The 71,276-nt window shown below is 37.5% G+C and overlaps 4 protein-coding genes across 4 annotated transcripts; 1 reads left to right on the top strand and 3 right to left on the bottom strand.

The window, feature by feature from the left end:
• Positions 1-25,362: 25,362 nt before the first annotated feature.
• LOC103448133 (structural maintenance of chromosomes protein 3-like) lies at positions 25,363-41,345 on the top strand. Its single transcript, XM_008387377.4, has 30 exons — positions 25,363-25,648; positions 26,326-26,363; positions 26,486-26,561; positions 27,270-27,308; positions 27,434-27,501; positions 27,606-27,677; positions 29,443-29,522; positions 29,636-29,714; positions 29,843-29,960; positions 30,037-30,212; positions 31,087-31,332; positions 31,464-31,585; positions 32,392-32,536; positions 33,461-33,633; positions 33,706-33,805; positions 34,530-34,666; positions 34,813-35,014; positions 35,852-35,939; positions 36,040-36,189; positions 37,057-37,208; positions 37,301-37,492; positions 37,587-37,770; positions 37,857-37,927; positions 37,997-38,148; positions 38,521-38,689; positions 38,800-38,946; positions 39,327-39,422; positions 39,886-40,060; positions 40,632-40,824; positions 41,067-41,345. The coding sequence occupies exons 2-29, from the start codon at positions 26,349-26,351 to the stop codon at positions 40,820-40,822; spliced, it is 3,615 nt and encodes a 1,204-aa protein (XP_008385599.2). The 5' UTR covers positions 25,363-25,648; positions 26,326-26,348; the 3' UTR covers positions 40,823-40,824; positions 41,067-41,345.
• Positions 41,346-41,645: 300 nt separating this feature from the next.
• LOC103448134 (uncharacterized) lies at positions 41,646-45,364 on the bottom strand. Its single transcript, XM_008387378.4, has 9 exons — positions 45,288-45,364; positions 44,618-45,087; positions 44,370-44,460; positions 44,106-44,251; positions 43,748-43,991; positions 43,489-43,593; positions 43,004-43,394; positions 42,323-42,821; positions 41,646-42,036 (listed from the first exon to the last, which is right to left on the bottom strand). The coding sequence occupies exons 2-9, from the start codon at positions 45,052-45,054 to the stop codon at positions 41,943-41,945; spliced, it is 2,007 nt and encodes a 668-aa protein (XP_008385600.2). The 5' UTR covers positions 45,055-45,087; positions 45,288-45,364; the 3' UTR covers positions 41,646-41,942.
• A 510-nt stretch (positions 45,365-45,874) lies between these two features.
• LOC103448147 (uncharacterized) lies at positions 45,875-49,189 on the bottom strand. The gene is made up of 9 exons (XM_029089373.2): positions 49,070-49,189; positions 48,500-48,955; positions 48,303-48,393; positions 48,022-48,167; positions 47,467-47,710; positions 47,244-47,348; positions 46,958-47,140; positions 46,651-46,855; positions 45,875-46,458 (listed from the first exon to the last, which is right to left on the bottom strand). The coding sequence occupies exons 2-9, from the start codon at positions 48,934-48,936 to the stop codon at positions 45,968-45,970; spliced, it is 1,902 nt and encodes a 633-aa protein (XP_028945206.1). The 5' UTR covers positions 48,937-48,955; positions 49,070-49,189; the 3' UTR covers positions 45,875-45,967.
• Positions 49,190-51,947: 2,758 nt separating this feature from the next.
• Positions 51,948-55,987, bottom strand: LOC103448135 (uncharacterized). The gene is made up of 10 exons (XM_008387379.4): positions 55,809-55,987; positions 55,395-55,664; positions 54,938-55,142; positions 54,697-54,787; positions 54,451-54,599; positions 53,632-53,875; positions 53,441-53,545; positions 53,116-53,298; positions 52,818-53,022; positions 51,948-52,671 (listed from the first exon to the last, which is right to left on the bottom strand). The coding sequence occupies exons 2-10, from the start codon at positions 55,624-55,626 to the stop codon at positions 52,187-52,189; spliced, it is 1,899 nt and encodes a 632-aa protein (XP_008385601.2). The 5' UTR covers positions 55,627-55,664; positions 55,809-55,987; the 3' UTR covers positions 51,948-52,186.
• Positions 55,988-71,276: the final 15,289 nt, after the last annotated feature.

A 71,276-nucleotide genomic window follows, 5' to 3' on the forward strand; every position in this document is an offset into this window, starting at 1 on the left:
TAGTTTTCAATCGAGCATTGGTATGTCACCATTTGAGGCATTTTATGGTAGAGCTTGTCGTACGCCATTGTGTTGGTTAGAGGTTGGCGAAAGAGTGCTAGAGGACCCAGAGATTGTGGATGAGAATACTCAAAATGTTCAGGTGATTAAGTCTAACCTAAAAGCGGCCCAAGATCGACATAAGAGTTTAGCAGATAGACATGCCACTGATCGAGTATGTGATGTGGGTAATTTGGTATTCTTGAAATTGTCACCTTGGAGAGGTGTAGTGCGGTTTGGAAAGAAAGGCAACCTAAGTCCTAGGTATATAGGACCTTATGAAATCACAGAAAGGATTGGTGAAATTGCTTACAGATTGGAGTTGCCTCCGGAGTTATCTAAGGTGCATAATGTGTTTCATGTCTCGATGCTTCGACATTATGTTTCAGATCCTTCGCATGTGATTCCTCCTCAACCTTTGGAGATTACTCCGGATTTGACGTATGATGAGGAACCAGTGACTATCTTGGATTGGAAAGACAAAGTTCTAAGGAATAAGACAGTGAGCTTGGTAAAAGTATTATGGAGGAACCACTCAGTAGAAGAAGCTACTTAGGAGACAGAAGATCGAATGAGGGAGATGTATCCAAGGTTGTTTTATGAGTATCAGTGGATTGAGTGTTGTATGAATTTCGAGGACGAAATTCTATAAGGATGGTAGATTATCACAGCCCGTCCCGACATTTCATTTATTGTGGATGTGAAATGACAGAATTGCCCTTAAAGGTTGCTATGGTATATGTGACATGTTTATTTGAATATTGCATACTCTCCTAAGTTCTTGGAAAATAAAGTCAGTGGATTAAAATTGTATACATTTTTGTGTGGTTAGGGACTTGAAGAAAATTGGATTGTGGTTTGTTTTGGGTGGACCACACACACACGGGACACATACCCTCACCTTGTGCTATTTCTCTCCTCCCTCTCAGTTCACTCTCTCTCCCTTCCTTTCGAACTTGTACGACCAAAAGCAAAACCCCTCAAAACTTCACAGATTGAGGTCAAAAAGGTAAGTTCCTTCATCCTTGCAACCTCCTGAATCGATTGGTACTATTTTTAGAACTGGAAACCCTCGAAATCACGTCGAAACCGTAACCCAGTTTGAAATCACTGTTCATGCACACGTGAAATGTTGGTTTTCAGGGAATTCTAAGCCTACAGGGAGCTTAGTGAGGTCCCAAGGAAGCTCGGAGTACTTAGTTTGAAGGTTTTGGACGTCGGGATCGCAGGGTTTGAAGTTGGCCGGTTTTCTTGGATTTTCTCCGGTGAGATTTCGTGTGTTTTTTAGCCTTAAATTAGTACATCATGATTCTTCATGTTTAGGGCTTCATTTTGGTGAAAATTTTGTGAAAAATGGTGCAAAATCGAGCGAGAAAAGGGCGATTGCAGGTCTGCCCAGTTTTCCGGCGTCGGTGAGATTTTCCGGCTTTTGAAGGTAGGGGATGACGCGCATGGGGCGCATAGGTCCGTGCCTCTCCCGACGCGTGGGGACGCGTGCGGCATTGAAAAATGTTTCTAAAAATACCTTGACGTCCGTGACGTCGAGTAGGTCACTGTGGTATATTCATATACCCAAATTGAGCATCGTATGAGAAGTTATTACTCATTGTTGGTCATGTGCTTTAAAATAAAGTTTTTATAGTTGTTTCGCATATAAGTGAGACCTATCTCGAGGACGAGCGTGTTCAAGAGCGTCACGGGGGTTACGACCATTCGACATACCAGTGAGTGGGCATTTATTTTCTGTTTATACCTATATACTTCTGATTTTTCCCAGAAATTGAATTTAAATAAAAGTATGTTTTAAAATGCCATGCATACATAATATATGAATTATATGAATTAGTATTTGATGCATATATGTGAAATGGTGCTGTGGACGCACAGGTGAGTATTAGGTGAGTTTAATGTGTTCATGTGAATTATTAATGATATGAATTGTGTTGAGAGCTCATAACCTGCACCCCTGGTGTTAGTGCTTATATTATTCACCCCGCACCACACGGTCACCTTGGATCCAAGTAGGTGCATGTCGTACAGACCATTAGAGGTGGTTCCGACTTGTAGGTGACTTTAGATTATTATACAGTTGTTGATGAGAGAAACACTAGAGCGTATTCTTACAACATTCTTGTCGTACAGACTACTTCAGGTAGTTCCGATTTATGTGCAGGGTAGTGCCATACAGGTCACAGTGGTGACTCCGGTTGGGTTGGATATTGAGCTATAGGATTAACCGTACAGGACAGCTGCAGGGTCTACGGTTGTTCCTCATTTCAAATGTTATATTGATGCATCCTTATTATGTTCGAAGCATAGCATGGCATATTTCTTGAAAAGTATTAAAGACTTGTGATTTGAGTTAATTGCTGTTATATGGTTATATATATACTATTTTTCTGGAAAAGTATACAGGTTTTACAGTAAGAGGTTAGAAGTGTTGTTAAATGAAATATTTTAGAAAAGCTTTGTTTTACTGACCCACTCAATCTTGTTTTGCGCCCCTCCAGGTTCTAGTTAGCAATGTTGGTGGCTCACAAGGATTCCCACGGCATTCTGACAGACTACTTAAATGTAGGACTCACCTTCGGGTGTTGTAATTTAGTAATGGTCCTACTTGACTGCACTTAGTACTTATGCTCTGAATATGTGTGTTTCACACTTAAACTCACTCTAGCATGCTAGTTGGATATTATTGCTAGTAGTTGGTTTTTATTCCTTCGTATTTCTTTTATCTTTTGCTTCCGCATCGCACTTTTGGTTACGTCACGCCCACATGACAGCCAGCACGCCTTGATTCTACGATCGGGGTGTGTCAATGAAGCACCCAAAAAGTTGAACAAAACTGGTGACTACTTGTTTACGCAACCAAAATGCAAAAATGAAAAACAAACCAAACACATTAGGATTAGAATGAAACTCAAAAGAGAAGAAACATTCTCTTAAAAAAATGATAAATCACTTGAAAGATAATAATATCATCAAAACTCAAGCAGACACAAAGATATGCATTTACCATGTATGTGTTTAGCAAATGAGAAAAACTAAGAGTGGTTGCAAAATACAATTCGCAAAAAAAAAAAAAAAAGACATTTTATTTAACCGCGCAAAGATGGTGCACTAACCATGTTTAGTCCAGGATCAAGGAGAAACAACTCTTCAATAGTCTTCAACTCAGAATTAACAATAATATGAGGTTTTGCATACATTTCAACAGAGCTGGGTAGCACCTCAACGGGCAAGTTCAGATATTGAAACCTAGTTTGTACATTTTTAACAACAAGAAGATAGTTTGTAAAACAATACTTTAGTAAAATAGTAAAAAAAAGTTGTTGACTTACCTCTATTTATACTTTGTAAGTTGTGGGATGTCGGGGTCTAAAAAGCACACTGTTGAGCCCATGCTTCCCAAAACAAGTTGTCCTGTAAAAGTAAATATAGCGATTAGTAAAAAGCAATTTACAATCGGTGCTTGCTCTCCTCTAGAATAAAAAAATGCAGTTAGTGTTTTCAATCTCATATTTATATGGTTATTCATGTACGTTTCATTTTTTCTTAACCCTGATACTTTGCACAGTCACTTACGTCCTCAGCTGGTTGTAAAGCCATTAAACAACAAAAAACATCTACATAGAGTATAGTCATAAGAATTATGGTAAAGTCAATTCTATTAAAATTGCTAACTACGAATTTAAAGGTGTACTGGCACTGAGAGCCTTATGATTTACCTATGAGCTCCACATATTTTGTGAAGCTGAACAAATTCAACTAGATTAAATCATTACATCAGGATAAGTGGGTTGGTTTTCTCAATAGAGACCATGGTTGTCCTTTTGTTCAACTCAATCATTCCAGCATGAGGGACAATTTGCTAGAGTTTTTGTTGCGGACAACACGAAACTTGTTGATCTCATAAGTAGACCTGACTTTAAGTCGCTCATAAAAGAAGTTGATGTCCCAAGGTTTCATAGTTGTGTGGATCGTATTTCCTTTGTACAATTAAAAAACTAAACGATATGAGCAATGAAAGCATATTTACAACATTTAATAAGTAGGTAAAAAGTTTCAATTTTGTTACCTTTTTATCAACAAACATTGAGTCCAAGCTTGCAGCTTGGGATTAGCCCTAATAATTTTCATGACCTAAATCATGCATACTCTAATTACAAGTTTGCTTGCTTACTTGTACGACGCCAAAAACCAAATTGGTTTAGCTTCAGTCTACAGAGAATCATAATTTATAAGACCATCTCCAACCATGACCTAAAACCTACAAATATTTAGCCCAGAAAATTTAGGTTTTAGCCCAGAAACAGCTTTTCTGCTCCAATCCTTCTAGCCTAAAATTTTAGCCTGAGATTATCAAAGAATGAATTAAGGCTATTTTTTTTAAATTAACTTTTTAAAAAAAATTATATAGACTATCCTAAATTAATTTTATGAACATTTTAACCTAAAAATATTTAAATTCCGATAAATTTTGAAAAATCACTAAATCAATATATGAAAATCATGATATACAAATGACATTTAATAAACCACATAAACTTTTAAATATATAAAAAAATGGACAATTAATAAACCACATAAACTTAATACAATTGAAAACTCATAAACTTAATAATGATATCCACCATCTTGACTTGGCGATGGACTTGGGTGATAGTCTAGAGATGAAACAATATCTTGAAATATACTCCTTGTGGCATTCCTTTGTAAATTGTCCTTTTGCTTACCACGTAAGCATTTCTTCCTTTCTGGAGTGTATCTGTCGAGGTCATCTATCATCAAATTAATTTCGAACCTTTCTTGCTCCCTATCCCCTTCTACCTTCATGGCCAAACGCATTTGGACCAATTCTTCTTGCCGACGACACTGGTTTTCATTCATTCTTGCCATTTCGCTAGCAAATTATGCACGTATCGAATCTTAGGACTTCCCTTTTCTCTTTACTTCCTTTTACTTATCTCTACTCGGGGGCCTTGCAAAAAAAGAAGTTGGGTTCATTTGTTCGACACCTTCATTGTCGGCAAAATTCACACCTTCATTGACATCATTTGGGGGTAGGACTTCACTATGAAATAATCTTCCATATTGTTGGTTCGCATTGGTTCCCCACCTCAGACAATCCTTGAGGATGTTCCAAGCATGATGCAACTTAAAAGCTTGATTTTTTGGTGTAGTTCTTGTCTTGTAAATTGCCATTGCTTTGTCACCCTATGTGACACACCCCGTCCCGAAGGAGGGCATGCTGGTTGTCACGTGAGAGTGACGTAACCATTTACACAGTTCGGAAGCTTTAAAAATACAATTACTAAGATGAAACACCCGAGGGTGAGTCCTACTTTTGTGAATTCTGTCAAAACACCGCTGGATTCCTCGTGGCCACCAAAGCTCTGCTATCTAGAACCTGGAGGGGTGCAAAACAAAGTTGAGTGGGTTAGTAAAACAAAGTTTTTCGAAAACATTTCAATTAACAACATTTCTAACCCCTCACTGTAAAACCTGTATACTTTTCCAGAAAATAGTATATATATAACCATAAATAATCTCAAAACTCAAATCACAAATCTTTAACACTTTTCAAGAAAATATGCTATGCTATGCATCAAAACATAATAAGGATGCAACATTATAACAGGTGAAATAAGGAATCAACCAGAGACGTGACGGCCAGCATGCCCTCCTTCGAGACGGGGTGTGTCATTATGCAACAAATACATAAAAACAATTAGTTGCAAAATACTATTATGTACATGACAACTAAAATATCAACAAAGAAACTCACAATTTTTTAGGCGCTCCTTCCACTAGGCATGTTAACCATGGCTCTCTCCAAGCTTCCCTTCCACAAAGTGCACGCTTTGTTGATAATCTTCCACCGATCATAAACACCACCAACGTCCCTTCGACCGGCGTTAAAGTTTTCATGGAACTTATCAATGATTTTACCCCACAAAACCTTTTTATTTTGATTCGTGCCAATGGCACCATCTTCGCTAATAGAAATCTATGTCAAACAAAGGTCCAATTACGACCTCTAACATGCTCTTTTGCCATCTTGAAATATTTGGAAATGAGAAGAAATGGGAGAAAGAAAAATTGGAAGAATTGTAGGAGAAAAGTGAGTTTTGTGTGGATATTTGAACAAATACATAGGTATTTATAGAGTTTTTGGTTGAATTTTAAGTTAAATATTTTTTTTAGTTATTTTAGCCATTGGATTTAAATTTGAACCGTTAGATTTGATTATATTCGATCTAAGCAGTTGGATTCAATAAATATATAAATATAAAACTAAAAATAAATAAATTGAACCTGGACCGTTGGATTAACCAACGACCCATTTAAATCGAGCTGTTGGATGAAGAAAAGTAGCCGTTGGGCTACTTGATGATTTGACACCCAGGGGAACAACCCCACATGGGTTTGTTGGACTTCTGAAAAGGCCTAGCGCGTAGGCGAGTAGGGGATGGGCAGTAAGGATGGCAACGGTTCGGTTTGGGGACGGAAATGCTATATCTATCCCCATAACCATGAAAATTAACCATATCCATAACCGCAGATTAACCATTGGGGATTATCCATAACCATATCCACCGGGTAACGGGTTTTCAGTCGGTTATCGGTTATATCCATCTTCGTCAAAAAAAAAAAATTATATTCATCCAATTGACGCATTATAAATTTTAGTAGATACTAATTCCGTCATTAAATAGCAACATCCAATTACAAAAAACATAACAATATATTTGAAGTTGTTCATGATAACATGCACCAATTTCTTGACAGTGTGACTCTTGAAGAGAGATGAATTTGATAAACTTGTAACATTTGATAATTGATATATAAAATGATTCAATGAATGAATTTGGTTGAGTATAACAATAAGAGTATTGAATTGATGAGGTTGTTGGTATGCCCCATGCATGATGTTTGGTGCATAATAAAGATAGTATAGGGTTTGATGCATGCATAATGAATTAGTATAAGGAGGGTTCGGTAAATTGAATAAAATTATATTATATATCAAATATATATATATATATATAATATTCAGGTCGGATTCGGGGACGGATACGAATTGGGGACCCCTATTACCATATCCAAAACCATAACCAAAATAAAGTTCACGGTTTTTCCCCATATCCATACCATACCCGAATTTTCATATCCAAATCCAATCCATTCAGACGGTTATCCACGGTTATCGGGTTTAACGATTAAAATTGCCATCCCTAATGGGCAGTGGGCTTCACAACCCTGGTTTCAGTCTCAGTTGGTGGGGCCCATTTTGCTTTGTGACCTAAAATTGGGCTGGTATTTGACCCCCATATGAGTTTTAGGTTTTAGGTTAATTTTGGGTCATGGGTTGGAGTGAATTTTTTGGGGGGGGGGGGAGGGGGGAAGGGAAATTTTAGGTTTTAGCCCATTGTTGGAGTGGGTCTAAGCAAATAACAATTGTGAAAACTATAATATATAACTGTCCATGAGTAAAACTGGCTAAGAAAGAAATAAACTAACAATTTTCAAGGATTGTCCTTGACTCTTATTGATCGTCATTGCATAGACCTTCAGAGGAAAATGTCGCCTTCCAAAGTAAATAGATATTTATTTTGTGATGATTATGTAATAATCTTTTGGATGTAAACTACCTCACCATTGTTGCTACTTGTAATGATCTTTACTTGTACAACTCTATTAGTTAGTTGCATCACAACCAAGCATGTTTCATTACATAGGCCACAACTCTGGTTTAAATTTCTAAGCAAAATCATCGACATAACAACTTTCAAAGTCAATTTGTGGTGCAGAAAACCAGCTAATTCAAGTTGATTAAAAAATTGTATAGGATAAAAATATCAAGATTCTTGACATTCTCTGTCGAAGAAGTCACATAATCAAAACTGAGATAAGTACGACTTTGGCCGAGCACCATAACCAACATAAAATAATTTCTCAATCACGATCTTATTTTGCAATGTCAGAATGGCCCTTTCTTTCAAATATGACACCTAATGGAAAATTTCTTTTAAATATGTGTACATGGATGAAACCACACTTTGGATGGGGTCATCATCAAAATTAATGAGAAAGTCATTCGGTATTTGAACCCCAGAACTTTCTTCACCACCTGAAAACATAGATTCTACAATTTAACCATTTTCAATTTCCAAAATCATTTGCAAAGTGATTCAATTCTTGTTTTTCCCGATCATTCAAACCTGTATTTGAAAGCCTCATGTTTTCTTTAAGGGAAAAAAATAGTAAAAACTCGTCAATGAAGCTTTAACAAATTCGGCACTGCTTCCATTCTAAACGACTCACGGAATTTGCCTAAAATCACCTCTAAATAGAATTGGCTTTCTTCCAAATTGCAAATCGTCTAAACCTAGTTTTGACCCTTTAAAAACATCTCGGAGAGACCTATCTAGAGCTTCAAAACATCTTATATGGTTCATTGGTGCCTCATCCCAAACAATAAGAGATGCATGACTAGGCCAATTGCCCACCAACTTTAGAATAGATAATATGGTGGAATTGATATAGAACTATTGTTGATATTATTTTTTAACTAATTACGGTATGCATATATATGATGGAATTCATATCATGCATTTCAATAATGAGAGGCATGAGTCATGGGAGTAACATGGGCTTGTGCCGTGAGAATTGGAATGGTACTGTATTGGAAAGATGGATCCAACTCTCTTAAGGACCAAGGTTTCTGGTAATCATGATTGATCGGCGGGAAAGACGATCTTTATGTGCACCAGCGGAGCCACATTAAGGGATACCCTGGGCTGTAGCCCAGGTAGATTTTGATAGAAAATAAAATTTTACATGTAATTTTTGTTGATTTTTGAATGTAGCCCACCGTATATTTAGTCACTGATTCAAATTCTCTCGGTTTAATTATATAATACTCTTTACAAACCATTGGGTGGGCTAGCTTAAAGATTTAAATCTTTTTCTCACATCTTTTTTCTCATCGCTTCTTGTACATGTACAAGTTTGAATTTGTTTGAAAAACAAAAGTTCTTGGCTCACCTTGCGAAATTTTTCTTAAGCTAGCTAATACTGTAACGATATAATATCAAGTTTCTTTATTTATAAAGATTTAAATCTTTAAGCTAGCCCACCCAATGAAAATTTTCTAGCTCTGCCATTGTTTATGTGAGGGACAACTTGGCGACTAAGAGAAGGGCATTGTGATTTGAAAGAAAAATGGAAAATGAACGAATATGTATCATGGGTGATAATTCATATAATGACACACTCAAGTCCAATCACAGTTTGGGACATGTGAGGCTTCTGTGTTTTGGAGTATGGATTAACGAGAATAAAGGTGGGAACGAGGGAAAATTCATGATTTATCATGGAATCATTGTTCGTAATTTCTAATGACCTTTGATTATGTACCACTTTGTTACCTTTGAATATGAGGGATGCAACAAGTTCACCCATATCCCTACCTCCTATGCCCCTTAGGCCATCTCCAACCGAATGGGCTATGTTTAGCCTCCATCCAGATTATAGCCTTGTAAGAAATTATTTTTTAATGAATTGTGTCAAACCATATTTATATACAATCTCCAATCGAATGAGGCTATTTTTTAGCCCCCTCAATAAATTATTATTTTAATTTTATTCTTTAATTTTGTCGGCTAATTGAATTAAACTATCATATTAAGATAAGATTTCCAGACATATTTTGAGGGCCACTTGTTTTAAGTTTCATGTTGTTTAATATTTTAATTTTACTTGCATGTTAACAACTTAGACATTAAAATGAGGTAAGATAGTATGGAAATGTGATAAAGATGTGAGAAATGATGTAGAAATGGTTGAGTATTTATAGGAAAAAAAATAGAATTTTTAATTTTTCTTTTTAAATTTCATCCTAAAAAAAGTAAAAAAAAAAAAAAAAAAAAAAAAAAAAAAGTCTGCATGACGTCAGCTAACAGCATAGTTGGGCCTAACTTTCAGGGCTGGCTATGTTTGCCCGGCTCGGTTGGAGATGGCCTTACTCTCTTAGTATTCCTCTATGTACCATTTCCCCTCAACCCTACCCCTATGCTTTTCCAATATCTCTCTCTGCAACCAATGCTAGCGGACAACCTACCCTCTCTAGTTCGTAGCCTTCAAATTCACTCTTTGTCACCCCATCCGTTTTTGCCTTTCATTATAGAAACCCTAACCTGATGTGACCCTTCCGTCTAGCAGTCCTTGCATGAGGAGATCGAAGCCACCTAACCCCCTCCCTCACGTTGAGTCACAAAATGACAAATAAAACCCTGCTAATGACTGTTGGATTTGGACTAAGGGGGTAGAAAAGTCATTTGCCTCTTCCCTTGAAAGCTAGCCTAAAACGCTTGAGAACTGCAGGCTTGGCCCAAATGCAACGGCCTAACCCGACTATTTTGGGTGAATGACGACCCACTCACACACACAATGGCACAATTATAATTACATAAGCAGGATGAATACTTCAATTTCAAACTCAACTTTAGAATAATTACATTAAAAATGACGATTAAATTTACTAAATTGTTGTATTCAATTAAAACATATGAATTGCATTATTTAATCATGTTATTGAGCTTTGTTTAACAAGTTATATGCAATAATTTGAATATGATCCAAATATAATAATTCAATTATGAAATGGTTCTAACAATAAAAAAATTTATAAAATAAATGAAGTAGATATGGATTAGACGATTGGTTTACAGGTCAAACTGAACCGAATTAAAAACCTGAGTATGAATGGATCAGTATGAACATAAATTAAAATCGAACTACAAATTACAAATCTAAACTGTATATTAATGAAACTCTCTTTGTCAACCAAAAAGAGGTAAAAAAATATTTTTGTTTTCTATAAAAAATAAAATTATGGACAATAATAATTTTGCACAAAATAAATTTATAGTTTTTTTTTAATGCATCACCTACATGTGGTTCTATGTGACATCCCACATCTCCCAGGGGAGTGGATCCTCTAAGCTTAATATGTATATTCTCATCTCTACCTACCATGAGGCTTTTTGGGAGATCATTGGCTTCAGATTCCTTAGTAACTTTGAAGTTAAGCGAGTTCGCAGCGAGAGCAATTCCAGGATAGGTGACCAACTGAGAAGTTTTTGTGTAAGTTCCCAGAAACAAAACCGTATGACTCCACCGTAGCACGATATTGTCCATTTTGGGCCCCGACCACGTCCTCACGGTTTTGTTGATGGGGGCCCGAGCTCGACTCCACTGTAACACGATATTGTCCGCTTTGGCTCGACACCACTGTAGCACGATATTGTCCGCTTTGGGCCCCGACAACGCCCTCACAATTGGTCTGAGCTCGATGATCGGATCATATTTATATATATTTTTACTTCAAATTCACTCGTCTTTTCTTAGTTAGTTCCTTATATTTTTGAGCTATTTACGTTATTTTTGTGTTTATAGGATTTGTTATGCAAAGAAAATAAAAATAGAACAAGTGAAATTTTATGTAATAAATTCGTCAAAACTGTTTGTGTAGATCAACTTTTAAATTAAATTAAAAAGAAATATAATAATGATAAGTCATGATGATGTTTCATCATGATGGTTTTGTTTTGTAGAAGAAAAGAAAGGAACGGATGGAGAAGAAGAAAAGAAAGGAATAAAAAAAGGAAAGGAATAAAAAATAGATGAAAGAAGAATAAGAGGGAGAGTAGGTCAGAGAGGTGGAGCACTGACGGATTAAAAGAAGAAAAGAAGAGGAAGTGGACAGCAGTGCAGAGAGGAAAAAAAGGAATAAAAGAAAAACAAAGGAAAGAAACAAGGGGGAGAGCGGAAAGAATAAGAAAATAAAGGGGAGAGAAGTGAGGGCAGAGGGCAGCACGGAAGGAAGAGGAGAGAACTGACAGGAAGCTGCCTTGCAGCACGAGAAGGGCGCAGACGGGTTGGGCAGCGAGAAAGGCAGAGAGAAGCAGCAAGGCTGCAGAGAAGAACAAAAACAAAGGCAGAAAATAAAGAGGAGAGACAGCTGCCTTGCGGCAGCAGAAAACGGAAAAAAGAGAGGCGGAAAGGAAATTGGGCGGAGAGGAGCTGCCTTTGGCAGCGTGGAGGTCAGGAAGAAGGTCAGGTAGGGAGAGAGAGAAGAGACTGACACGGACGCGGAAAGGAAAGCAGGGTAGGACAGGGAGATAGACACGGGGAGGTCAGCGAGAAGAAAAAGACGAAGGCTGCCCTTGGCAGCGCAGAAATATAGGAGAAGGGAGCCTCGGTGCAGGTGCCTTGCGGTGCATGTAGCTGGCGGTGCAAAGACAAGAAACAAAGGCTGCTCTTGCAGCAGAGGACACGAGGTTGCTGCTTCCTCTCGGCATCTGGCAGCGTGAGCACTTGGAAAGGTTTGTGCAATGTGAATGACTGAGAGAAACAAGAGCTGCCCCGTGGCAGCTGGTGGGAGCAAAACAGAAGCTCCAAAGCAAGGAAAGGAAAACAGAAGCCACGGACAGAAGCAAAAAAAAAAACTCCCTTATCTTCCGGTTAAATCTTTCCAAACTTATATTTTATTTCTGTTTTAATAATGTGTAACTAAATTTATTTTGGCTAGAGGTTAATTCAAAGCCATGAATATATTTGTAATATGAATTGATTACCTTCAGTTGTGATTTCTGAGTTGTGATTTAATTTGCTTAACTGCTTGATTTATAACTTATTTTTGTATGTCGATTAAGGATGCATACTTAATTTACATGCATGAATTTGATGCTAGAATATAAGTGAATTTCACCTAATCGTTATGAACTTATATTCACAAGTAGTGAAGGTTGCTAGTCACAATCACGTTAAGTAAATTCTTGGCATAAGTTTCATGCAAATCATAGTAACGAGTGCCTCGTCAATGCTTATGTTTTTCATAGAACTTAATGATTCTTGCTTGTATCTCTATTATGCAATTCATGTAGGGAACTTGTAGGGAATGTTTTGGGTTGTCGTATGCAATCATCCAACCCAATAACATTGTGGAAAAACTGAGGGTTAATTAGTGCAATTCACGGTTAATTTGGGGCGTTGAGATTTACAATTTATTGAAAGAACAACTGAAAATCAATTTAGGTTGCATATGTGTCATGTGTGGAGAAGAACCCTCTAGCTAATCCGTCACTTATCATTTCACCTTAATTTCATGCTTTTGTCAATTCTGTAATTTATTTAAGTTTAATTTACGTCTCGTCAAAACCAAACCCCCCATTATTAAATTATATTATTTAGTTAGTTTTCATTGTTGTTAGTCTTTTAATTTAATTTCCGTCCATTTCAGTTCCTAGTGTCTAAATTGATTGTTTTCATTATGTTGAGTCATTCTAAGTGTGTTTCGAGTTATTAGAGTTTTTAGCCTAGTTTTGTGTCCTTGAGTATTATTTAATATTTTTAATAGATTAGCAATCCCTCCTAATCCCCGGCCTAGAACGATACCCTACTTACATCTATACTACAATTGTCAAAAAGATGGTTTAATTTGTGTGCTTATATATTTCGCATCAAATTTTGGCGCCGTTGCCGGGGATTAGCAACTTTGCTAATCCCTTTATTTTTGTTTTTGTTTATGTTTATATTGGTGTTTGTGTATTTTACTTTTGATATTTGATTTATTTTTCTTTCTTTGATTTTAGGTACAAATGGAGCAAGACATGGCAATTGCGACCATTCAAGCTCAATTGGCACAGCTCACTGCTCAATTGACTCATAATGCCGAACGGACCACAATGCCAAGTGTCCCTACACTTGATGTGCCCTATGGGCAAAGATATCAAAGTCCTCAATTTTCTGCCAATGAAGATGCTTGGGGTTATCAAGGCTATGATCAACCAAGCAGCAACATGTTTTCCAACGCTTACAATTCGGCTTGAAGAGATCATTCAAATTATATGTGGGGGGAACCTCAACAATTCCAACAAGAGGGATATTGGCAGCAAGAGGAGGATTTCTATTCAAAACCTATGCAATATGCTCAATCAAACTCAGGTTATTGGCAGCAAGAGGAGGATTTATAATCAAATTCTTAATGAATTAAATTCTTTGGTGCAGGGCTCACAAAATCAAGACAAGAAGTTGGATAAATTGAAGAGTCAAATGGGAGAGATTATGGAATTCATGGTACAAATTCAAGAGCAAAGTGAACTCTCCAGCCCAACTGTTGAAAATTTGAAGGAAGATTTTGAAATCCACGATGCTATCACTTTGGAAGGTGACATGAAGGATGAAGCTGTCTAGAACCATCCAAACACAGCCCGAACATGGATGAATTGCTGCTGCAAGCAGAAGAGGAGGAGGACGACCTGGGCAGTTTAGAAGAATTCTTGCTGCAAGCTCCTCAAATCCCTATGTCATCCAACTCAGGTGAGGAAGTTCTAAATTCACTTCATTCTAACATTATTCCACCGAATGTCCTTTGTCCTTGCAGGTTTTTGATTCCAAATATCAAAGAGAGTGAAAAAGACATTGTGGAAGCTCTTCCAAAGGTGCAAAGTGATATCCCAATTCTTGGTGCACCAAAACAAGTTCCCGATGGTATTGAAACGTTCAAAGAACCTTGCACACCAAGAAAAGGGATTCAAGAGAATGAAGTGGTTGAAGCATATCAAGAATACATCCAAGAGGTTGTGCATGAGACAATCAAGCCCAAAGCAGTTGAGTTTGATGACACAGGACAAGCCACAACCATCATAGTAAACCTGGCCAAGTTCAAAGTCCCGGAAATGTTCAAAAATGTGGTGTTTGTCATTGAGTTTGTGTCGGAAAAAGAAAGTAAGCCATCTTCTCCAATTTCAATTTTAATTTATACTAACATGTTTCTGATTTTGATGATTCAGGCACCCACTATTGAATTTAAACCATTGCCGAATCATTTCAAGTATCACCTCCCATTAAAAGATAAATTCCATGCTTTGGAGCCGAGGGGAATTTAAAGGAAAGATTCGTCCCGCTAAAAACGTTAAATCAAGCGCTTCTTGGGAGGCAACCCAAGCATTCAACGAAGGGAGACTTTGGAATCGCTAACCAAATCAGATTTGAATTCTTACACCCTTATCTTTACTGCTTTCATTTTGTTTTGTTTAGTTAGTTGTGTTATTTGGTTGATTTCTGTGAGTTTGTGTTATTTAGTTTAAGTGTGGGGGAAAGTTAACCAAAGTTTTTTTTACATTGATTTACATATTTTACATTGATTAAAAAAAACAAAAAAAAAACAAAACACACCAAAAAAATAAAAATAAATAAAAATAAAAAACATAAAAAAAATAAAAAACATAAAAAAAAAAAAATATCTTACAATGATGTGTAAACTAATAGCTTTCATTGGTCAGGTGGTGCTTCAGTAGTCGGCGGAGCTTCAGCAGTCGGCGGGACCACGGAAGGAGGAGGTATCGGAGGTTGATCAGTTGGAGCTTCACTACGCGGTGTAGCCCCAGAAGACGAAGGCAGATGCTGTTGGAACAAACCCACAAACCTCCGATGATCAAGTAAAATTTGACCATCAGTGTCCTGCATCTGGTCAATTTTCCTCTTCATGTTTGTGGCATAACTGTGTGCAAGCTTATGCAATTGTTTATTTTCATGCTTGAGTCCTCTAATCTCCTCTTTGAGACTCTGTATTTCAGCCACCAACGATTCAACGTGACGGGTTCGAGCAAATAGGCGTTGGGCCATGTTGGACACAGAACCCGCACACTGCACGCTAAGAGCCAGAGACTCCTTAACCGCCAATTCATCAGACCGTCTAGCGAGCAGTCTGTTATCTCTGGGAGTGACAAGGTTCCGGGCCACCACCGCAGCGGTCGTGTCATTTTTCATCACCGAATCCCCAACGGTAAGAGGACCGGTAGGGGATATGAAAGATGGGCGCCATATGTTGTCTGGTGAAGGCGGAGCTGCCTCTTCACCAATGTTCAAGTCAAAACGACGATCGGACGGGCCAGACATTTTCTGAAGGTGGTGAAGAAAGAAGAGAGTCGGACTGATTAAGATTTTGGAAGTTTACAGGAGGGAGTGTTTACAAGAGGGAGCTCAAGTGTGTTGTGGAACAAAATTAGCGCCTCTATAAAAAGAAGAAATCGGAGAGGCGCTCCTCAGAGAAGCGTCCTCTCGCAAATCGAAGAGTCGGGGCTCCTTTCTCAAAAGCCGGATTCTTTTCTCAAAAGAGGCGTTGCATTTCTCAAAAGCTGGGCTTGCTCAGAAACCACGAGCCGAACCCCGGATTTCAAAAGATCAATTTGTCCAGACGTGTCGTCACTCGTCACATGCAACTGGCAGCTTTGCGGAAATTACGGGCAGCTTTGTCAGAAAGCGCGTAATTTGTACTATTCATCCATCCACCGGCTGCCGACAATGAATGAAAGAATAGTTCCGGTTGTGAAGAAAAGTCCTATAAGTATCTACCTTCGCCTTCCACAGCAAAGGCACACCCTCTCAGCACTTCTTCCTCTCTGAAATGGCTTTCCAACAAACCCTCTTAAGTCACTCTGTATTTTTCATCCCTTGGGATACCCCTGCAAACAACCCATCCAAAGCAAAAGTATTTCATATCATGAAGGTTGAAAGCAAGAGTATCTCATATCATGCTTTCTCCCTGTCCTTTTCCTTGTCTTTGTTTTACGACAAGGAGAAAGAGAGCAATCAGCCAGCATTTGGTATCAATCTTCCGATCTGGAGCCAACTGCCTAGAACCCCTTCCTGATTGCTTACCTAGCCTTGCTCTCGAGTACTCATCTTCATCATTTTATGCTTTCTCTTCGTCTACCACATCTGCCTGGGGGACAGTAAGGGAAGTGAAAATGATACCTCGAAGCATGTGGAGACAATTCAGCTAGGGACAAGGAGAAAGAGAGCAAGAGGTGGGTACTTGGAAAGATTGAAGAAAGAAACAGACCAACACCTCTCCCTCGTGCCTGCCCGTTGTGCAGAAGAAACAAGCAGAGAAGAATGCAGCTCGTACAATCAACTCAGCACAAGGAGTCCGAGCTGAAGAACAAGAGAAGCTGCCACATCTGCTTGGAGAACAAATAAGGAACTGCAACATCACCAAAGAGAAAAGCTTCGCCGTACAATATCATCAAATCATCACTTGCAAGTAAAAAGCTAAGTGTCACCCTGTTCAAGAGGAAAGCTGTGGAAAGTCAACAAGCACGACCAATGATCACTTATTAGTTCTATTCATTGTCTTTTATCGTGATTTTCAATTTTTCGTTTGCAAATTTTTTTTTTTATATTTTCTTGTGTTACTTAACTGAATTATTTCTTTTCTTTGCAGGAACTTTTGGTTATTTCCACCCTTGAAGTTGATTGCAGAATTTTAGCTTGGGGGTCATCGCTTGATTTTACTGCAACTTAGGGAAGTTTTCAGTCCAATTGTTTTATTTTGTTTCTTATTATTTATTTATTTTATTTTTATTTGCATTATAGTGTTTTCTGACATTGGGGACAATGTCCAGTTTAAGTTTGGGGGTAAAGAGTATAAAAAATGACCAAATTGAAATTTTTTGTACCTTCAACTACGAACTGGTTTCATTTGTTTCTGTGTTGTTGCTTTTTGTTTTCTTAATTAGTTTTGTTTTCTTTTAAAAAAAAGAAAAAAAAAAGAAAAAAATCGGAAAATTTAAAAATCCAAAAATATTGTCTTGTTTCCCTTATTGTTTTGAATTAGATTTTTGTTAGTTTCCCGACCCAATGATATAATTGGATCAAATTTGAACCATGATCATCAAGAACTTAGTTAACATGTGTTTTGTGAAATTCCTAATTCTCTTGTTAGTTTTGTACATGTTTGATCATCTTTGAAAAACCAAATGCACATAGCCTTGTTAATGTGAAACTAAAGTATGACTTAAAGCTTCATATGTGAATTTAGTGACCATATACATCCTATGTGAGTTTTTGAGCCTATTGAAAGTGTGTGCATTTTTCATACACTCCTATTCTTTCATGTGTGATGAACTTATGTGACATACATCTCTAGAACTTGCGTAACGATCTTTCGAAATGTTTGTCATTGATTGCATGAACTTGGAAATGATAGAGGCATTAGGTTTACCACCATGACCCAAATAACCATGTTTCCCAAAGAAAAATGATATCATTAGATTGCCAATTTGAGCCGTGTATGTTGAGCCTTTTATTTCTTATCACCAGATATGTCTACCCTTATACCTGAAACATTTTTCCTTACCCTTTCCAAGCGAGCAATGCGAGATTATCTTATGAGAAACGTTTGTGAAGTACTTTGAAGGTGTTTGGCAAAAGAATAAGTGTGGGGGTATTTCATGTTTGTATATAAAAAAAAAATAATTAAAAAAAAAAAAAAAAGAGAAAAGAAAAAGAAAGATTGTATACAAATGAAATAAAAAGTTTTTAAAGTTTCAGTTTTAGGGTGTGGATGGAGGTGCTAGAAGAATTGCTGGAGAGCTTGAGTTCTTATAAATCTAAAGAAAAGAATTGCTTGCAATGTAGCTTGGAACTTGTGTTTTCCTATTCTTTCGTTTCAATAACCCTATCCCTAAGCCTCATTACATCCAATAAAAGTCATCTTGATTTAAGTTTTGCAATTATGACTGTGGAGAAGTGATCTTTATGCAAGCTTATGGTAGAAATTTCACATTTGATTCTTTGAGCGAAACACATTAAAACTAAACACATATGTGATTGAGTGTATATCCCGTGAGAAGGTTACTAGTTTGCATATGATGATTTTAAAAATAAAAACTTGAAATTGCATTAGCATGGCTATCTCACACACTACACTTCAAGGATGATTCAAAGATTACTGCTAATATTTGAATAAGGAAGATGAACTTGGATTAACTTGTTTGGTGCTAGCTATGGTTCTTGATGATTTGTGTTCTCAAATGAAATTCTATGAGGATCACATAGGGGGAAACTAATGTTTTTCATGTTAGTACTTTTTCATGTTTTCTTTGTTTTGCTCGAGGACTAGCAAAAGCTAAGTATGGGGGTATTTGATCGGATCATATTTATATATATTTTTACTTCAAATTCACTCGTCTTTTCTTAGTTAGTTCCTTATATTTTTGAGCTATTTACGTTATTTTTGTGTTTATAGGATTTGTTATGCAAAGAAAATAAAAATAGAACAAGTGAAATTTTATGTAATAAATTCGTCAAAACTGTCTGTGTAGATCAACTTTTAAATTAAATTAAAAAAAAATATAATAATGATAAGTCATGATGATGTTTCATCATGATGGTTTTGTTTTGTAGAAGAAAAGAAAGGAACGGATGGAGAAGAAGAAAAGAAAGGAATAAAAAAAAGGAAAGGAATAAAAAATAGATGAAAGAAGAATAAGAGGGAGAGTAGGTCAGAGAGGTGGAGCACTGACGGATTAAAAGAAGAAAAGAAGAGGAAGTGGACAGCAGTGCAGAGAGGAAAAAAAGGAATAAAAGAAAAACAAAGGAAAGAAACAAGGGGGAGAGCGGAAAGAATAAGAAAATAAAGGGGAGAGAAGTGAGGGCAGAGGGCAGCACGGAAGGAAGAGGAGAGAACTGACAGGAAGCTGCCTTGCAGCACGAGAAGGGCGCAGACGGGTTGGGCAGCGAGAAAGGCAGAGAGAAGCAGCAAGGCTGCAGAGAAGACCAAAAACAAAGGCAGAAAATAAAGAGGAGAGACAGCTGCCTTGCGGCAGCAGAAAACGGAAAAAAGAGAGGCGGAAAGGAAATTGGGCGGAGAGGAGCTGCCTTTGGCAGCGTGGAGGTCAGGAAGAAGGTCAGGTAGGGAAAGAGAGAAGAGACTGACACGGACGCGGAAAGGAAAGCAGGGTAGGACAGGGAGATAGACACGGGGAGGTCAGCGAGAAGAAAAAGACGAAGGCTGCCCTTGGCAGCGCAGAAATATAGGAGAAGGGAGCCTCGGTGCAGGTGCCTTGCGGTGCATGTAGCTGGCGGTGCAAAGACAAGAAACAAAGGCTGCTCTTGCAGCAGAGGACACGAGGTTGCTGCTTCCTCTCGGCATCTGGCAGCGTGAGCACTTGGAAAGGTTTGTGCAATGTGAATGACTGAGAGAAACAAGAGCTGCCCCGTGGCAGCTGGTGGGAGCAAAACAGAAGCTCCAAAGCAAGGAAAGGAAAACAGAAGCCACGGACAGAAGCAAAAAAAAAAACTCCCTTATCTTCCGGTTAAATCTTTCCAAACTTATATTTTATTTCTGTTTTAATAATGTGTAACTAAATTTATTTTGGCTAGAGGTTAATTCAAAGCCATGAATATATTTGTAATATGAATTGATTACCTTCAGTTGTGATTTCTGAGTTGTGATTTAATTTGCTTAACTGCTTGATTTATAACTTATTTTTGTATGTCGATTAAGGATGCATACTTAATTTACATGCATGAATTTGATGCTAGAATATAAGTGAATTTCACCTAATCGTTATGAACTTATATTCACAAGTAGTGAAGGTTGCTAGTCACAATCACGTTAAGTAAATTCTTGGCATAAGTTTCATGCAAATCATAGTAACGAGTGCCTCGTCAATGCTTATGTTTTTCATAGAACTTAATGATTCTTGCTTGTATCTCTATTATGCAATTCATGTAGGGAACTTGTAGGGAATGTTTTGGGTTGTCGTATGCAATCATCCAACCCAATAACATTGTGGAAAAACTGAGGGTTAATTAGTGCAATTCACGGTTAATTTGGGGCGTTGAGATTTACAATTTATTGAAAGAACAACTGAAAATCAATTTAGGTTGCATATGTGTCATGTGTGGAGAAGAACCCTCTAGCTAATCCGTCACTTATCATTTCACCTTAATTTCATGCTTTTGTCAATTCTGTAATTTATTTAAGTTTAATTTACGTCTCGTCAAAACCAAACCCCCCATTATTAAATTATATTATTTAGTTAGTTTTCATTGTTGTTAGTCTTTTAATTTAATTTCCGTCCATTTCAGTTCCTAGTGTCTAAATTGATTGTTTTCATTATGTTGAGTCATTCTAAGTGTGTTTCGAGTTATTAGAGTTTTTAGCCTAGTTTTGTGTCCTTGAGTATTATTTAATATTTTTAATAGATTAGCAATCCCTCCTAATCCCCGGCCTAGAACGATACCCTACTTACATCTATACTACAATTGTCAAAAAGAGGGTTTAATTTGTGTGCTTATATATTTCGCATCACTCGACTCCACTGTAGCACGATATTGTCCGCTTTGGGCCCCGACCACGCCCTCGCAGTTTTGTTTCTGGGAACTCACATGAAAACTTCGTAGTAGGTCATCCATCTTGGGATTCCTCATCCTTCGCTTGAGCTTCTAGTACACGATCAATTAAAATTGGTCTGATCTGGAAATTAGCAAGTAAAGCTTCTTCCCGATCTATCACTACCAAATCAACTCCAGTAGATCTCAATTATGTGAGAAGATGGATATGGCAAGCATATAAAGCATTAATACGGCCTCAAGATTTCCTGCTAAGTGCATCTGCCACCATATTTGCACGACCAGAATGATACTCAATCGTGCAATCATAATCACTGAGTAATTCTATCCATCTCCGCTGTCGAAGGTTAAGATCTTTTTGGGTGAATAATCGTTGAGCCAATCCCTGGTCAGAAGTGTGCCGACGAGGACGTCGAGCCCCTAAGGGGGGTGGGTTGTGACATCCCACATCTCCCAGAGGAGTGGATCCTCTAAGCCTTATATGTATATTCTTATCTCTACCTAGCACGAAGATTTTTGGGAGCTCACTGCCTTCGGATTCCTTAGGAACTCCGAAGTTAAGCGAGTTTGCAACGAGAGCAATTCCAAGATGGGTGACCCACTAGGAAGTTCTCGTGTGAGTTTGCAAAAACAAAACGGTGATGGCGTGGTTGGGGCCCAAAACAGACAATATCGTGCTACGGTGGAGTCGAGCCTAGGATGTGGTGGGGGCCCGGGCTGGGATGTGACATCCTAACAAATCTCTGATTTAAAAAAAAAAAGACCAAATCGATTAATGGTCCATGTAGTCATAAGATATTTGAAAGATAACTCATGTGGTAAAAAAATTGTTTTTAAACTTCTGTGGTGTAATCTATTAGCATATTTAGTCTAAAAATGATTTTGGCTTTAAATGTCCATTAAATGCATGGGTAAAACTATACTTTGACATGGTGTTGTGAAAAATAATATTTTAATAGCACTAAATAGCTTTTATTCCAATTCACCTACCATTTTTGTTGGGGGATTTTTTTTTATTTGATTATACTGAAACTTAGTTTCTAAGAAAAAGAATTTAGCTTTGAGGAGGAGGAAGAGTTGCAGTTGCTGCTTCCTTTTGCCATTTTTTTGGGAATACCTACTGCTTCATCATTATTAGGTTCATGTTTTGTTCGTTTGAGGTTATTCACCTAGACCTGATAATTTCTTACACGACACGTAAATGACACAAAAATAACGGGTTTCGGGTCAACATGATAACTAATTGGGTTATTATCGAGTCACACGATAAGAACCCGTTATTAATGGGTCCTTAACAGATTTACACGAAAGTGAGACGCGGGTAACCTGTTTCGACACGTTAAGAAAAAAGTTATTTTGATGATTTTAATTTTTTTAAACAACTAAAAAAACTTACTAGAAATACAATAGCCATTATGTATATTTATATATTGTATATTAAATATTAAATATGCATTATTGTTTTATGGGTAAAAGATTGTTTACTACCCTAATGTTTCGTGGTTTTCAACATTTAGTACATCAAGTTTTTTTCGTCTCAGAGTCATACCTAAAGTGTAAATTTTGGGACAGTCTCATACATCCGTTAGTCAAACTGTTAAGTTTTTCATTAACTGTGACGTGGCGCACTGACTGGGCGCCACGTGTCATCCACGTTTTTTTTTCTTTTTTCTTTCTTTTCTTTTCTTCTTCCTTCTTCTTCTTTTTCTTCCTCCGACTGCAACTTTCTTTTTTTTCTTCTTCCTTCTCCTTCCTTCTCCTTCTTCCTTCCTTCCTCCTTCCTTTCCCTTTCTTCCCCTTCTTCCTTCTTCTTCCTTCTCATTCTCCTTCTTCTTCCTCCGAAATTTGGGGAAGTTTGTTTTTTTTTTTTTTTTCTTTCTTCTTCTTCCTCCTTCTTCCTTCCCCTTCTTCCTTCTTCTTCTTCTTCTTCTTCTTCTTCTTCTTCTTCTTCCTCCGAAATCTGGGGAAGTTTGTTTTTTTTTTTTCTTTCTTTCTTCTTCTTCCTCCTTCTTCCTTCTTCCTCTTCTTCTTCCTCCAACTGCAATTTTTTCTTCCTCCTTCTCCTTCTTCCTTCCCCTTCTTCCTCCTTCTTCTTCTTCTTCTTCCTCAAAAAATTAAAAAAAAAAAAACACTTTCATCTTCCCCCAAATTCGGAGGAAGAAGAAGAAGAACGAAGAAGGGGAAGGAAGAAGGAGAAGAAGGGGAAGGAAGAAGGAGAAGGAGGAAGAAAAAAAAAAACTGAATCTGGGCAGATTCGGAGGAAGAAGAAGAAGAAGAAGGAGGAAAGAGAAAGAAGAAGAAGAAGAAGAGAAAAAAAAAAAAAAAAAAAGCTTCCCCAGATTCGGGAAGAAGAAGGAGAATGAGAAGGAAGAAGAAGGAAGAAGGGGAAGAAAGGGAAGGAAGAAGGAGAAGGAAGAAGAAAAAAAAAAAAAAAAAAGTTACAGTCGGAGGAAGAAGAAGAAGAAGAAGAAGAAGAAGAAGAAGAAGAAGAAGAAGAAGAAGAAGAAGAAGAAGAAGAAGAAGAAGAAGAAGAAGAAGAAGAAGAAGAAAGAAGAAAAGAAACGAAAAGAAAAGAAAAAAAAAAAACGTGGATGACACGTGGCGCCCAGTCAGTGCGCCACGTCACAGTTAACGAAAAACTTAACAGTTTGACTAACGGATGTATGAGACTGTCCCAAAATTTACACTTTAGGTATGACTCTGAGACGAAAAAAACATGATGTACTAAATGTTGAAAACCACGAAACATGAGGGTAGTAAACAGTCTTTTACCCTAGTTTTATTATTCTATACATAAATTTAAAAAATTTAATTTTAATTAATTAATTTATTTTTATAGTATACTATAAGCAAATAGTAAGATTAAATTATAAAAACATTAAAATAAAAGTATCAAGTAATTTAAAAATACCAAACATGTTAAAAATTATATTAATTAATTTACAAGTGCGAAAAATGTGAAAAAATATGCAATGGCTCGTGATCGCATCCTCTACGTTATGAGTATGGGTACAACGTCATTTAAATTTAAAAACCATACAAACCCTTATGAATAATATTTTTAAGGGAGTTCAAAATAAATAAATTTCTTAATCATTAATGTACAATTCTAAAAAATTTGAAAGCATATGAAACATCCCACATCGCTCAGGGGAGTGGATCTTGTAAGCTTTATATGTATATTCCTATTTATACCTAGCACGAGGCATTTTGGGAGCTCACTGGCTTCAGGTTACATAGAAATTCCAAAGTTAAGCAAGTTCGCGCTAGAGCAATCCCATGATGAGTGACTCACTGGGAAGTTCTCGTGTGAATTCCCAGAAACAAAATCGTAAGGACATGGTTTGGGCCCAAAGCGGACAATATCATGCTGCGGTGGAGTCAAGCCCGGATGTGGTGGGGGTCCGGGCCGGGATGTGACACATATATAAACGTGCAAGGTTCCTCAACCCTTCATTTTCCATATCCTTGAACATTTGATATTTTATAGTAATGCACTAATGTTTTTTCATTAGGCTCTTATTTTGGAGTATATAATACTTGACAAACAAATGTTTTTTTTTAATATTTTGGAGTAATATTTATATGACAATGTGGTATGCATATACTAATTTAGTATTATGTTTTCTATTTTTTTTGGTCAAATTATGTTTTGCATTTTCATTATTTATTGATTTAAAAAAATATTTTCTTTAACAGGTAACGGGTCGGTTCATATTACTTGATAATATTACTGGTTGATTTTGGGTTGGGTCATATTATCCGTTTATTTTAACGGATGTTACATGACACGATCCGTTAAGAGATCGGATATGACATGAAAACGACATGAACACGAAAAATACGACACAAATACCAAGTCTAATTCTCCCATGCTGTGAAGATTATGACTTCTTTTTGGTACATTAAATGAAAGTAGCAATATATTAACTCAAAATACAATTTTATCAATGCATTTAATGGACGTATAATGAAAAAAATTATTTTTGAATTAGATTTGTTAACGGACTATATTATAAGAGTGTAAATTTAAATTACTTTACCACAAGGAGCATCTTCTGAATACTTTATAACCATATGAACTATTTATCCGTATCTCTCTGCCTTCTCATTCAAAAACAAAAATAAAAAATTGTTGAGAGACACACAAATGTGGGCGTATGGGTTGGGTTGACTTTCCATCTCGTCCGAGTTAACCCGCGCACAACAATTTCGCTAAAACGAAAAATAAAGAAAAAGCGGCGCATAATTTCATTTCACTTTGGGCAACAATTTTCATTTCATTTTTGCCGCCTTTTAATTTCTTCCCCCTCGATCTGTGATACAACTCACCGGTGGGCGCACACTGCTTAAACTGCGAAGCACACCGCAGGAACTGAATTGGCAACTTCAACCGGTAGGTCTCTCCTTCTTCTCCAAGCCTTGCCTTTCATTTTCGTAAATTCAGGAGCAGTATAGTTCCACAGTGCCTGAAATTTGAAACCCTAGAAGTAGAACTGATTCTGAGCTTCGAATTTTTGTTTTCGGTTTTCGCTGTTGATGCTAATTTAGTTTCATAGACTTCATATGGGTATAGCTAGGGTTTGAGTTCATAGAGAACTTGTTAGTCTCTCTCTCTCTCTCTCTCTCTCTCTCTCTCTCTCTCTCAAGCACGCTTGGGTAGAAATGGAGGTCCGACCCGAGATGCTTGCATTGAAATGCATATTTTCAATTTTTTAAGCAAAATTGTATGGGATGGGGCAAAGTAGTTCCACTGTGCCAATACAGCAGTGATTCTGTGAAGTATTATTATTTGAGTTTTAAGTTTGGAATAATAATTGTCGACTTTTGAAGCAATTGCTTCCCGTTTGTGTGAAAATTACTTCCAGAATGCTAATTGTGAAGCCACTAACTCAGGATTCCTTGGGTGTTTGCGTGTGTTTGTGTGCTTGTTTGTCAACGTCCCCCGTCGATTACTTTCCAGTAATAGTTGCTTAAGTTGCATTAGTATTCTGGTTTACGGCTTACAGGGAAATCCTTGAGTTGTTTACTTAGTATGGCTCACTTATATTTTTCTTTTACATTTCCTCAAAGGTTGCTGATCTGGTGATTTCAATATGTACATAAAGCAGGTGAGTTTTGGTTATAGGTGGATTATTGTTAACCTTGTTTGTTCCGAGTGATTTCTATTATTCCGTATTTAACTTTTGGAGATTTTCTAATATATTATTAATATGTGCCGTCCTGCAATTAGGTTATTATTGAAGGATTTAAGAGCTACAGAGAACAAGTTGCTACTGAGGCCTTCAGCCCAAAAGTTAATTGTGTTGGTAATTATATCTCCCTTTGTAATTGCATCTGATGAATTTTATGCTTTTTTTATTTTATTTTTATAAATTTAACTGATTGGATTAGCTTTGTAAAATGGATAATGTAATTCAAACATTCAAAGTATTGAATTATGAGGTGATGATGTCTCATATTTCCATTTTGTTTGGTTTGCATAGTGATAGACATCGGATAATGATGTGCTGAAGTATCTTATCTTGCTTCTTAAGGTGTGTGATGTAAAAAGGAGTTTTATGGTTGTCAAGGAATGTTTAGCTTGCTGAGCTCATGGTGTATATGGAGGGAAAGCAAGAATAGCCATTTTGAGAATCTTAAATTTCCAATCAGGGTCTTTAAGCATTCCATGCTGCAGAACCTATCCTTTTGGATAACATGAGCCCTTCTTTTTTATTTTTCCGATATACCTTTGTGCAGCTTCACGACATAAGATAAAATGTTGTGTACTAGAATTTTGAGGTCATTCAACCCAGATTGAAAAAACATTTGAGTCTTCAGTAGTTTTATTCATTTGTTACCTTTGCATTTCCTCTTGTAAAAGTATGCCTATACATATTGGAGATCTTCTCCTTGAAAATAAAAATGTCAATGGTACTTCTGTATCTGTATTTGCTTGTTTTTTAATTACGTTCTTCTTGCTTCTATATCTAATTCTGTGCTAATAAAATCCATTTCAATGATGTTTACTGCAGTTGGTGCCAATGGTTCTGGAAAGACGAACTTCTTCCATGGTAAGTATTAAGTCTGAGTGATTCTTGCAGTGGTTTTATTCCCTCAGCCAGTATTTATATGTTTCCTTTCAGAACTACTAACGTTGACTGATTTACATTTGTTGGATTCAAAATTTTTTATTTAGCGATCCGGTTTGTCCTAAGTGACCTTTTCCAAAACCTTCGGAGCGAGGATAGGCATGCTCTACTCCATGTAGGCTTCTCTGAACGTGTGTTTTTGTTTCAAGCTATTTTGTCAAACCAATTGCTTATTAAACAATTTTTATTTGCAATACATGCCTCGTCATGATTGACCAGGAAGGTGCAGGGCACCAAGTATTATCTGCGTTTGTGGAGATTGTCTTTGATAACGCTGACAATCGAATCCCGGTAATATATATTTATTGATCATATCTTGTTAGTTATTCTCTGTAACTTATAGTTCTCTTTTAATAAAGTTATGTTTCATTATCATACCAAATTTGTTAGTTTCTTCCTGGTGGTACCCCCTCCTTTTTATTTCCTAACAAGAATTGCATCCTCTTGCAGTTCCTGTCCTCGCTTTCCCTTCTCTATCTCTCTTGCTCAGTACACATATATGGAAAATTTACTACATGGTGCTCCTTCTAGCATTCAACCGAAATGTATCACTTTGAAAGTTAGTTATGACCGCAATAGGAATGAATGGAAAGAAACAAGCAGATTTTTTAGGACAACAAAGGCAGTAGAAGGGAGAATATGTGGGATAAAGTTCTGTTATGGTCATCTCTGTGGACTTCGGTTACTAAGGAATTTAGAGATTTGTCTTTTTCCGAAATTAGGGGTAACTGGAATGCGGCTATTAGTTAGTTTTGTGTTGTTTTTATAGTTTCTAAATGTCTGGGTGATGGTGCTTTTTATCTTGTTTTGTTTGTGCCTTTGTGGACTTCTTGTCCGCTTTTGTATTTGTATTGTTTCTTTGCAATAAAAATTTGTTTCTTCTTAAAAAAAAGTTAGTTATGAGTTTTTTGACATATACGTTTGTGTGCAACACACCTTTTTCCCCGCTTGGTGCAGGGGTTGTGCGAAGATGACCACAATAGGAATGAACCATAATGTTTTGGCTTGCGACATTTAGAAAAAGTATATATAAATCAAGTTTGGAGTGTGTTTTAGAGGGACAAAGCGACTAGGGCTTGCTCTCCCTTGTCTGTTAAGTTTCAGTCTTCGTTGATGCTATTATGGAAAAGACCTCTATTTTGTCAAAGTTTGGAACTGTAGCAGTATTATGTCTCTACCTTGAGAAAGGTTTATCTACAACAACCAAAAAGCCTTATCTCACTAAGTGGGGTTGGCTGTTGAGAAAGGTTTATCTGAGGGGAAAAAAATCTTGTCTGTAATAGAGGCATTGATTGGAAAGCTGCAATTAGTTAGCTCTATGGATTGATTGGAAAGATCTATCTTTTCAATTAATTGGCTTGATTGGAAAGCTGCAATAATACATGAACCATGTGTGGTCTGCCAACATTGTGACTACCCCCAAAGTTAGGGTGATTTTATTTAAATTTGGGTAGGAATCGAAAATGATTTTTAATTTTTAGTGTATGGAACCATAAGCTCTTTTCCTTGGTTATGCTTTGTCATTGGATTGCTAAAATTATGGAGGACATATAGTTGGCCTTGTAATTTTCTTTTTGTTGTATTTTCCCCTTATCTTTTTGCTAATGTGTTGCTGTACACTCATAGTGTAGTGTCGATGTTGTAAGTTTCATGTTTTGTTTCCGAAGTGGACTCCTTGTTCACTATTTTATGCATTTTTTTATCTCTGGAGAGCTTTGTTTCTCATAAAAAGTTAGGTGATTAAACCAATTGTTTGACTTATCGTTCATACTTGAGAAGGCAAATATCAAATTTGCTCATCGAGTATTCTAAGCCTTGTATCTTGATACGTAAAATTGCTCCAACTTTGGTATGTTTCAAATCACCTCTGTTTTCAGTTGATGTTTATGTTTGTCCAAGTACACACATGCACAAGTAGGGATATTGCGTGTGTTGATTATTGTTCATTTTCACAGCTTCAGCTTACTTCACCTCTTTAACACCACCAATTGAGGCATTTACCTTGCCTTCTTTTATGGGTTATATCTCTTTCAACTTTTGCACCACTTCTTGATAGGTTGATAAGGAGGAAGTGCGCTTGCGAAGAACCATTGGTTTGAAGAAGGATGAGTATTTCTTGGATGGAAAGCATATCACGTGAGTGCATATATTTTTGGGAAAATGTTAATGTGCTGTGTATTACGGGGGTTTTATTATTAGATCCTCTCCCATTGTTTCTGTTGAATGAAGCATGATAACACTAATTTCAGGAAAACGGAGGTTATGAATTTACTGGAAAGTGCTGGGTTCTCTCGCTCCAATCCCTATTATGTTGTGCAGCAAGGAAAGGTATGATTTTCTACTTGTTTGGACATCTTATTTTTACCTGACAAGGTTCATTGTTATATAATATATATTAAGAATAGTTGAGATTGATGCACTTTTTTTTTAATTACATTTTGTTCACTCTATCATAGATAGCATCCTTGACACTGATGAAAGACTCTGAACGGCTGGATTTGCTGAAGGAAATTGGTGGTACTCGAGTGTATGAGGAGAGGCGCCGAGAAAGTTTGAAAATTATGCAGGAAACTGGCAAGTCATTATTGAATTATTTGTTTACGGTTATTATATATACTTTCTTACAAGCTCTTCTCTTTTTGTTAATCAGGAAACAAAATAAAACAGATAGTTCAAGTTGTTCAGTACTTGGATGAGAGATTAAAGGAGTTGGATGAAGAGAAAGAGGAACTAAGACAGTATCAGCAATTTGACAAGCAGCGGAAATCTTTAGAATACACTATTTATGACAAGGAACTTCAGGATGCTCGCCAAAAGTTGGCAGAGGTTAGTCGATGTTAGATGCTAGGCCATATAAAAGGTTTGCATAGTTTTTTTTTCTCATTGCTCTTGAGAAGTGTTATTTATTTATTTATTTTGAAAAGAAAGAAATTTATTAAAATTCGAAGCAATTACAAAGTGTGACTGAGGTGTGCACAATTTAAAAATGGAGCCTATAGTACAGAATCAGACCTCTCAAATAGAGCTAAGTTACAAAAACCTCCAAACTTGAAACCCAAACTCATTTCAGATGCATCATTATAGAAAAGTGAGAATAAACCCTATACTCATTTGAAACTGACACCCAAAGAGCTGCCAAGTATCTAACTCGGTCCCCCTTTTTGTCTACTTCTGCACCCTTGAATCAATGTTAACTCTACCGCCTCCGAATTAAAAATTCCTTCCAATTACCAATTTTAAAGCTGCCTTTTCCACCTTCTCCACCACTGGATCTCAAAACTCTGCTCTTGGCCTGCCCCCAAGTGGTTATGGAATCATATTTAGGTAGCATATGCAATTGTCATTACATATATTGTTGTAACTTGTGGACATGTTTGATGTTCAGTGCATGTCTGAATAATAAATAGCTCTCTTTGAAGTGTTTGTGCTACTCAATGATAAATCTCACTCTACATCTTTAAAGTGATGAACAATGGTGTTATGGTAACCATTCCGTTTAGAAAGTTCGAATGGTAAAAAACTCCAGTTTTGATTATAAAAAAAGTAATCTAAAATTGAAGAGCCAAAATAACAATGTCCCATATATATATATATATATAGACACACATCTTGTGTCCTAACTCTCTTTCTGATCTGACTGCAGAAACATGCGCATTGCTGACCTTTATGCCTAAACATATACTTTTTCCCCTTGATTCAGGTAGAAGATGCTAGAAATAAGGTTTCTGAAACTTCAACAAAGATGTATAATACCGTGCTGGATGCCCATGAAAAGTCTAAGGAACTGGACAAGATTTTGAAGGATCTGACAAAAGAGCTTCAAACTTTAGATAAGGAAAAAGAAGCAATAGAAAAGCGAAGGACAGAAGCAATAAAGAAGCGCACAGAGCTTCAGCTTGATGTCAACGATTTGGAGGAGAAGAAAACTGGAAATACCCGTGCCAAAGTAAATATTCAAATTGTGTTACCTGCATTGTTTTTATTAATTTTTTATTTTGTATTTTTGCATCAGTTTTCTTCTTTCTAGTCATAGGAGGGACATGATTGATGCATTTGTTGATCTTTACATGCTTCCAGGAAGATGCTATGAAACAGCTGCAGAGTCTGCAGAAAGAAATTAAGGATTCAGAGGAAGAACTTAAGAAAATAAATCCTCTGTATGATAATCAAGTCAAGATGGAAATGGAGATAACAAAAGGGTATGTTGATATAATATTAGATAATCTTCTTATTTCTATCCCAGTTACAATACATAATTTAATTCTAGTCATGAGAAAATATTGATTTTTCTTTTGATTGGTGGAAAAAAATAAGTAGAGGAGGATTATGTCGACTAATTAATAAATCATAATATGTCTTGTAGATGTTTAATAAATCTCCATTTTTCTGATGAATCTTTTTGAAACAGCATCTATTATACTTACAACAAACAAGGAGTTACTTAACATTCATGTGCAGCTTAAGCTCATATACAAAAATCAATTTGTTCATCTAGTCTTTATGTTTTGGACAAATTGTTTTCCTTGCACACTAAAACAATGCCCTTATTACGTCTGCTCACTACGCAGTGATGATAGGCTATTAAGTTTAATTTGGCCCAGGTAACATTATAAAACAGTTTCAAGTCTAGTAGAAAGTTAAGTGTAAAGAGGAGCGATTGGAACTTGCTGATTAGGAATAGGCCTCGTTTGGGTAACCCGTGCCTGGTGGTGGTGATTCCCTCTTGAGCAGGATTTATAGTGGTTCTGTTATTCAAATTTCAAAGTTTGGTTTGCAGTCTAGAGGGTAACATTTTAGGATTGTGAGTCAGGTAAGTTTCATAGTCCTTGGGAAATTCATTTCTCAGGATTTTCGTCTTCCGCTGTAGCATACATCAAAGATAATCTGAGTTTTATAAATTATAGAAAAGTAAGTCTGTTTAAATACTGGAATATATTTCGACCTTTGAGAAGTCTTGGCATATGTGCTAGTATATTATCTCACAATTGGTTCTTTTGGAATATAGAATAATGGAACGCGAGAAGCAGCTTAGCATACTGTACCAAAAACAAGGCCGTGCCACCCAGTTTTCAAGTAAAGCTGCTCGCGACAAATGGCTCCAAAAGGAAATTGATGATCTTGAGCGAGTTCTTTCTTCAAATTTGGCACAGGTATGGTCGTTTCTGTTTCAAGTGTATATTTAAAGGGCTCAAAAGGAAATTGATGGTCTTGAACTGTTCTTCTTCAAACTTGGCACATGAATATTTAAATGGTTTCTTTTTTAAGCGTATATTGTACCTTCTATGTCATATCAGGGCGTAGTTGAAGTACTTCATAAGTCCATATGGTACTTTAGTTTTTTTTCTTAATTCCAACTACTTGAAGTAGAACTGTATGCAGGTTAGTTTTCCATTTTCCCCCAATGATTGTTTCTTTAATTTTTATGTAGATTCGTATACATATGGATTCAATTAATATCCTCTTTTCTTGGATTCAAATATTTCACCTTGTTGACCAAAATAAAATTATTTCACTTTGAATTCACGTCATTTCTGAAAACTTTCTTTGAATTAGACGTATTTGAAAAGAGAGAGAGGTAGATGGCACACTGCGTAAGACTGAATAAATGAAAGTGAGCCTACCTCCTTTACATTGAAACACTTTTTTTAACCTTCCAACCGCTTCTCTATTTTCTCCACAATTAAATCCCAGAAATCATCTGCATGTGGATTGCACATAGCAGAATGCCCAAATATTTCACAGGTCAACTGACCATCCTAACACTAAGGCATTTCTGTTTTTTGTTAATCTCGCTCATTCATTTTTGTGTTGCTAAGGATCCTATGGGGTGGTTTGGGTGGTTTTATTGTTGCTCTGGGGTTATGTTGTATGATTCGCTGTTCTGCTCAGTTTAGACTGCCTTGGTTGGGCGTTTAGTCTTGTGGCTTTTGGTTCACTTTTGATTCGGCATGTGACTTGACATTCCTCCTGCTACACCTTATGTCCTTAGTTCTTAATATTCTAGTCATTCATAACATTTATAAACTATGTATAAAGTTTTATTTTAATCTATTTTTTGCTTTTGTATGTTCCAGGAGCAAAAACTTAAGGTTGAAATTGCACGGCTTGATGCTGAGTTGAGCGACCGGGATGTCTACATTGAGTCTCGAAGAACTGAGATTGCTACTATTGAATCTCTCATCTCTCAGTCACATGATGGGTTCAATCATCACAAGACACAGAGGGACAAGCTGCAGGACGAACGCAAGTATGAGTCTTTTGAACTTAATATTATATGAATTTGTTACAATTATTCCAATATGAAAATATTTTTTGTTAGGTCCCTGTGGAGGAAAGAAACTGAACTTTCTGCTGAAATTGAGAAGCTGAGAGCAGAAGTTGAAAAGGCTGAAAAGAGCCTTGATCATGCAACTCCGGGTGTGAGTAATTGCTTTCTTTACCTTTTGTAACTTATGCTATGCTAAACATGGCTGTCATTTGTGTGAAACTTAGAGTGATTGAATTATTATTATTATAAACGTCGATAGATATGTAAATATAAAAATGTATAAAATTTCATATATACAATATTATATTCTCAGGGATCACAAAGCAAATCTTGTGAGGGATCAGAACACAAACTAAAATATACAATATTATATATGTATATATTTGCGCTGATTTACTGAAAACTATTTTTGTATTTAAATGAAGTTGCAAACACAGTGCTTATCTAATAAAGCATCAATATTCCTAGCTTACAATTTGGGGGTTTGATGCTAGAACTTTTTTCAAAACCTCGTGGATCTTTGAGATATAATGACTTTGAACTTCCAAAGCCTTGAAAGGTTATTTGGTTGGAAAAGAGTGCAAAAAAAAAAAAAAAAAAATCCAACTTATTTTTCTCTGTCAATAACTGCAGAAAAGAATTAGTATTTATTGTTTGCATTATGATTCCACTTTTCTGTTTTGTTGTGTTGTGTTGTGATTATGTATTTTATTATGATTGTAACTTATCTATTGGTGCATCTTCAAATTATGAGTTTTTTTCTTTTTTGTTCTTTCTTTTCCATGTTTAAGAATAGTTGTATATTCAAGATCTTTAGGCAGTACTATATGTAACATTTCACCTTTCCTCTCTGTTTTTATGTCTAATACTTTCAGGATGTGAGGAGAGGGCTAAATTCTGTTCGTAAGATTTGCAGAGAGTATAACATTTGTGGGGTATTTGGTCCTATCATTGAGTTGCTTGATTGTGATGAAAAGTTTTTTACTGCCGTTGAAGTAACTGCTGGGAACAGGTACTCAAAGTTTCATAAGGGTTCTACCCCCATTCTTTTAGGTGTTCCCACATTTACCAAATGGTGTTATGATCTGTTAGCTACTGCCTTTATTGTTTCTTTGCACTTTTAGTTCTATTAATTGATTTTCGGTTCTTTCTGAACAGCTTGTTTCACGTTGTGGTTGAAAATGACGAAATATCAACCCAGATAATTAGGCACCTTAATTCATTGAAAGGTGGACGTGTTACGTTTATCCCCCTCAATAGGGTGAAGGCTCCACGGGTTACTTATCCACAGAATTCAGATGTGGTTCCTCTGTTAAAGAAATTAAAATTTGCTCCGAACTATACCCCGGCATTTTCCCAGGTTAGGTTTTACCTGAGTTATCTATCTTAGATATCATTGGTTATTGGGTCAATGTCAGATTCATGATATCATTTTGGTAGTTGAGCTCTGTTGGTCAAAACCTTGGTTGTAACTGATTTTGCAATTATTGCATCAAAAGTGGACCTTTTTTTGTTTGTGTTGTTTTTGTATACATACATGCATATATACATATTTATTATTTATATATATCTTCTATCTTAAGTTGGGGATCACTTTTATTTTACTCCAGTAGAACCATTGTGTTACTCACAAAAAGCGGGCAAAAGAAACCCCATTGTACACGAAGTACAGATTTACAAATGGAGTGTAATAAACTCTAATACCAACAACTAACTATATGTCTAACATGAAACTACTCAAAAGGAGGACTAAAATCTTAATTACTTAATTGCATAACAGTAATGGTTCATTTGATTATGCATACGGAATAAACTTGGAACTCACCTATGCTTGGGATTTATGCAAATGACACATTGATTTACTTGTCTGGGTTCAAAAACATGGCAAGTAAATATTTAATTGCAAAATTGCAGTGGTGCATTTGTATGTAATGCTCTCTTCATAGAGTGAATGATGAAAACATGATTGACATTGAACCTAGATATAGGGAATGTGCAGTAAATCAGTATCATGTTGATATGGATACAACTTTGAAAATTCATTGGTATACCTTCTTAAGTTGGTTCACTTTAGGATTATGTGTTCTCTACTAGGTATGGTGGTTTCTGTATGTTCATATTGTATTTTAGCATTCTTGAATTAATACTTCTAACAATGTTGAGAATGACCTGTCATCATTATATGTTCTTAACTTAGGTATTTGCAAGAACAGTTGTTTGTCGAGACCTGGATGTGGCTACAAGGGTTGCTCGTAATGATGGTCTAGACTGCATTACTTTGGAAGGTTTAGATAGAGATCAAGACTTACTCTTGCGTTATTTGTTGTAGAGTTTTATATTTATTAGTTTTAATGCCTTGACAAGTCACCATTTATTCTCTAACAGGTGACCAAGTCAGCAAGAAGGGGGGTATGACGGGAGGATTTTATGACCATAGACGATCAAAATTGAAGTTTATGCATATAATCATGCAGAATACAAAATCTATAAACATGAAGGAAGAAGAGCTGGAGAAAGTGAAGAAAATGCTTGAAGATATCCTTATGGAAAATGATTTCATATACATGCAGAGCAGTAGTTTTTTTTGCTATAACTTTAATTTACTTTCACTATAAAAAAAAAGGTTTTCTGGCTACCTAATTGCAAGGGTGAAATGAAAACACCTTGATTGAAAATAGAAGTTTGCTGCTGACATGGGTTTTGTTAATATTTAGATAAAGAGGTAAACCTTGGATTCTTTAATCTTGTCAGCTTGAGTGATTTGCTATCATATGCACTTCATAAGCTGAGCATTGGTTTGACACAAATGGTTTTAATCACTTTCCGCCAGAACTTCTGTTCTTGTTTTCTGGAAATTTTGATAAATCCAATTTGAACTGATTGATTATAACAAGAAATTCCTAAATGGATTTGACTGAGTCGGGTCAAGTATGTTAATTGGTGTGACGCCCTTGAATCTGTACAGCCCCCTATCTGGTTACTAAAGCCAACGAAAAATCTGATGAAAGATAATCACAGGCCCCCGCCTGAGTTTTAATGTTACTGTCTTAACTACCTAAATAGGAGAAAGGTATGAAAAGGAAATTGAATAAAAATGACCAGTATCAAGCAGGTAATCCTTTTGTGCGTCATTGTCTAAATATTTTTTGAGCATTCCAGTTAGTTTGATATATTTAGATTGGGTAGGTGTTTTGTTTTTAGAGTGGGATGTTGTTTGTTTATATTCCTTTGATTTTTGTTCTTTTCATTTACCCTGTTTTTGTTGTTGACTTTTCCTATTGGTTTTGGGTTGCTTTTGTGGACTGCTGGTTCACCTGATTGTACTTCTCATTTCTCTCTTGGTGATATACTCTCTATGTCTATCCGAAAAATATAGCCTTGTTTTTACTAAATTTACCTCACAGATAGACAGGAGTATTACAGAACTCGTAACTGAACAGCAGAAAATTGATGCTAAGCGGGCCCATGACAAATCAGAACTGGAACAACTTAAGCAGGACATTGCTAATGCTAATAAGCAGAAGAATCTGATTTCCAAAGCCTGTGGGAATAAGGTATTTTTGGCATTTGAAATGACAACTTCCAGTGCCTGTAGGAGTTTCAATTATCTGTTGTGTGTGCTTATATTCTTCCCTCTTGACCGTAGAAAAAATCACTGGCTGATGTGGAGACTCAAATTACTCAGCTTAGAGCCAGTATGGCCATGAAGAGAGCTGAAATGGGCACAGATCTCATTGATCATTTATCTCCAGATGAGAAGGATCTTCTTTCAAGATTAAACCCCGAAATAGCAGATCTTAAAGAGAAGCTTATTTCATGCAAGACAGATCGTTTTGAGGTTATTCAAATATAGTTGATTAGTATTTAGAGTATTACTGTGTAACTGTGTCCTTATGTGCATATCTCCTTCTACTCCTCATGTGCATATATAGACTGAAACAAGAAAGGCTGAGCTGGAAACTAATTTAACCACAAACCTTGAGAGGCGGAGGCAAGAACTAGAAGCCATAATATCTTCTGTGGAGACTGAGAATTATAATGGTGAAGCTGAAATTAAGATGCAGGAACTTAATGATGCTGAATTATTGGTTAAAGATGCAACAGAGCAGCTCAAAAGTGAGGCATTGATCTACTGTTTTTGAAATGCCCATTCTGAAGTTCTGAGTTTTGTTCTGTGTTTTAACTACACTTTTGTTCATCAGGAGTTTCTGAAAGTATAGATAGCCAGTCAAAGCAGCTCAAGAGAATTAAAGATGAAAAGACTGCGTTAAAGGTAAGGTGGTTATATTATTAGATTCTAAATGCGTGTTGCTGCTGCTAAGATGACTACTTGTGGATGCAGACTTTGGAAGACAAGTATGAGAGGACACTTCAGGATGAAGCCAAAGAGTTAGAGCAACTGTTGAGTAAAAGAAATGTGTTTCTTGCAAAACAAGAAGAATACTCAAAGAAAATCAGGGAATTGGGTCCATTGTCATCGGATGCTTTTGAAGCGTATTGCTCCATACTTGAATTATTTTACGGAATAATTAATGTCAATATTATGTACACAATATTGTGATCTTGTTTAGGTCCAAATTCTCATAATCTATTTGGGTACTATCTAGGTTTTCTATTTGATGAAATCATTTGCACCTTGAGATCTTTTACCACTTCTCCTGCCAAGATTTGAATCTAAGAACAACTGTTTCCCACCTGCCGTGTTACTTGAGCTCGAGTCCTATTTAGTTAGTAATTCAACCTGTGTGATGACAGTCAATCATTGATGCATGCATTGGCTAGATTCTTATTTATTTGTTCTTACGTCGAGATGCAACACCGTTGGTAGGTTCGTATTTATTTGTTCTCTTCTGCTTGAAATGGTAGGTATAAGCGAAGGGGCATCAAAGATTTGCATAAAGCGCTGCATAGATGCAATGAACAACTGCAACAGTTTAGTCATGTCAACAAGAAAGCACTTGATCAGTACGTAAATTTTACTGAGCAACGAGAAGAGCTCCAGAAGAGGCAAGCTGAGCTGAAAGCGGGTGATCAGGTATCAATTCACTGTCAGATCTCTTGTATTGAGTTAGTTTTTTCTTTTAAAGATTGGCTAAAATTAGGTAGTCTTGCCATTTATTTATTTGTTTATTTCAAATTTTGCAGAAAATTGATGAACTTATAAAGGTTTTGGATCAAAGGAAAGATGAATCAATAGAACGTACTTTTAAAGGTGTTGCTAGGCACTTCCGAGAAGTTTTCTCAGAACTTGTGCAAGGTGGCCATGGGCACCTTGTTATGATGAAGAAAAAGGTTTATTGCTGAACTTGAACTCTTCAGTTTTTCCTCTTTGGAGTCAATCCTGATATGCGTGGACATAGCTTGATGCTTTGCGTTTATTGGTTCATTATCAACTGAAAGAATGTACCATTACTGCATCTCTGTTAGCTGAGGGGCCAGAGATGCTCGACACTCTGTCCCATCTAAATGTTCTTTCAGAAAAAATGCAGTTTCTTTCTCCATTAAATAGATAATTAAAAATGGTTTCTATTTCTGGATTTGTCGTCAAAAGAGCCTAGACATAACTAGATTGGCTTAAGTATGTAGGATTGTCTTCTTGAATGTTGCCTTCATTTTAGACAATTAGTAAAAATTCTAATGATCCTACCTGAATATGGGTATTAAATCTGCAGGATGGTCACCATGATGATGATGATCAGGATGAGGATGGACCACGTGATGCGGATTTGGAGGGAAGAGTTGAGAAATATATTGGTGTAAAAGTGAAGGCACGTATTTTCTGTTGTACTTTTTACTAAAAAGTTAAACTGAGAGCTAATAATTATTTGTGATTGAGAGCTAACAAATATTTGTGATATTAAGTGGCGAGCAACCCCATGGGGTTAGTCCTGTGGTAGGACTGGTCGAATAAGTGCCCCAGAAAGCATAGGTCTCAAGTTGGATTAGCCACTGATGTGTATACTCTTGTGGGGCCACCTCCCATTGTTTGTCCCACCCATTTGGTTTGCGGGTCTGCATGTGCCCTTGGGATCTGTGGGTCAGAGATTTAGATACCTTAAATTATAATTGATTTGGCAAAATTATATACTCCCTCTGTGAGACTGGGAATTGAATCCAGCCTCAGGTACAAAGTTGTTCAAATTGAAAAGAATAGAAAAAAAAAATAGATGTAATAGCGTTTTCATTAAGGTTGTATTTATTTTTAAATTCGTTTTTTTTTTCTTTTGGCAGGTTTCTTTCACTGGACAAGGGGAGACTCAGTCCATGAAGCAGTTGTCTGGGGGTCAGAAAACTGTTGTTGCGCTAACGCTTATTTTTGCCATCCAGCGATGTGATCCTGCGCCATTTTATCTTTTTGATGAAATAGATGCAGCACTTGATCCTCAGTACAGAACCGCTGTTGGAAGTATCCTTTATATTGTATTTTGTTTTCTGTTTTTCTTTCTGCTCGAATGAAAGCGTTTTCACCAGGCGTTCAAATATTATGTTCATTTGTCAGCCAACAGGTTCCTAGATCTCCTAAAGTAACTTTGCATGCTTGTTTTATTAGGGACACAGATTGTAGGTTCTGATGTCCTACACGCCAATGGAGCAAAAGTTGGTTAAGGGATGAATGACTAATTATATGTCCCCTCTTCTAGTTCTACCAATAGCTTTGATCATTCTTTCCGACTCCCTTAGATCAAAAGTTGGTTAAGCTGCCACATGTAGATAACCTAGAGATGGAAAGAAAGCCGCCTTAAATTTCTTTTAATTAACGGATTGATTTATCTGTGACCATGATAAAACCCTAGAAAAACAAAACCAAAGCAAGAATACTAGGTGATACAGATCTTAAAGCTATCCTGTAGCAGGAATCGAGTCACAAGGGTAGACATGGAAAATACTAGTACGGCCTCTTACTAAGCATTTCCTTTTGACATTTCTATGTTGGAAGTTTCACTTGCCATACAACTTCCTTAATTACCTGTTGATAGATATGATCCGACGCCTGGCAGACATGGCAAACACTCAATTTATAACCACAACATTCCGGCCAGAGCTTGTGAAAGTATCTGACAAGATATATGCTGTTGAACATAAAAACAGGGTGAGCCGTGTCAATGTTGTATCAAAGGATGATGCATTGGATTTCATCGAGCGCGACCAGTCTCACAATGCGGAGTAAAGGTTAGAACAACTTTTGCATTTTCGTTTTAGTAGTATTCTTTTTTTTTTCATGAAGTTGATTAGGTTCTTTGGGGCAGAAGTTCCAGGTCATGATTTTTAAAACCAGACAATGGGCAAGGAAAAATGCCCTTGAGGAGTTTTTGTCATTGTAGATGAATGGCTGCAGGGTGATTATTTTACTGTTATATTACCAGCTTCGTTTTGGAATTGAACAATGTTTTTTTTTGTTTTGGTCCGTCCAGCGTGGTTCAATAACAGGAATGAAGGAGGAGCAGTCTGCATTTTGGTAAATTGACACACTGATAGAGGGAGATGTTGTACAAAGTGGGTTTGCTTCTGTATATGCTCAAGTCTAGATGCTGAAGAACCATTCGCTTCATCCATTGACAATTTCCGTGTAAGATTGTATTGCTCATAAGAACGAACCATTAGCACATAATACTTTTAATCCATAACATGGAATGCCACTATGAACCATGAGAATAAGTATATATGTATAATATTCAAGAATTTACGTCGTCTGCTGGTTTCGTTTTGTTTCCCTTTGGGAGGTCTACATAATGCTTAGTTGACGCGATGTGTTATTTTTCGGTCTCTGGTTCTTGCACAAGACAACTCAACTCTTACAAACTTTCAATTGCACAAAATAAAACATGCAAATTCTGTTTGCGCATATCGTGCTTTTGATGTTTGTATTTGTGTTTGTGTTTGGACGAGGGACTTTAAATATCGAACAACTTTGGATTCGAGTAGAGTGCTGCCAATGCATTACTCAAGCACCATAAAACCGCGTTTAGAACAGTAGAAAGGCGCTAAACAAGTACATTAAGGTGCCGTTTCAAATTTTATTGTCTGCATTATCAGTTACATCATCTTACTAACAGACTGTTTTACATCCAACGGCTGATAACAGCTTGCTTATTCGTACAAAAAACGAAACAAATAGCAAGATAAGGGAAAGAAAAAGAGCGATGAGCTTGCCAATAGGGAGCTGATCTACACTCAGGTCATTGGAAGCTTTCCGGTTAATCCATAATCTCCGAAGAGAGCGTCGGTAATTGCTTGGTCTTCCTTCAGTTCCGGCAGCCATGCTGCTGCGAGAGCATCAACCGGTGAAGTTAATGGCTCAACCACAACAGGGCTCCAAGAGACAACGATAACAACACGCTTGACCAAGATGCTTGAGATGATCTAGGAGCAGCCGCTCCCGCTCTGACACCATGTTAAAGTTTGTGAGAATTTCTTGATGACTATGATTCTTTTTAGTGAGGAATCTATAATTGATGTTCTTCTATACAAATTAGGAATGTAGCAACCCAATGCATCATATAAAGGTGTTGACTTGTAAAGTGGTATTGTCACGTTGTGTCCCCTACCAATAATGTAATGCCAAGTGTAAGATTTTTCTTTACATGGCATTGCATTATTAGATTGGAAAGTCACATTGACGGTGAACCCATTTTATGTAAGTTCATCTGCTAATTTAACAATTACTTACGAGTTTGCCGAAGTTGAGTTGGCGTTAGGTTGAGTTGTAAGTCCAAAACCATAGGGAAAGAGGGGATCATAATCTTTGTCACCAACATTCATAGGGAGCTGATCTACTCTCTTGAACCATGTCCTAGCAAGCTTTCCAGTGAATCCATAGTCACCATATAGAACATCAGCGATTCCTTGGCCTTCTGTTCCGGGGAGCCACGCAGCCACGAGAGCATCAATCGACGAAATGTAGGGCTCCATCACAATCGGACGCCCAGATACTACGATCACAACACACTTGACTGCCCCACATATGTTTTTTATAACGCTCGGACCTGGTTCTATCATTGTCAAATTTGAATCGTCCCCTTTCGTCTCAGCGTAGGGGAGCTCACCAACAGCAACCACAGCGTAATCGAACTTACCTAACGTGACAAGTTCAAGATCGGGATTTACACTGTAGAAAATTTCTGTGGTCTCGTTAACTGCTTTTGTGATGGCACCTAGTATTGTGGTTCCTGTTTCGAATACAAAGGTAAACATTTTGTTTCCAACTATATAGTATTAATGTAAAGCACGTCTACCGAGTGAGAGAACAGTTCAGTTTGAAAAGCATAACATGTATTTTTGGTTATCAAATTTGACCGCATGTCATCTTTTAACTATTCTGCCACTTAGCATTGTTACGTCATGTACATACCAACAGTATGGTTGTTGCCACTAACTCCTTGCCAAGTGAGACTCCAACCCCCACATTGATAGCCCAAATTGTTGGCATGGGTTCCAGCAACAAGGATCCTTTTGGCCGTTCTTGGGAGTGGCAGCATTGGTGCATCATTTGGGGTTTTTCCATTCTTCAAAAGAACTAGTGACTTCCTCACAGCTTCCCTTCCCAAATCTCTGTGTGCCTGGCATCCAAGCCAGGGAATATATTCGTAACTCGCCATTGGCTTTTCGAACAGACCCATCATGAACTTGAGAGATAGTATTCTCCTAACTGCATCATCGATACGGCTCATTGGGATTCGATTCTCGTTGACATGGTTGGTTAGAAATTTGACAAAGAAAGTATAGTTGTGGGGAATCATGATCTGAAAAACAATATGATATGGTGCAGTTACAGTACTAACATTCATGTATATTTTGCATTGATAACATGGAAGCTGAAGATATATAGCAACTGACCATGTCAAGACCAGCTTGAATGCTAAGAAGTAGCGAGTTCGAATAATTCGTCATGGGTGGATTCGAAATTTTGTCAACACCCAGCCAGTCAGAGATGACAACACCCTGCAAAATTAACAACATGCCGCATCAATGCATGATAGCGTTACTGCCGTCTGTGTCCCATTTTATCGGATAAATGAAACACTGTCACGTCATTTGATGAACATATTTGGCGACCCCAGATGTAGTTGAACTTTACAGTTTGGTTGTACCTTACCTTAAAGTTAAGGGTGTCCTTAAGATATTTGGTGATGAGTTCATAGTTAGCGTGCATCTTGACTCCGTTCCAGCTGGAGTAGGACACCATGACAGTGGATACACCCTTGGCTATGCTCTCGATATAACCAGGCATGTGAATTTCGAACAATCCTTGCCAATCAATCACAGTGTTGTTCTCGTTGATGCCGTTGGTGGTGCCGCCATCTCCCACAAAGTGCTTTGCAGAGGCCGCCACCTTATCCCTACATATACATACATCATGATGAAGAAATTAATGGGATGAGGAAAAATGCATGGTAGTAAGACTTAGCATTCATGAATGAACACAGTAGTAGAACAATACTAGTACAACTTACGGTCCACCAACGTAAGGAACACCCTTTGGTGAACCAGCTGGAATTTCACCTTGCAATCCAATCACTAATTCGGACATTTGTTTTACGATACTGGGATCCTCGCTGTAACTCTCGTAACACCTACCCCATCTCGGATCTCTGCAGACCTGTTCATTGTACATGTTCATTCAAGTAGTTTGATTATCTGAGAATAAAGGTGATTCCAATCGCTAGAAAAATATTGCAACTTGAACGCCAAATTGTTCAAGGAATGGATAGCATTACCGCGACGCATGGTGCAAATGTATACTGAATGCCAGTAGCTCTAACTTCAAGAGCAGTTGCAGCACCAATCCTCCTGATAAGTTCTCGATCCCTGAAATTGTCATATAAAAACACCCAAATGAACACTACTAGCGCAAGAGCGAGCAAAGGAGGCTGAGGAAATGAGTTAGGACTAGGATAGGCCAATGATTAAATTCCTTTCAACGAATAATTTTCGGGTTGTTCTTTATCAAAGAATAATGACTTGCCTGGTAGCTCCAAGTCCAACATTATGCGGGAAGATTGTGGCCTTGAACACATTGTTGTGGCCATGAACCGCATCAATGCCGTAAATCATAGGGATTCCAAGCCGAGTTGCAAGTGACCAATTCTGAAACTTGTTGATCATGTCGACCCAATCTTGCGTAGTAGCCTGTGTTCGTGGCACACTCTCCCCGCCACTCAGAATACTGCCTATATTGTACTCCTTCATGACCTCAGCTGTGATATTGCCGCGGTCTACTTGTGCCATCTGACCGATCTTTTCTTCTAGCGTCATTCGGGCTAGAAGGTCCTCTACCCGATCATTAATACTATATTTAGGGTTCTTGTATTTCATGTCCTCTTCTTCTCCCTTTGTCATTTCTGTCCAGCAGCAAAGGCAAAAAAGTCCCACTAAGAGGACTGATGAACTCGGCTTTATCATCCTCGATCCGAAACTATTTCGATTAAATTAAACCTGTACACGTTAAATAGATCAAGTTTCTCAGTATACATTCGAACTCTGAAAAGAAAAGAGAGTAAATTAGGAAACAGCATTCCTTTTTATTGGAAAATAAAACATAAAAAAAAAAGAAAAAAAAGAAAGAGGAAGCCGTATATTTATAGGAAGTCTGGAAAGAAAAAAGAGTAAAGAATCAGCGTAGAAAAACAGTATACCAGATCAATATTAATAGAACGAGTGAGCCAACTAATGTTGGAAATTTTGTAATATACAAAACAAGAGAATGTGAATGTATGTGATGTAACACGGATGGACTGAGGTCTTATATTTATAGGAATAATAGTCGTTAAGTTGTAAAGGTACAAGGCATTGCTTATAAGAAGGAGCTATTCGCGGCCGTCCGATGCATTCCTCAGTCCCCGTAGGAGTGGGCATGTAATGCTAGTTGCACTCTCTTACACTAATATTATTTATTCAAAATAAATAAAAGACTGTTAGACCAAGTCAGGCTTGGATTCAATTCAAATTCAACTAGATAGCGAGATTCATGACTATTTTAAAAATCAAGTTTGCAGCAGCTGTTGGATAGGCTGTTAGAGCTTATTGATATCGAGCTTGGTTGATAGTATACTCTTTTCTTATTGATTATTTGAAGTCCTTAGTCGTGTTGCTACAAATGCGACGGAGTTTGCTTATTGTTGAGCATGGCCAACTTCTCCAGTGAGATTTTTATCTTCCTGTATTTCCGCAGCTCATGCGGCCGATTAACTCTCTCTTTCTCTCTAATATAGAAGAAAATAAATACATTGAACATATAATTTAAATTCCGAAGGGGTTGAGTTATTAATCCAAGAAATGACAAGTAGAACAAAGAGAGAGCTAGAACAAGTATTAACTAAGATGACTGATCAACTGGATCGGTTGTAAGTCCAAAACCGAAGGGAAAGAGGGGATCGTAATGTGCATCACCAACATTCATAGGGAGTTGATCTACTGTCTTGAACCATGTCCTAGGAAGCTTTCCTGTGAATCCATAATCTCCAAAAAGAACATCACTCACTCCATGGCCTTCAGTTCCCGGAAGCCATGCAGCAACAAGCGCATCAATCGAGGAAACGGAGGGCTCAATCACAACAGGACGGCCAGAGACAACGATAACCACGCATTTGACTCCACCACAGACATTGGTGATGGTGCTTGGACCTGGTTCTGCAATGGTCAAATTCAAGCTATCCCCGTTGGTCTCAGCATAAGGGGGCTCCCCAACGGCAACAATGGCATAGGAAAAGTTATTAGACTTGACAAAATCAGCATCAGGGTTTTCGCTGAACATAATTTCTGTGCTGGGATCAACTGCAGCTGTGATGGCGCTTAGGATGGTGGTTCCTGTATGCACATAAAATATTTCAGTTACAATAATGTGATCGATGTTTAAATTAAGTATACTCGTATGAGTAGAAATTATATGCAAGCGATTAAGAGCATTGTCCTTGCAACCGAAATCCTATGTTTGATTCCTCTTTCCTCACTATCCCTCATATCAAAAAAAAAGAAAAACAATTATAAGTAGATACGAACCAGCAGTGTTGTTGTTGCCAGTAAGTCCTTGCCACGTGAGACTCCAACCTCCACACTGATAGCCCAAGTTGTTGGCATGAGTTCCAGCAACTAGGATCTTTTTCGCCTTCTTAGAGAGCGGTAGAACTGGTGAATCTGCATTTTCCCCATTCTTCAGCAGCACAAGCGACTTCCTGACTGCTTCGCGTGCCAGATCTCTATGAGTCTGCACATTATTCAGCACACATAGGTAAACGTTTTCATATTACTTGATTATGTTTATTTTTTATTTAAAAACAATTTAGTATATCTGATCAAGAGTACTAGCCTGGCTTCCAAGCTTGTCAACAAAACTCTGATCAGCCAACGGGTTCTCAAACAAACCCATCACAAACTTGACTCGCAAAATTCTCTTGACGGCATCATCAATACGGCTCATGGGGATTAATTTGTTGTTGACATGGGTTGTTACGATATCAATGAACTCGGTGTGATTGAACGGAACCATGACCTAAAAATAAACCAACATACAGCTTCAGTATCATAAAAGTGAACCAAACCACTCGAACAAAATTACCATTTACATATCTTGGTCTAAGATTCGAGCAACTAACCATGTCAATGCCAGCTTGAATACCAGCAAGAACAGAGTTTGGATAATCAGAATGGGGCGGATAGGTAATTTTGTCAACACCCTGCCAGTCAGAGATGACAAAACCCTGAATTTGAACAATCACACTAGTTAATAGTGTTAGTTCATTCATTTTCCAGTATATATATATATATAGCCAGTATTTCCAATTAATGTAGTGCAATTTCAAAGTTAAATTAATGTACCCTGAACTTAAGGGTACCCTTAAGAAATTTGGTGACAAACTCGTGATTGGCGTGCATCTTCTTCCCGTTCACACTCGAGTAGGACACCATGATTGTTGAGACACCCTTGATGATAGAATGGTAGTAACCAGGCATATGAATGCTCAGCAGTCCATGCCTATCAATCACTGTGTTGTTCTCATTGATGCCCTTGACTGTTCCGCCATCTCCAACAAAGTGCTTTGCACAGGCGGCTACCTTGTCCCTATATAATATCACAAACAAGTTATTCAAATCAGGAATTCCTAGTTTACTGTAAACCTAGAAGTACTAACATAATCAACGAAATCATGGCATTGTCAACTTTACCACATATTGTGATGAAACAACATAAACTTAAAATTTGACAACTTCGATCACACCTGAACTAAGTTATATATGTTTTCTTTTTGTTTCAAACTGTATTTATTAATACCTACTCCGAACAGTAGCTAGGTAGCGTGGTAACAAAGCTGAGTCGAGGATATTTGATTTTTCTAAACAGAAGTACGTACAACATATACTTGATCAACTTACTTTCCACCAACATAAGGAACGCCCTTCCTTAAACCAGCTGGAGGTTCACCTTGCAATCCGAGTATGATATCAGTCATTTGTTCTACTATTGCAGGATCTTCGCTATAACTCTCGTAACACCTACCCCATCTCGGATCTCTGCAGACCTAGTGTCCAGTACATTAGGGTTAAAGATTAATTTTAATATGAATTAGTGATTATTAATAAGAGATGAACATCAATCCAACTACTACAAAAAAATATACAACTTCCGAAAACTGTTAAGTTATTTGATGGCATACCGCAATGCATGGTGCAAATACATAATTGATGCCAGTAGCTCTAACTTCAAGAGCAGTTGCAGCACCAATATTCTTCACTAGTTCTGGATCCCTACAAGATCAGCAAATCGTCATACAAATTGAAGAACTTAAGTAGCAGGTAAAAACATAGTTTTCCAAGGTAGCTATGAATGTGTATGTTGAATACTTGCACATGCCTAGTAGCTCCAAGTCCGACATTATGTGGGAAAATTGTTGCCCTATAAACATTATTGTGGCCATGAACCGCATCAATGCCATAAATCATCGGGATTCCAAGCCGGCTTGAAAGTGAACCATTTTGAAACTCATTGAACATTTTGATCCAGTCCTGTGGACTGGCCTGTAGCCGCGGCACACTCCCTCCGCCACTCAGTATACTGCCTAATGAGAAGTCCCTCATGATGTCAGCTGTGACATTGGCACGATCCAGTTGCGTCATCTGACCAATCTTTTCGGCTAGCTTCATTCGACCCATAAGGTCCTTTATACGATGATTTACGGGCTGTTTCGGGTCCTTGTATGCCATGTACTCCGCCTCTGCTTGTGCCGTGCCTCCCAAGCAGCACAAGCACAAAAGTCCTACCAAGAGGACTAACGACCTTGCCTTTGGCATCGTTACTATCTAGTCAATCCTGTACAGGTAACATTGTTTCAGATTGATTGCGTGGAAATTAAAACTGAACGAAAATTAAAACACGAAAAAAAGTACCGAAAGTTTGAAAAAGGATTTCGGAGAATTTGCAGACCTTTCAAGAGAGGAGAGGAGGTAAATTATGAAAAAAAGATGGAATGTAACGCTGGCTGAGGAAGCAGTGCTTGTGCACTGGGGTATATTTATAGCAGGAATGTAGTTAAAGATTTAATTTATGGATTAGCAAAAAAATCTGGATAGAATTAGATATGTATTAGGATAAGAACCAAAACCAGGTCTTATCGAATCATCTCATTAATTTTAATTAGTTGAGATTCTGTAGAGAATGTGTTTCTAAAATTGTCTTGCAGTTGAAGAAAATCTTCCCAGATTAAGTAATGGGTTTATCATCGATTTTGGTTTTAATTAGAAGATATCTCACTCGGTCATTCGAAACATCTAACAATTTAATCTATTGTTTTTTGTTGAGTTTAATTAAATCTTTAAAATATTCATCACGTTTTCTGAGATGAACTTGAAATAAGGTCTCATAGTCGATCCTATCCTAGGTATATGAATTTCTTCTAAGTTCGGGAATTTTAGTTTGTATACTAATTGTATTAGACACATCTGAATTATTAAATTCTAAACACCACCTCACCTTAAGATTTATAGAGTTGAGATTGTTCGTTGCAAAACAGACACTACTGGCTTGACAAGTGGTTTTGTTTCTCAGTTGTCAGGTTTCATACTTTGGCCTTCACATAAGCTTAGTGAATTTTTTGATTCGTTGATTATCAGGCGTGTCATCGTTGATTTCTTCCAAGGGAGGAGCCACTTTGTAGTTAGATTGGCCATTTGACCTTTGTGAACTTTTAATGATTTTCATTAAAATATTATGTATTAACAGGCCCTTTAACGAGAGGGATTCTTATTTTTCTAAAAAAATGAGGACACCCTCTTGACTTTTGAATTGGCTTTAATGAAATTGTGTGGTTGAGACTAAATCACAGGCCACACAATCTCAACCACACAATTTCATTAAAGTCAAATCTAACGGTCAAGAGGGTGTTCCCATTTTTTTAGAAAAATGGGGATCCCTCTTGTTAAAGGATTCCTATGTATTAATATTATAATTGATTGATAATCTACTATATTCTTATATATTTACCCTTGCGGCCAACTAAACAACTTTATTCCTATTTGTTAGGTGGAGAAATGCTAAGGAGATTTTTTCAAAGTGAGATAGTGAAACTCTCATTTTTTCAAAGTGAGACAGTGAAATTAGGGGAATTACATAGATTGAAAAGGTAATCAATCAATAAGCATTAAACTTTAAAGTTCTTTTCCATCATCAATTTTTTTTTTAAACTTCTTCTATTCAGAGAATCAGGCATCTCCAACTCTTAAGATAGCAAGCCTTCACTAATTCGTCTTTGGAATTCTCTTCTGAATCAACAAATCAATTGGGTAATTCTTAAACTCTTAATTTACAATTTTCTCGCTCGTGACAGTAGCACTAATCTTACCAGTTGCCATTGCTAGTGTTGAAAGAGCTTTTTCTGCTATGAATATATTGAAAAGTGACTTTCGAAACTTGATAATATTGACAATGATGTGATTACGAGAAGATTCCATACCATGAAAATGTTGAAGTATCTCACATTGACCGTATCTTTGAGGAAAAAAAAAAAGAGTTTAAATATCCAACCCCACTCCAACTAATAGCGAGACATTTTGTAATAAAATCTTACACATGACGGATTGTGCAGGTGGTAATTAACAAGTTGGGGACAATATTGATGTTGTTGGAAGTGAGCCTTTGTCCCGTCTCTCTAATAATTTTATATGGTATCAGAGTCAGGAAGCAGGTCAGTACTCTACTGCCACGTGATGGCTGGGTCCCCTTGGCCCCGTATATAGGGTGAGTCCCCTAGGCTCCACGTGGTTGTCTATGTGTGAATATCCCACTTGTGACCCACTAATTGGGTCAAGAAGGCGTGTTGAAATATTCCATATCGATCGTATCTTTAAGAAAGAGGAGTTTAAGTATCCTACCCCTCATTCCAACTAATACCCAGGCCTTTTGTGATAAAACTTCATACCTGACAGATTGTGCAGGTGCTACTTAACAAGTTGGGGACGATGTTGTTGTTAGAAGTGGGCCTCTAACCCGTCTCTCTGATAATTTTACTAAATTCTCGTCGAGAGCAATTGTAATTTTAGTAGAATGTTTTATGAATACCATTAAGACTAAGGACTGTTATTTTTATATGAGTTTTTCTTATTATCTTTTAATCTTATAGTTATTTGACGTTGACCCTCCTTCAAAGTGTTTCTGGCTATGCCACTGATTTCTTCCAACAGAAAGATGTGTTGTATTTAGAATAAGTTATATGTATACTGAATACTTGCACCACAAGTAATAAAACTTCTTTTATAAAGGATTGTGCATGTTTGGCCCAAGTTTAGTTCTTTTTAATGCCCTACCTGTTAAGGACTTTAATTTTCTCGATATTGTACCAAAAAAACTACTGAGATGGAATTAAATATAAACTGGTTATATTCAATAACACCACTTCAGTCATTCATAAGTGAAAGTAAATTGAAAATGCCTATTAAACTGGTTAGGTTCTCTCTTATCAAAATGCCTATTGACGGGGCAGCTAATGGTCGCACCACATTGAAGCAAATTGAAAACGCTAAATGTTTGCTACCCAAAAGTTTAGGAGGGGAAGGTTACCCATTCTAAGGCCAAGGCATAGCACAAACGCCTGTTTTGGACATTTACAGAGAGTTGTACCCCCATTTTTGGGTTTTAAATATCGCCCACCAAGACAAATTGTCGGCGGGACTCAAATCTAGGCCTTAGGTTACAAAGAGAACATCATTACCAACTCAACCAACCCTCATTGGCTAAAAATGCTAAATGTTGAAATTGAAACCACGGGTATAAACTTGGTATCGTATCTTGTTTTCCAGAATATTTGGCCTAGAGTAAAATAATTCTGCTTATCATTTAAATCGAATAACTTGTACTTTTAACCATGACAATGACAATGAGTTTGCAAATACAGCATTCCCTCTACGGTTTCCAGAAAAATCGACGACAGTAACGATACAACATATTGTTATGCTCTCTCATGGGAAAGGACTGTTGTTCTACAAAATCTTATCCATGAAACAGCGAGCAACAACCCTTCATGATCGGATACGAACGGTCCCTGTATTACTAATTCTTGGTTGGCTTGGTAGTGAGACCAAATCCGAAAGGAAATAGAGGGTCGTAATGTGGATCACCAACGTTCATTGGGAGCTGGTCTACTGTCTTAAACCATGTGCGTGCAAGCTTGCCAGTGAATCCATAATCACCAAATAATGCATCCGTCACGCCTTGGCCTTCTGTTCCCGGAAGCCAAGCTGCGACAAGTGCGTCAATTCCAGCAAGATAGGGTTGAATCACGACAGGGCGGCCAGAAATAACCACGACAACACATTTCACAGCTCCACACACATTGGCTATTGTGCTCGGTCCAGGTTGTGGTATGGTCAGATTCAAGTTATCTCCAAATGTTTCAGCATATGGGGGTTCGCCCACAACAACAATAGCATAGGAAAATTTGTTGGACTTGACAAAGTTGGCATCGGGGTTCTCGTTGTAGACAACTTGGGTGGTAGGATCAACTGTACTTTTTATGGCACTGAGGATTGTGGTACCTGATACAACGTTGAATCATTGATTAATAAACTTTTGGGTATACGAATATACTATAACAGAACATACTCACAAAGACTTTGATCAGGTGAGTTTGAGAGATCATTCAAAAGACCGATGAAGGCGCAATGGTTAACTCAACACGTACCCATTGTATTATTGTTGCCTTCAAGGCCCTGCCATGTGATTGTCCAGCCTCCACATTGATTGCCCAAGTTGTCAGCGTGGCTTCCTGCTACTAGTATCTTCCCAGCTTTCTTGGGAAGGGGAAGCAATGGCTTATAAGCAGATTTTCCATTCTTTAGCAGAACGAGTGATTTTCTTACAGCTTCCCTCGCCAATTCTCTGTGCTCCTGTGAAAGGCCAGCATTTGAAGAAAAGGGTTTGAATACGGCAGATGAAGAGATCAAATTTACTTTGTATCAACGAGCTAGAAACATACGGACCTTACTTCCCAGCTGGCTGGCCAGGCTGAGATCCGCCAAGGGATTCTCAAAAAGCCCCATAACAAACTTAACCCTCAAAATTCTCTTCACGGCATCATCGATCCTGCTCATGGGGATGATATTGTTCTTGACTTGATATGTTAGATCATCAATAAAGTCAGTGAAGTTGTAGGGAACCATTATCTGTAACAACCCCAGATATACGTTAGCAAACGAAAATAAAAACCTGGCATGTCTCATCTTGAGGTAGTACTATAATATAAACAGCATACCGAAAGTTTATTACAATATAATGGCCAAAAGTTACACTTTGAATTAGACTAACCATGTCGATTCCAGCACTAACTCCAGCTTGAACCGAATATGAATAGTTAGCTTTGGGAGGAGATGTAATCCTGTCAATACCTTCCCAATCTGATATGACGAAACCCTGACAGCACCCACCAAGAGACAGTTATGCCCAGCACTAGTAATCAGCACCACAGCAGACAAGTTATGTAAAATGACGTTCCTTACCCGGAAACGTAGCTTGTCCTTAAGGTATCCGGTTACAAGTTCTTTGTTTGCGTGCATTTTCTTCCCATTCCAACTCGAGTAAGACACCATAACTGTTGCAACACCCTTGAGGATGGAGTTGAGGTATGCAGGCATGTGAATACGGAGCAATCCATTCAAATCAATCACAGTGTTGTTCTCATTGATGCCCTTCGTTGTGCCACCGTCTCCAAGATAGTGCTTAGCACAGGCCGCAACCTTTCCTCTAGAGAAACGGTATGCAAGACGAATTACACCCAAATTTTTTGTCCAAATATTTGAAATAATGAAAGAATACATCACAGGTAGATTACATATACAATTGATTTTTCGCCAGCAATTAAAATAGTCTGAACCACATGTAGTTTGGTGAATCAACACCATGGTTTTGATGCCTAATTAAAGAAGGCTCGAGGCCAAATTAAAGTGTAAAATATGGTGGAAAATACTATAAGGACACCGAGGCATAGTCTCAATCTGTCACTTTCAAATGTTTTGCATTCGATCAATCGAGCCCCAGCTAACCAGAAACAGCAGGAAATTTTAATAAATATAACAAACTTGTGGAACTCAAGTGTTGTTACTCAATCAAATCTTGACCACTATATCTCTAACCAGGCCTACCATGTGGTCATTATGATCAAAATAAATGTCTGTAGAGGTACTTGTCTGAGACTCTCAAACTATTTACGGATAAGAACCATCACGACACAAATAATTCGCCCTAAACAGTGAAACCAATAAAAAGATCTCAAGTAGCAAATTTTTGAAAACTGGAAAGAGAAAAAAACGAAGTCTTACTTTGCAGTAGAAACATAGGGAGCCCCCTTTTGAGCAGTGGGAGGCATGTCTCCTTGCAGACCAGGTATTATCTCAGTCATTGCTTGAACAATCTTATGGTCTTCACTATAGCTTTCGTAGCACCTACCCCATCTTGGATCTCTGCAGACCTGCAAGAACAGTAGTAATACATAGTTTTAGTGGCATGCTCGGTCAAGTTTTGAAGTTTGTAACTAGAGATCTTGGATAATAAGACTACTCAATTACCGCAATACATGGGGCAAAGACATAAGGAATTCCGGTTGCCCTGACTTCAAGGGCAGTTGCTTCCCCAATTCTCTTGACAAGATTAGGATCTCTGAAACGGATAACATGCAAAATGAAGCATGAGTACATTGATTAGAAACATCAGACTATTTAATTTGACCGAAAGATCATAAACTTTCAGTAATGCTTGAATGAAGCCTGTGGACTTCCACTTATTTGGGTGAGAATGAATGTGACTTGCCTGGTGGCTCCCAGTCCAACATTGTGAGGGAAAATAGTAGCATTGTAGACATTGTTGTGGCCGTGAACCGCATCAATCCCATAGATCATGGGAATCCCGAGACGCGTAGATAGAGATCCCTTTTGGAGGCCATTCACCAGATTGATCCACGTCTCAGCTGAAGCTTTTGGGGCTGGTACACTCCCACCGCCACTAAGCACACTCCCTGCAGAAAAACCAAATATCCCATTAAGGCATTACAAATTACACTAGGATCATTTCATTGGCTACTAAAACCAACATTGACATTACTGTAATTCCACTATTTTCCCTCCCTGCACCCAAGTTTGAATTTTGCTTCCAGTAGTTTAGATTAGAATAGAATATCGCTCGAATAAAAAACCCAGTATGGACAAACAGTCCAATATGGACATGTTGAGATGAACAATTGAAAATGTGGGTGAGATTGTTTGGTTACCAATGAAGTACTTGGTCATGACATCAGGGGTCGCTACTGTGCGTTCGATCTGCGTCATTTGGCCAATCTTTTCGGCAAGAGTCATTTGCTTCATGAGGTCTCGGATTCTAGCATTCAATGGCTGCTTTGGGTCTTTGTATTTGAAGTAGTCAGCTTCTGTCAGTCTCGGAGCTGATAGTAAGCAGCAGCATAAGAGTAGAAACCCCGTTAAGGGTATCGAAAATCTCGCCATTTTTGAACCTCAACTGGAGCTTCTGGATTGTTTGTAATCTGCAGAGAGGCCAGACCCAACAGGGTTCCATTAGAATACATACAGGAAGAAATGTAACTAAACATAAGCAGACAATGAAGAATGCTGTATAAGTAACTAAGATTAACAACAACTATTCGAAAAGTTGAGAGCTTTCTACTTACATTGTAAGAAACTGAGCTCAAGAAACTCCAGAGAGGGGAGAGAGACACACACACACAGAGGAGAGAGGGAGAGAGAGAGAGAAAGAGAGAGAGAGATCTGGTAGAAAGTGGAGAAGTCAGTTGACGAAGGATAAGAAGGGTGGTGGGTGCTACTTATAGAAAGTAGCTTTATGATTTATGGACATTTTCTGAGTTTTCCAACTCGTCTATCTTTTTCTAAAAAATAAAAAATAAAAAATAAAACCTCGTCTATTTATCTTAAATTCCATGAGTTTAATCCATCCACCCAAGGATTTCTACATAAAGTTCATTAAAATCCTCCCCCATGTGCTAAAACATGGCCGCCGGAGCGTGTTTTGTGCAATCACACGCACAAGAACATGGAGTTGGCTTAGCGCGGAGGGATTCTTTAGGCCTCGTTTGGCAGCTCGGACTGTACTGACTATTTCTGTCGGATAGGATAAATAGTCACCGGATAGTACTGACTAAATTAGTCGGGCGTTTGATATAGTATCGGACTAATGACCGTATTATTTATACTGTGTTTAGTATTATACCATATAGAAGAAATCATACTTAAAACAAAATTAAACTTAAAATAAAATAAAAAACTGAAATCATCTCTTTTTCCCCAAACATTGATTCAGCACCAATCTCCACTGCCAATCTCTACTGCCCAGACATTAAAAAAAACTGAAATCATGCAAAAGAAAAGCTATACTGCCAATCTCCACAGCTGGGCTTTGTTTAAGCCGAAACTCAAAAGGCAGTGAGGGAAAGAAAAAAAAAATTGACATCCTGGGCTTTGTTTGTAGGGGTCGGAGATGCAGCGGCGGAGAAGAGGGAGGGACATCCGGTAGCTAGAAGAAGATGCAGGGAGAGAAGAGCCTTGTTCTGGGTGGTTGGATGGAACCTAGTGGTGGTGGTGGTTCATGGTGGCCAGCGAAGGAATTAGGTTTTGGGATTTGTGGGAAGGAGGGGGAAGAACAGAGGGAGGGGAAACGAAGAAGAAGATGTTCGTCTTAGTCGACGCCGGTGGTGGTCACTGCCAACCAATCGCCATGAGCACCATCAGTATCGCAACGACTCAAAGGAAAGGGAACTGGACTAATAATCCACTCCTTTTGGAATGGTTTATTAAGAAGGTGTATACCCGACTATCCTATCCGACTGCATAAATTAGTCCGGCGACTATTTAGTACGAGAGGACACCAAACAACCGGGTCTGTACTATTAATCCTATCCGCTTCCTTATACGGTGTGCCAAACACGGCGAGTGTATTTGAAATACGAGCAGGTGCACTATGTATCAAATGTAAGTAGAGAGCCAACGAGGGTTGACTCAGTTGGTAAGGTCTCTGTTTTGTGTGTCGCCCCACCAAAGTTTGGGTTATGCTGTCAACAATTATCGTTGATGCACGATCTGTAAATTCCTACATAACTCCATCCGGCGGCAATTGAGAGTTAGGTGCCACGCATAAGTCCTTCCAGCTTGAGGTTGTTAGTTGCCCTGGCGCTGGTGGTGAGAGTAACCAATCTCCCCTTAAACTTCATCTCACCCAAAAAAAAAAAAAAAATCATTCCAACCGAAGTGTTATTTGCAGACTAGATTTGAAGCCTTTGTGATTAGATCATCTTCAAAGGTGATGTCAATTATGCCAAACAGGATCAAAAGACATTCAGGTGTTATCCAATGGATATGCCATATATGATGTGGCAACTGAATCACTTGACTCCTTACTTTCTAGTTGTCCTTTTTGAAAGCAAACAAAGAATGAGTCAACTGTATTTAATTTAATTATTAAGGGTGCATTTTTGCTCACCCACATTAACTTTGGTGTATGCTCACCATACAACTTATTAGCTACCATGTGTCCCTTCTTCTAACCCTAGTTACTTGTTAATTAAATATATCATTTTCAATTTTTAAAACTAATTTTAATCATTAAACTTAAAAATAAATAAATAACTCAAACCCTTCCCAACAATATTTCATTCCCCACCCACGCCAACCATTCAATTGATTCTTCAAAGTTCCACCCACCCAATCTTCTTCTTCGAGTGCATGGTGAATCTACCATGACTTCGTCCTCCGCCCTCCCTCCTTTTTCTTCCATTGTAACAACATTCGGAGACCACCATGACGGCTGCGCCTTTGCAGCCATGAAATTCAATAGCAACCTTACCTAAAGAATCAGCCCTTTCTCTTTCTTGCGAGGATATTTCTGTGCACGTATAAATTTGATTTTCTGATTTGGGATTATTTTCTTGGCGAGGACATTTGATGGGTTTCTTTATAAACTAAAATAAAATTAGAGTTACAGTGTAAGAAGGAGAACGGAGACATGGTGATTCACCATGGCACGAAGAAGATTGATTGGGTGGGGGTAGACTTTGAAGAACAAATTGAAGGGGTGGCGTGGGTAGGTAGTTGTTTCTGGGGTTTGGCTGGGTGGGGAACTTGAAGGGTTTGAGTTTTTATTTTTTTTTATTTTAATGTTTAAAATTTGAAAATGATATATTTAATTAGCAAGTAACTAAGGTTAGAAGGATGGACACATGGCACCTAATAAGGTGTATGGTGAGCATACCCCAAAGTTAGTGTGGGTGAGCAAAAATGCACCCAATTTTTAATGCATGTGTCCATTAACGACCAATAATATAAAAACTAAAATCAACTTTAATTATTTAGTAATAGTTAAAGTAACTATGGGGCTCAATATAATAATAAAATAAATATTTGACACATTCATTGAAAAAAAAAAAAGATTTAGCATTTGTATTCAATTGGCCACATCAGTCATCAAATATAATTTTGACATATTAGATTTGACATTTCTTTTGGAGATGCTCTTTAGAGTCAAATTATCAACAACAAATTTATTTTTTACTAGCTTAATTGTGGGTCTCTTATTCCACTACATTTTAGCCAATACAAATTTTGTTTCAACCATTTTTTTTTAATAAATACAACTATCTAAAGCTCTACATTAATAAATAATATTTGACAATTTGGTTGGAGAAGCACAAAATTTGACATATGACTATATGTTGCAACATCAACCATCAATTGTGATTTAACTGTTATAATTTGACATTTTGATTGAAGATGGTCTAAAAGAATTTTATTTAGGACCAAAGTTACAATTGAATGAAAGTTTAGAGAATATTGCTCCAATTTTCTTTTTAGATGTTAGTATACCTCTCTTGAATTTTCAACAAATTTTTATTTAACATTACAAACTAAAATAATAATAATAATAATAATAATAATAAAGCCTTACGCGGTTTAATTTGAATGTTCTTTGTTTTTGTAATGGCATATTTTTCTTAGCCTTTTGCGTAAGTGTGCCGGCTAAACACTTTTATAATACTTCTGTTCCAACGGTACAATCTTCACTTTTGACCAAATTCAAATTTGGCGTTTTCAATCCAAACCAAGCTGCGTGACGTGTCGTAATATAAGTAAACAAAAAGCTTTTCTTATTTATTTATATTATAATATGCAGTGAATTTTAATGTTCTTTCGTTTTTATTATGGCTTAAATGTCAAAACTGTCCATGTGTTTTTGATTTGACTAATTTAGTCCTCATATTGATCACTTTTAGCCAATTAAGGACATTAAATTCAATCTTTTCTAAAAAATTCATAAGAAAAATTATATGAAATATAATTACCCTTTTTCTTTATAGAAAAATGCAAATCAATGAGAAATAACACATATAAGAAATAAAGCTTCCAATATAAAAAACGATTAAGGTTGTGACATAGAAAAGATAGCGGTAATGTTAGGTACCGTTTGGTACGTGGGACGGGACGGAACGGAGTAAGACGAGGCGTTCCGTCCCACGTTTGGTGCGCCTAAAACGGGTGAAACGCGCTGTTCCACGGTACGAGTTTTGGGTGAATTTTCATTCCACCTCACCCCCCTGGAACGACTCGTTCCACATCCGTGGAACACAAGATTATAACATCTTCGTCTCCTTCTTCTTCCTCCTTTTTTTCCATCCGAAGGCATCTTTGCTCCCTCTCTGTTCCGTCCCGTCCTATCCCGTCCCGTCTGCATACCAAACGATACCTAAGGTAGGCGAGTTAGGAGGAGAATAATTTTTCTTTTAATTTTTAATTTTATTTCATTTTAAAATAATTTTAAATCAAATAATTAATTTTATAAATAAATTTATAATAATTTATAATTTTTTTACAGAAATTAGATGAAAATGTCCTTAATTGGCTAACGAAGATAAACACAAGGACCAATTGACCCAATGACTAAAACACAATGACTATTTTAACATTTAAGCCTTTTATTATAATGGGGTGTGCTATCCACACACCTTTTTTTACTTCTCTCACACTTCTTGTTAATTTCTATCATTTGATCTTTTTCAATTCATCTGATCCGACGGCCGAAAATTAAAAGCGTGTGAGAGAAGTAAAAAGAGGTGTGTGGATATCACATCTCTATTATAATAAAAAAAAAATTCATTAAATGATTGAAACCCAACTTTCTTCGAAATATAATTCCTTTCCTCGCCTCCGTCTCACGCCTCGCCATTCTTTCTATCCCCAGTCCCACCCTTATTATTATTATTATTATTATTAGGGATATGATATCCACACACCTCTTTTTACTTCTCTCACACCTTTTTAATTTTTGGCCGTCGGATAAGATGAATTGAAGAAGATCAACAGACATAAATTAACTAGGGTGTAGGAGAAGTAAAAAAAGGTGTGTGGATAACACACCCTTTATTATTATCATCATTTTTCTGAAAAATCTACTTGACTACAAAATTCCAGATTATTACATCTCTACCAATCGTCCTAGTCAAAATTTTAATACAAAAATTGAAAATTTCGTCAACTTGCAACTTTGATAGGGTGTGCCACAAGGCTCTCACGTTCAATGCGGCTGAATATCAGGCAATATATATACACAATTTGGTAAAAAATAATAAAAGTTGTTGAACCTACAGTCTGTAACATGTTGCACCAGAAATTTAAAAGGGGAACAATTGCAAGCTATTTTTTAATGAATGATTTTTATATAGTGATTTAAAATATGAATAATTTTGATTATAAATTAATTGTCTAAGCTAAATAAAGAGAATGGAAGGGTTTGAATTCGAAACAAACTTAGATAAACAAAATTTCTTTATCCATCAAGATAATCTACTATTTGCAAAAATCAATTGTAATTAAATGAAATACCCTGTCAAATTCTTCATTTACCCTACGTTGTACAAGGTTCCTTTTGCTTTAAGACCCATTGTGTCAATCCCCGTTGTGTTGTCCCCAGTATGAGAAACGACTCGAATATAGGACTTGATGTATACAACATTGTTCAACTAATAAGTCAATATTATGAAATGATAAAAGAATCTCATTTTTCTTAATGACCTGTGTGATCGAGTTTAATATATTTATATCGGTAATGTGTTGATCAACTCGTAAGACCATCTCCAACTCTTGGGCTAAAAGCCAAATTTTTTAGCCCGGAAAATTTGGCTTTAGCCCAGAAACATCTTTTATACTCCAACCCTTCTGCCCTAAAATTAATTGAACATCAGAGTGCGGAACGAACAAGACGAACAAAATAATAAGAATTTTATTGAACAAACTGAGAATGCTGAGACGGCTACAAAAAACCCTAGAGACTACATTATGACTCACTTATTTTCAAACTAAATTACAAGCTCTATTTATAGAGCAATAAACCTAAGAAACCCTAATGCGTAAATGCCAAAAATACCCTACTACAAAATCAAATCAAATCTCTAATTAATTTCCTAAATAAACCTAATAAATTCCAACAAAATTTTAGCCCGGAATTATTAAAGAATGAACTTAGGCTAATTTTTTTCTTAAATCAATTTAAAAAAAAAAATAAATATGTAGATTATTGTAAATTAATTTTATGAACATTTTAATCTAAAAAAATTTAAATTCCGATAAACATTTGGCATTTAGCCCGGGGGGAAAACTGGGGGTATTTGGCCCAGAAATAACATTTGGCATTTAGCCTAAAATTTTAACATGGGTTGGAGAGTGTTTGGGGGGTAATTTGGCTTTTAGCCCAGGTTTGGAGATGGTCTAAATATACGCGATGATATAAATAGTGTCATTTGTCAGATCACTTTATTTTTTATTCAAATAAAACCCAACTTTCTTTTTTCCAACAAAGTCCGATCTTTCTTTTTTCTAAAAGAGATCCAGCTTTCTTTTTTTATAAAAGAGGTCCAGCTTTCTTTCTTTTCTTTTATTTTCCTGCAAAGATCCAGCTTTCTCTTTATTTTGTTTCAATTTTAGACTTTTTAATTTTTGGTGAAAGCTATTTTAAACGTTTTTCTTTTGCCGAATGAGTTAATATGTTTCAAATATGTGATGTGGGTACATTTTTTTTTGCTAGAACTACGTGAAGAATAAATTACTCTATTATTGATTTTTAAGTAATTGTTATATTTGTAACAATATTATTAGGATTTTTTTAAATTTCATAATTTGTAGGATATTGAATGCATAAATGCATGAGTTAAATTATGTTGATGCACAAAATCAGTGGGGACTTTGGTACAACAGAAAGTGTTAAGTTTGTGACATTCGCTAGATTGCTCCGGTTACTAGTGTGGATAAGTATGTAAATAGATAGAGACAGAGAAGCAAACACAAGATGTACGTGGTTCACCCATATTGGCTACGTCCACGGAGTAGAGAAGTTCTCATAAATTGTGAAGGGTTTACACAAGTACATAGGTTCAAGCTCTCATTTAGCGAGTACAAGTAAATGATTTAGTACAAGTGACATTAGGAAATATTGTGAGAGAATGATCTCTATTTATAGAAGAGAGTTTCTAGTTTCATTCTGACATTGACACGTGTCATGTTGTGATTGGCTTCTGATGTTGACACGTGTCGCGCTATGATTGGCTTCTGATGTCGACACGTGTCGCGATGTGATTGGCCTCCTGGTTGGAGGGAAACTCTTCTGGGTCCTTGACGGTATAACGTTGACCGGTGCTCAGTAGTTTTGGGATTGGTCAAGTATGGTACAAACAGTGCTCTCCTAAGTTCCCGAGTGAAGGAAGCTCCTCGGTTGGGGACTTGCAAGATCCAAGCCATTGAGTAATCACGAAACTTCTAAGTACTGAAGTGTGGTATCATTTTCACTTGCCTTATCTGTCTCATACGTAGATGTGGCATCTTCTCTGGAAGTACTTTTCCTCCATCCAGGGGTGGTATCTTTAATCGATGAAGATGCACAAGGTAATGTATCAATTTCACTTGAAGCTTACTTGTAGTTTCGGGCTTGGTCAAGTGCGATACAAAACCCTATAGTAGGAGTCCCCCAAGTCACCGAGCTAGGAGATTTTCCGAAAGAGGTAACAGACAAGGTAAGCAATCAGACTTCCAAGCAAGCAACCTGGATCGGAAGTTCGACTTCGGCTTCCAGTTGATTGTTCTCTTTCTCCTTGTGTCGTAAATCGTAACAAGGATAAGGAGAAGCAAATGGAGAAGAGATGATATGAGATACTTTTGCTTTTGAAGAAGTAATTTTCCACAGGCTTATTCTTAAATTGAGCTGGAAGGTTTTCTGGTTTCCTCCAAAGTATAAGGCCGACTCAAGAATTTGAGGGTCAAAGCAAGTCTATCAAATTAAGAGTGTGTTCGATCTTGATGATATGAGATACTTTTGCTATTAACGAAGTAATAGATGAATCGGCACGTGTTCTGTTGCGCTTGTCTCCACATGCTACCTTGTATCCTTCTTACTTGCCCTATCTGTTCCTCAGGCAGATGTGGTATCTTTTCTGGAAGCATAAGATGTTGAAGATGAGTACTCGAGAGCAATGCCAGGTAAGTAATCAGGCAAGGGGTTCCAGACAGTCAATTCCTGACTGGAAGCTTGATTCCAAGTGCTGACTGATTGCTCTCTTTCTCATTGTCTTGTAGGTAAGAACAAGGGCAAAGGAAAAGAAAGGGAAAAAGCATGATATGTGATACTCTTGCTTTTGACCCTGATGATATGAGATACTCTTGCTTTGGTATGGCTGGTTTGCATAGGTATTATTGGGGGGGAAGAAAGCTGAGTATTTCGAGAGGCTTCGTTAGGAGTGCCCTCTCAGATATGAGGAAGGGTTGAGCATTTTTGCAGGTCTGCCTGTCCGTGGAGGATGAAGGTCAACATATATAGGAGTCTCCCTAACAACAAGTAGTAATGCTATTCCTTTACCTTTATTGGTCGTAGCAATGTAGTGGGAGCTGCAAGCTTCACGTGTTTTAACTTTGTCAGAGCACTTTGAAAAAGTAGTATGTGGTATCTGGAAAGCTGATGTTGCGTGTGAAGATTGCAAACAAGCTTTATCCAAGGAAATCTGGCTCTCGAAGTTCGGAGAGCGATGCCTCTTCGGTTTTCGAACAAGCAATCCTGTCGGGGATCTGGCTCTCGAGATTCGGAGAACGGTGCCTCTTCGATTTTTGAGAAAGCAATCCTGTTAGGAGTCTGGCTCTTGAGATTCGGAGAGCGGCGCCTCTTCGATTTTTGAGAAAGTAATCATGTTGGGACTCTGGCTCTCGAGATTCGGAAGGCGGTGCCTCTTCGATTTTTGAGCAAGTAATAATGTTATTTCTTTACCATTTTTTGTCGTAGCAATGTAGTGGGAGCTGCAAGCTTCACGTATTTTAACTTTGTCAGAGCATTTTGAAAAAGTGGTATGTGGTATCTGGAAAGTTGATGTTGCGTGTGAAGATGGCAGACAAGCTTTATCCAAGGAAATTTGGCTCTTGAAGTTTGGATAGCGATGCCTCTTCAGTTTTCGAACAAGCAATCCTGTCGGGGATCTGGCTCTCGAGATTCGGAGAATAGTGCCTATTAGATTTTTGAGAAAGCAATCCTGTTGGGAGTCTGGCTCTTGAGATTAAGAGAGCGGTGCCTCTTCGGTTTTCGAACAAGCAATCCTGTCGGGGATCTGGCTCTCGAGATTCAGAGAACGGTGCCTCTTCGATTTTTGAGAAAGCAATCCTGTTGGGAGTCTGGCTCTTGAGATTAAGAGAGCAGTGCCTCTTTGATTTTTGAGCAAACAATCTTGTTGGGAGTGTTTTCTCGAATGTGAGTAAAGGTTGGGCATTTTTGCCAGTCTACCTTGCCACGGAGCACGGAGGTTGACACATATAGGGACTTTTCAGTTATCAAGTAGTGGTGCTGCTCCTTTACCCTTGTGGGTAATAGTAGGGTAGCTGGACCTTCAAAATTTGTGTGTCTAAACTTTGTCACAGATCTTTGGTAAAGTTATCTGTGGTACCCGAGGAGCTGATGTTGTGTGTGGAGAGTTGTGCCTCTTCGAAATCCGAAGAGTGGTTCCTCTTCAATTTTTGAACCAACAACCCTGTTACCCTTTCTTTTATAAGGGCATCAATTGTGTGCAAAAAGTACATTCAGAGAGTTAGCTTGTAGGAATTTTCCCCTTACTTTTGTACTTAAGAGATTTATTGCATCTCATTTCTCATTCATCATTTCTGAGAATGTCTGGCCCATCCGATCGTTGTTTTGACTTGAACTTTGGTGAAGAGGCAACCATGCCTTCTCAAGACAACATATGGCGCCCATCCTTCTTATCCCCTACTGGTCCTCTTACCGTTGGGGACTCTGTGATGAAGAATGATATGACCGCTGCGGTGGTGGCCAGGAACCTTTTCACTCCTAAAGATAACATACTATTTTCCAAACGGTCTGATGAGTTGGCTGTTAAGGATTCTCTGGCTTTTAGTGTTCAGTGTGCAGGTTCTGTGTCTAATATGGCCGAACGCCTATTTGCTCAAACCCGCCAAGTTGAATCATTGGCGGCTGAAGTGATAAGTATCAAATAGGAGATCAGAGGGCTCAAGCATGAGAATAAACAGTTGCATAAGCTCGCACATGACTATGCTACAAACATGAAGAGGAAGCTTGACCAGCTGCAGGAATCTGATGGTCAGATTTTACTTCATCATCAGAGGTTTATGGGTTTGTTCCAAAGGCATTTATTGCCTTTGTCTTCTGGGGCTGTACCGCGTAATGAAGCTCCAAATGATCAACCTTCGGTGCCTCATCCTTCTGGGGTTCCGCCCAGTACTGAGGCTCCGAATGATCACCCTCTGGTGCCTACTCTTTCTGGGGCTCTGCCGACTGCTGAGATTTCTCATGACCAACCTTTGTAAAGGCTCCCTCTTGTTTGTTTATTTTGATTCATGTATATGTACATATTTGTAACTTATCGAAGATATCAATAAACAAGCTTTGTTTCATTTCAACGTATTGTGTTAAATACACCAAGGCCTTCTTCACTAAGTTCTTTGAATTTTTTCTTTTGTTGAAGCTTGTATGTTGAAGCTTTGAGAGTGAAACATGTATGTTGAGGTAGTGCTCCCTTAATTTCCCGAGTGAGGAAAACTTCTCGGTTGGAGACTTGAAAAATCCACGTCACTGAGTGGTCGTGAGACTTCTGAGTATCAAGGTGCAGTAGCATACGGTAGGAGTCCCCCAAGTCTCCGGTCGAGGAAGTTGACGAAGGAGGTGCCTTACTAGTAGCCAAGTTTCCAAAGTAACAAAACTTCACCATTTTCCTTTCTAAGTGGTAGCCCAAAACTCCTCCTTCATAAATATTTGTTATGAAAGTTGTTAGGCCCAAAGAATAGAAAACCTAGGCAATTTTTTTTTTTTAATTTTCGAATTTCCGAATTTTTGAGGTTGAAGCTTTGAGGTTGAAGCTTTGAGGTTGAAGCTTTGTTGGGTACTATGAATTGATTTTGCTTCACACTATCTTGATCAAGATAGTGTGAAGTTTTGTAGGTGAAGCTTTGTAGGTGAAGCTTTTGTGGTTGAAGCTTTTGTGGTGGGTGAAGCTTTTGTGGGTGAAGCTTTTGTGGTGGGTGAAGCTTTTGTGGTGGGGGAAGCTTTTATGGGTGAAGCTTTTGTGGGTGAAGCTTTTATGGTGGGGGAAGCTTTTGTGGGTGAAGCTTTTGTTGGTGAAGCTTTTATGGGTAAAGCTTTTGTTGGTGAAGCTTTTATGGGTAAAGCTTTTGTAGGTGAAGCTTTTATGGGTGAAGCTTTTGTAGGTGAAGCTTTGGAGTTGAAGCTTTGTAGGTGAAGCTTTGGAGTTGAAGCTTTGTAGGTGAAGCTTTGGAGTTGAAGCTTTTGTTGGTGAAGCTTTGGAGTTGAAGTTTTGTAGGTGAAGCTTTGGAGTTGAAGCTTTTGTTGGGTACCATGAATTGATTTTGCTTCACACTATCTTGATCAAGATAGTGTGAAGTTTTTGAGAATTTGTAGTTGTCTTCCATTGATGAAGCTTTTGTTGGTGAAACTTTGTTGGATACCACGAATTGATTTTGCTTCACACTATCTTGATCAAGATAGTGTAAAGCTTTTGAGAATTTGCAGTTGTCCTCCAGTGATGAAGTTTTAAAAATGTGGGAGAGACAACATATACAAATTTTTTTTGGGGAAACTAGAAATTTGAAAATGTGGGAGAGACAACATATACAAATTTTGCTTCCATACTGTTGAGCAAGAGATTGTGATGCAAACCACACCTTGTAGTAGTCGAAGGTTTGGATGAACCATATAAATTGAATTTGCTTCGAACAGTCTTGAATTTGCCTCGAAGGTTTGAGAATTGTAGTTGCCCTCCATTGATGAAGCTTTTGTTGGCACCATAAATTGGTTTTGCTTCACACTGTCTTGATCAAAAGTGTGTGAAGCTTTTGAGAATTGTGGTTGCCCTCCATTGATGAAGCTCTTGTTGGCACTATAAATTGGTTTTGCTTCACACTATCTTGATCAAGAGTGTGTTAAGCTTTTGAGAATTGTGGTTGCCCTCCATTGATGAAACTTTTGTTAGCACCATAAATTGGTTTTGTTTCACACTGTCTTGATCAAGAGTGTGTGAAGCTTTTGAGAATTATGGTTGAACTCCTTTGATGAAGCTTTTGTTGGCACCATAAATTAGTTTTGTTTTACACTGTCTTGATCAAAAGTGTGTGAAGCTTTTGAGAATTGTGGTTGCCCTCCATTGATGAAGCTCTTGTTGGCACCATAAATTGGTTTTGCTTCACATTGTTTTGATCAAGAATGTGTGAAGCTTTTGTATGAGTTGTTGTTGTATTCCTTTGATGAAGCTCTTGTTGGCACCATAAATCGGTTTTGCTTCACACTGTCTTGATCAAGAGTGTGTGAAGCTTTCTAAGAGTTGTAGTGTTTGCATTGTTACAGAGGAGAAATGTCTGAAGCAGATGCAAGAGGGCTGAATAGCTTGATCTTCGTATGCCATGCACTGAAGTTGTTGTTGGCTTGCAATAAGACTTTGTTGGTGACTATAACTCTTGTTGGGCATAAGTGCTCCCTTAGTTGAGTTGTCAAGCTTGAGGGTTTTTGATTATTTGTGAATGCTAGGAGTTCATATGTACAAGTTGTACCACTCGTCTTCTAGTAGGATGAATGAATGGTGAGTTGCTTTCATCACTTGGTTGGTGGTATGAATGTGAGTTCCTTCATCACATTTCATCACCTGATTGGTGGCACGAAAATGAGTTCATTCTTCACCTGGTTGGTGGCATTGATGTGAAAAATAAGTTAACACACAAAATTAAACCCTTTTTTTATCAATTGTAGCAAAGTAAGTAAATAGGGATCGTTCTAGACCGGAGATTAGGAGGGATTGCTAAACACTTGAAAACTGACTTAGAAATGTAAAAACAAAGTTTAAAGCACTAGATTAGACTCAAAGAATGCAAAACTCACGTTTAAAATACTAAAACAAACCAAAAACTCAAAACAGCAATCAAAAGATTCAAAACTGCCTTAAAAACACTTTCTGGGCAGTTTTGAACACAAAGCATCAAATTGGACGAATTTGGGTTTTAACTTGTACCAAAACACTTAAAAACATAAACCAACACACTTTCCAATTAATCTAGGAATTCAAAATAATTGGGGAATTGATTTGGACGAAAATAAACTTAAATGGCAGATTGTAAGAGAAACAGATTGTAATACAAAGTTATGAAGAATCAATGGATGATGGAATGGCCTCCACACATGAAATATATGCAACCTAAATCGATTTCCAGTTATCAATTGAATAAGTTATGAATCTCGACACTCCAAGTTAATGAGGTCCGCTTAAATTAACCTTCAGATTTCCCTAGAATCATTGAATTGGATGAATATGCATCGCAAACAAATTATTCCTAACAAGTTCTTTATATGAACAGCATGATAAAGACACAAGTTAGAATCATTACGTTCTTTGGAAATCGTAAGCATCGACAAGGCTTTCGTAACTATGAAAAGCATGATACTCTTGCCAGGAATCTACTTAACACGATCGTGACTAGCGACCTTCACTACTTACGAATATAAATTCATAACGATTAGGTGAAACAAATTTATATCCTAGCATCAAATTCAAGCATGCAAATTAAGCGTGCACTCTCAACCAACATACAAGAATAAGTTCTAAATCAAACGGTTAAGCAAATTGTATTCACGACTTATACAACGATAATTGAAAGTAATCAACTTATTTCACATATATAATCATGGTTTTGAATCCACCCTTAGCCAAAACAAATTTAGCCAATCATACTTAAAGCAAAACAAAGATTATATGAATTAGACATTGAAATATAAGATAGAAAACACCTAAAATCGTTCAACAACTCAGAATGAAGAGCCAAACAATCGTAGTGAATCTGTCCCCTTCCTTGCTTGCGGCAGATTGGGTTGTGAAGATGTTTTGGGTAGTTTTATGGTGTAGAATGGATGGGGAATGGTATGGAGAGGTTTAGGGTGAGTATGGAGGAGTGTTTGATGGTTGAAGGATGGTAGAGAACTCGGCAAAGAGGGTGGAATAAGGTGGAGTGGCTGTTATGTTTTCTGGGCACTAGAATGGTGTTTTTGGGGTGTTTTGCTGCCTAGGGTGAGTATGGACGAATTTTCTGCATGAATGATGAATATGGGAGGTTCAACCCTTTGCCAAGGGTTGTAAACATGTATATATAGGCCCCAAAAACCCTAGAGAATCAGATTAGGCAGTGGGGGAAATGCACAGCAAGGAGGGTGAATTTGTGGTGTGCAATGGTCCAAGGATGAAAATGGAGCAATGATGCAAAGTATGGAGGGTAAAATGGAGTGGTATTTCAGCTAGGGAGCATGAATGATTGTGTTCATTGCATGGAAATGAAAAGGGGAGGTGAAATGTTTCAGAAATTAGTCAAAGGTGCAGCAACATGTGTTGCACACGACATTGGATCCCAAATGTGGATGATGGAGCATCAATTGGTGCATGGAATGGTTGTGAAAGTTGTGTGAAATCTGATGGGTGAAGGGAACAAGAGGTATGCAGCAATTGAGTGTGATAATTGAGTGTATTGAGGCATGAAATCAGAAATATTTTAGGGGACAAGGATGATTAAGCATGCATGGGAATCCAAAGGGAATGCTATGTGGATTGCACGGCAAGGATGTGTGTCCTTTTGTGGCTGAGTTCTTGATCCTTTGTACACTAATTCTTCACATTCTTAGCCTCTTTAAGTCTTCAATTTCGTCCAAACCTTGGTTCCAAATATGTGACATGCATTCCAAGCTCCATTTTGCTCCAAAATGCTCCAAAATGCATCTTCTTGCCTACTTTGTCCTTAAAATCTGAAAACACACGAAAATGACTTTAAACATTAAAATAACTAAGGAAACACGACATAAATGCACAAGAACAAGCCAACTAAGTCGCATAAATATGCTCCTATCAGGCATGAGTGGCAAGTTGCCAAATAATATTAGAGTACAGGTTGTACATTTCATCACCTGGTTGGTGGCATGAAGAAGAGTACGGGTTGTACATTTCATCACCTGGTTGGTGGCATGAAGATGAGTTCCTTCTTCACCTGGTTGGTGGCATGAGTGACAAGTTGCCAAATGATATTAGAGTACGGGCTGTACATTTCATCACCTGGTTGGTGGCATGAAGATGAGTTCCTTCTTCACATTTCATCACCTGGTTGGTGAGAATAAGGGCAAGGTGTCTAGGCACATTGTAGTAAGTATCGAATGACACAAAGTATGTTGAATCCTTTCGAAGCACAGTTGGCTTATGTATGGATGTGTTGGAATGTTGATGTTTATGTATGAATGTGTAGGAATGTATGATGTTTATGTATGAATGTGTTGGAATGTATAATGTTTATGTTGATTGATATGAGTGATGTTTATGAATGTTTTGCTATGCATGAAGGGCTCCATGCTTTTGATATGTGAACCATGTTAGTTGTAACACTTAGTATCACATACTTTGTGTCAAAGTACGCATGTTAAAGCTCTGAGTTGGAGTATAAGGGTAGGTTAGCGTAGACCAAGTGTTCCAGTGCTAGGAACACAAAAGACTCAGAAGAAGTTGTCTGAATTCCATTTTCTTTAAATATTTGCCGAATGACTT

Source organism: Malus domestica, chromosome 11, assembly GCF_042453785.1.
Source record: "Malus domestica chromosome 11, GDT2T_hap1".
Classification (NCBI taxonomy): Eukaryota; Viridiplantae; Streptophyta; class Magnoliopsida; order Rosales; family Rosaceae; genus Malus; species Malus domestica.

What these genes read in the sequence shown, in the direction of transcription:
- LOC103448133 (XM_008387377.4), top strand. An exon ending in GAAAATTATGCAGGAAACTG is followed by an intron (nt 29,961 to 30,036) that starts GCAAGTCATTAT and finishes TTTGTTAATCAG; the next exon opens with GAAACAAAATAAAACAGATA. An exon ending in AGTGAAGAAAATGCTTGAAG is followed by an intron (nt 36,190 to 37,056) that starts ATATCCTTATGG and finishes AATTTACCTCAC; the next exon opens with AGATAGACAGGAGTATTACA.
- LOC103448134 (XM_008387378.4), bottom strand. Translation starts at nt 45,054, where the DNA reads ATGATAAAGCCGAGTTCATCAGTCCTCTTAGTGGGACTTTTTTGCCTT. An exon ending in AGGACACCCTTAACTTTAAG is followed by an intron (nt 43,594 to 43,747) that starts GTAAGGTACAAC and finishes TTAATTTTGCAG; the next exon opens with GGTGTTGTCATCTCTGACTG. An exon ending in TTCAAGCTGGTCTTGACATG is followed by an intron (nt 43,395 to 43,488) that starts GTCAGTTGCTAT and finishes ATTGTTTTTCAG; the next exon opens with ATCATGATTCCCCACAACTA.
- LOC103448147 (XM_029089373.2), bottom strand. Translation starts at nt 48,936, where the DNA reads ATGCCAAAGGCAAGGTCGTTAGTCCTCTTGGTAGGACTTTTGTGCTTG. An exon ending in GTCGGACTTGGAGCTACTAG is followed by an intron (nt 48,394 to 48,499) that starts GCATGTGCAAGT and finishes CTGATCTTGTAG; the next exon opens with GGATCCAGAACTAGTGAAGA. An exon ending in AGGGTACCCTTAAGTTCAGG is followed by an intron (nt 47,349 to 47,466) that starts GTACATTAATTT and finishes GTTCAAATTCAG; the next exon opens with GGTTTTGTCATCTCTGACTG.
- LOC103448135 (XM_008387379.4), bottom strand. Translation starts at nt 55,626, where the DNA reads ATGGCGAGATTTTCGATACCCTTAACGGGGTTTCTACTCTTATGCTGC. An exon ending in GTTGGACTGGGAGCCACCAG is followed by an intron (nt 54,788 to 54,937) that starts GCAAGTCACATT and finishes TATCCGTTTCAG; the next exon opens with AGATCCTAATCTTGTCAAGA. An exon ending in CCAGCCAGCTGGGAAGTAAG is followed by an intron (nt 53,023 to 53,115) that starts GTCCGTATGTTT and finishes GGCCTTTCACAG; the next exon opens with GAGCACAGAGAATTGGCGAG.